We start from the raw sequence: 61,047 nt of genomic DNA on the forward strand, positions 1-61,047 counted from the left end.
GCTCGAAGGTGAAGGAGTATTAATACCCTGGTTGTACGTCCAGTCGATGGTTCCTCCACTTGCTTGATCTGGAAAGAACCAAGGGGACAAAAACCCAGCTGGAGGCTGCTCACCAGGGGCACCCCCCCAGGGCTCAGTCCTGGGGCCAGTTCTGTTCAACATCTTTATCAGTGACCTGGGTGAGGGGATGTGATGTTCCCTCAGTCAGTTTGGGGGTGACACTGAGCTGGGAGGATGTGTGGGTCTGCCTGGGGGTGGGGAGGGTCTGCAGAGGGGTCTGGCCAGGCTGGAGCCATAGGCTGAGACCAACGGGATGAGGTTCAACAGGGCCAAGGCAGAGTCCTGCCCATGGGACATGACAACCCCCAGCAGAGCTCCAGGCTGGGGCAGAGCGGCTGGAGAGCTGCTGGGAGAAGGAGCTGGGGGTGTGGGGTGAGCTCAGCCTGAGCAGGAGCCAGCAGTGTGCCCGGGGGGCCAGGAAGGCCAAGGGCAGCCTGGCTTGTGTCAGAGCCAGCGTGGCCAGGAGGGCTGGGGAGGGGCTTGTGCCCCTGGGCTGGGCACTGGGGAGGCTGCAGCTGGAGTGCTGGGTCCAGTTCTGGGCTCCTCAGCACCAGAAGGACATGGGGGTCCTGGAGCGAGTGCAGAGAAGGGCAACCAGGCTGGGGAAGGGGCTGGAGGGCAAATCCTCTGAGGAGCAGCTGAGGGAGCTGGGGGTGCTGAGCCTGGAGAAGAGGAGGCTGAGGGGAGCCCTTCTCCCCCCTGCCCTGCCCTGGCATGAGGGTGCAGAGAGGTGGGCGATGGTCTCTGCAGCCAGGGGCCAGGAGCTGGGCCAAGGGGCAATGGGCTCAAGCTGCCCCAGGGCAGGGTCAGCTCAGCTGGGAGGGCAAAGTTCTTCCCTGGCAGAGTTGTGGGGCTGTGGCACAGGCTGCCCAGGGAGGGGGCTGAGTCCCCAGCCCTGGGGGTGTTGACCAGAGGGGAGATGAGGTGCTCAGGGAGCTGGGGCAGCACAGGATGGGAATAGTGGGACTTGATGATCTTCAAAGGGCTTTTCCAACCTGGGGACTCTGTGACTCTGTGACAGGAACCACCAGTCCCTCTGCACCCTACAGGGTTACTTCATGGGACCTTCCCGCTACGCTGAGGTGTGAGGGAGGATTTTGGCTTCATGGAGGAGGAGGAGGAACCACTTTTCTCCCCTCTCTTTACTCACAGATGGTGGTGATGATGCTGCCATACTTATAGGAGGTGCCATACAGGGAGGACAGAGCTGCCACCGCCTTCGCCGAAATCTCATGCTGTGGATACACAGAAGAGGGGAAGAGGAGCTGGAGGAAGGGAAAAGCCTGTGGGCTTCATCCTCCAGGAGAGGTTTTCTCCCTCGTAGCACAGGTAGAAAGGATCCCAAAAAAGCTTGGTAGCCTAAACCTGGGGGGCAGCCCCAAGGGCTGGCAGTGGAGCCTCAGCTTCTCCCCAGCTTGCCAATGCCCCCCCTGTGTGGCTGCACGGTGGAGGTTGCTCCTCCTTGGAGAAGGAGAGCAGCCTCCCATCATCCCAGCCCCCCTTTCCAAAACCCTCTACATCGGCCCTACCAGTTCCTTCTGGTCAGGCACTGGGGTGCTGGTGTAGCCGTAGGGGTAGAGCAGGAGCTGGGAGTAGCTGTGGATGGAGATGAAAAGCCTTGATGTTCCCGTGGCTCTCCACAAAGTCCACGATGGCCTTCACCTCAGGCTCTGAGTTGGCATAGGGGCCGTGGTATGTCTCTGAGCAGGGGTTCCCACTGGCCCCAGGCCCTGGGGAGAAGGGAAAAATGCAGCGTGGGTGTTTTGGTGGCAGTTGGGTGGGTTGGAGACTCACAAGAGCAAAGGGGTCGTTTCCCAAGCCCAAGAGCTGAATTTTTCCCAGCCCTTGGCTGTTTGATGCTCTCAGGCATCCTCCTAGACACTGGTACCATGGCTTTTATGTGTGGGCACTAGGGGACACCAAAGCTCTGGGGGAGCCCAAACCCCGTGTTTGCCGTGGAGAGCACATCCCATCTCCTCCCTCAGGGAGTCCTCCTGAGCCAGAAATGGCCTCAGAGCCTCCACCCAGAGGACAGAACCCTTCCGTGGGGTTAAGTGGGAGAGCTCTGACCTCCAAAACCTGCGTCCCAGTTGCGGTTGGGGTCCACACCCACGCAGAGGGAGCCCGACTTCTTGGACCTGGTCTTGCGCCACATGCGGTTCTGGAAGGACAGAAACAGCTGATGTCCAGTGCTGGAGGTACCACCAGCCTCGAGTGGATGGGGGTCTGTCATCTGCAGGGGCTAAGGAGTCACAGAGGTCCCCTTCCCACCCCCTTGGATATGTAGACCAGGAGGATTTGAGCTTTCAAGGGACCTCCCTGTGCAGCACCTCAGTCTGGCTCCCCAGCCTCATCCTGCATGGCCATAGGAAGGGAGAGGGAAGCCAGGGCCACACCTGAGTTTGGGTGAAGACGAAGCCATCAGGGTTGGTGACAATCTCCAGGAAGATGTCCATCTTGTCCAGGATGGAAGCCAGACCTTCATCGCTCTCGTGATCCTGGACGATCTAGAGGGGATGGTGGTTTGGGGCTTACTGGTACCGTTGGAGCACCTCCATGGGGTCAGCCACCAGGCATCCACGGTGGCTGCAGGGCCTCCTGGCCCTTTAGGGACATGTCCAGAAGGTGCCCATACCTTCTTGGCAAACCAGACACCGCTGGCTTGGGTCACCCATTCCCGGGAGTGGATACCGGTGTCGATCCAGATGGCCGGGCGGTTTGTTCCCCCTTTGCTGAACTGAAAGAGCAGAGGGGGTGGGTTGGCTTTACCTCTGCTCCTGCTCCCTCCTCTGCTCACCCCCACAAACCCCAAACCCTCACCTTGAGCACGTAGAGGGGGCGGTTCTCCGTTGACCGGCCGATCTCCAGCTTGCTGACCAAGTTGGAGTTTTCAGCGACCAGCAGGTCCATGAAGTCGTAGATCTTGGGGGGATGGGGGGAGAAAGATGTCACACCTGGGATTTATTCTTCCCCCCCCCTCCACCTCCAAATCCTGCCGCTGCTCACCTCATCCAGGTTGTGGTAGGTGGTATAGTCAAAGGTGTTGGTGGTGAGGGGCAGCTGGCGTTGCCTGCGGAGCATCTCCGTCCTCTCGCGGTCCACCAGCGCCTGGGGGAAGGTGGGGCAGGATGAGAGCTCATCCCTCCCCACCTGCTACACTGAACCCCCCCCCTACATCTCCCCCACCTCCTCTGCTGACCTGCACATCCTGGATCATGATGGAGTAGGAGATGCCGTTGGCCTCCAGGTGGGCTTTGACCGGCTGCAGGCTGGGGAAGGGCACGCGGACGTCAACGGGGTGCCCGAGGCCACGGGGTGCCAGCCAGAAATCCAACTGGAAGGGCAGAAAGCAAGATGGGGGGGGGGGGGGGGGTGTCAGATCTGCCCGTGGGCTGTCCCCCCCAAGCACCAGCTTCTCTCTTGCTTTTCACCAGCTGGTTCCCATCATCCCACATCCAGCCCCCCTCACCCACCCCCAAAGCCCCATCTCTAGGGTGTGGCTTGAGGGGGGCTGCGGATCAAGGGATGTGGGCTGGGGGTTGTCCCTAAAAGCCCCCCCCCCCCCATCCACCACACCCAGTACCTGCAGCTGCTCGAGGTCCTGCAGCTCCTCCACCTTCCTCAGCTCCTCATGGGTGGTGGGGACGATGCGCAGCACCTGCTGCCTGTGGGGGGTCAGGGGGTGTTGGGTGGTGGTGGGGGGGGTGTGCAGGACCCATCTCCAGCACTAACCCCCGTCCCATCCAGACCCCCCACCCTGGGATGGATGACCCTCTTCCCAGGTGCTGTCCCCCCCAGGGCTGAGCCAGCTCCTGTGCCCCCCATCCCCATCCCAGCCACCCCCACCAGCCAGACCCCTACCCAACAAAAGTCTCGGTGCCGGCGGCTGCTGCCACCAAGGCAGCCAACAGCAAGAGGACCCTCATCATCATCAGCCAAGAGAGTCTGTCCTGTGTCCCAACAGCACCCCAGAGCCTCTTAAATCCCATCAGGAGGGTGGCCCCCAGCCCTGCCCCCCACAGCTGTCCCCTTTCCCAGGGCCGTGGGACGGCTCCGGCTGGCACCGGCCAAGGTTGGGAACCACAGTCCAGAGGTTCAACCCACCCCCCCCTCCCCTCCTTGGCAGTTCTGGTCCTGGCCAAACCTGTCCCAGGAACCAGCCAGGGCCGTCTGTGAGTCACCCCATTGGCTGGTGGGGGTGAGAGGCTGGGAGGTGCCAAATCCCACCGCCCACGGCACCGGCTGCGGCTGGGAGCTGCAGGGAGGGAAAGGACCTAAATTGGGTCAAGGAGGTGTGGGGATGAAGATCAGGGGGAAGCTCGGTGAGGTGGGGACTGAAGCTGTGGTGATGGTGGTGAGGGGGGTTGGTGTAAAGGGCAGAGCAGGTGATGCTCATCCTGGGTTGCAACCTAGGACAGCAAATGCCCAAAAGCACTTTGCACCCCGCGATGGCCCCTGAGGGTACCTGGTGTCCCCAATCCCAGCCCTCAGGGGAGGGAATAATGGAGCAATGCTGCCCCAAAACCCACAAATTTAGGTTTGGTTGCCCCAAACACTACCCATCTCCTCCCAGATCCTTCAGAACTGTTGGGTCCAAAGGATGGGGACTTGTAGGACCGAAGTCACGACGGGGAATAAACATCTACAGAGCTTTGCCCCTGGGTTTTGGGTTGGTTTTTGGAAGTCTGACGTGGGAAAATCAAGGTGCCAGCCTTAAACCATAGTTCCTAGGGTTATTTATTGAGACATGGGAGGTGCTAGGTTCAGTATGGATGCTCCAGGACGTGGACCATGATGTCCAGCAGAGCCGGCCAGGTTTCGGTAGCGGTGGGGATGATCTGGTTGCTGGGCAGAAGGAAGCCGTAGCGCCCTGTGTCCCTCAGCTCGAAGGTGAAGGAGTATTTCACCCCGTTGTCATAGGCCCAGTCGACCGTTGTGCCATCTGCCAGGTCTGAGGGGAGAAGAAGGGAGGTGGGAACCCAACGCCCAGCGCTCGTGGTGGACACGGTGCTGCAGGAAGGGGAGGGGGATACTTACAGATGGTGTCCACGATGCTGCCATAGGTGTATTTTGTCCCATACAGGGCAGCCAAGTCAGTCACAGCCTTTTTAGCCAGTTCATTCTGCAAGGGAAAGCCCCAAAAGGGGTGAGACTTGGTGGACCGAGACCTTGAGGCAGTAGAAACCCCAGGGGAGCGGGGTCTAGAGCCCAGCATTGTCTCCCACCCCCCTCTGCTTTCGCTTGTCCCTGAAACACCCTTAATTTTTGACAGGTGGGAGGTATGTCTTGCAGTCACCCTCCCTCCCAGAACTAGGTGATGGTCTTCAACACGCAGGTTGCACCTAAGGAGAGGAGCAAGGAGGGTCCTGGGATGGTCCAACCTGACTCTTCCCACGAGGCTGGCAGTTGCAGCCCCACACCTCCGTTTTGGGGGCATCTCACCAGTTCCTGGTAGTCAGGTGCAGGTGCTGTCTTGTAGCCATAGGGGAAGAGCAGCATCTGGGAGTAGCTATGGATGGAGATGACGGATTTCACGTTCCCGTGGCCGCGGATGAAGTCTACGATGGCCTTCACTTCGCTCTCCGAGTTGGCGTAAGGGCCACGGTAGGTCTCAGAGCAGGGGTTGCTGCTGGAGCCAGAGCCTGGGGCACGGTGGAGGATGCACCATGCAGGGAGAGGCTGCCTCAGGGAAGGATTTCCAGCCCCCCTAGCCCCTCCTCCCGGCCCCATTTCTCCCCTCTAGAAGCTCTGCTGCTTTGAGGCACGAGCGATGCCCAAGTGTGGGGAGCCGGTGGCCTGGCTCTCACCTCCAAAACCTGCATCCCAGTTTCGGTTGGGGTCCACGCCGACGCAGATGGAACTGGCCTTGGTGGACCTTGTCTTGCGCCACATACGGTTCTAGGAGCAGATGTGGGGTGAAGACCATCAGAGGGATGTGAATCCCCTGCTCCTTGAGGGACAGATGACGGTCCCCCTGCCCAAGCATCCCCAGGGGTGGGAGGAAACCCACCTCCCCCCACTCGCCGTCCCGCGTGGGAAAGGACATCCCTCCCCACCCAAAAGCCATGGCCAACCACTGAGCAGCAGGAGGAGTTCCCCCTCCAGTGATGCCCCTGCACTCACAGAGCTGTGGGTGTAGGCAAAGCCATCGGGGTTGGTGACGATCTCAAAGAAGATGTCCATGCTGTCCAGGATGGCCGTGACGGAGGGGTCCGTGCCATAGTCCTCTGCGATCTGCATGTGGAAAGGGAGTGGGAGCTGCCTCAGTACCCCTTGGGGATGAGGGATGTGACCAAGCAGAGCCAGGGGGAGGTGTTGGGAAAGGGTTGGGGTGAGAATTGGGGTTCCAGGGCACGTGGTTACCTTGTTGGCTGTCCAGATGCCAGTAGCTTGGGTGATCCATTCCCGGGAGTGGATACCAGTGTCCAGCCAGATAGCCGGCCGATTCGAACCCCCGGTGCTGAACTGTATGGAGAAAGGGGATTTCAGCCCCCTGGTCTCCCCAGGGGTGGGCAAGGGGAGAGACCCCCCAGTGAGAAACCCCCCCCAGTACCCACCTTCAGCACGTACAGGGGTCTGTTCTCATAGCTGTGCCCAATCTGGAGCTTGCTAACGAGGTTGGGATGATCAGCCACCAGCGTGTCCATCCAGTCATAGATCTGCAAGAAGGAGTTGCTGGGTCATGAGGCTCACCCTTGGCTTTCCTTTTGGTCTGTGGGATATCCAGCATCGGCTGCAACACGCAGAGCTTTGCTGGAGAAGACCTCTGAGCAAGCAGGGAGGTGCACATCACAAAGGCTTTTGCAAAAAGCAGAATAAAAGGCACACTGGGGGGGAAAAAAGCTCTGAGATACACCCTCCCACACACCATCTCAGCCACCCACTGGGCTCCAGGCACAAGCTTTGACCCCCAAAATGAAGTTGGAGATGTCTCCCAGCGAGGTGGGGTCATGCCAAAGGAGGAGATGTCTCCTGGGGAGGTCTTGCTGCCACTGTGAAGGTCACTGCCTGGCTGCAACCAAGGCATGGGCTGAGCCTGACCCCCCCCCAGCAAGGTGAAGGGAATGTTCTGCAGGGCAAAGTACCTCATCTATCGTGTGGTAGGAGGCGAAATTAAACGTGTTGGTGCTTCTCTCGATCCTCTTGGACTTCATCATGGTTCTTTTCTCCTCATCCAATAATTCCTGTGTAGGAGGGGGGGGGGGAAATACCCAAACCCCAATCAAAGAAGGTGGGAGGAGCAGAGAGTTGGGTTTTTCCTTCCATCTCCTCATGGTTTCCAGCTTTTCCCATCCCTCCACCCATCTCTTTCCTGCTGCTCCCACCACTTCATTCAAAGTTCCACACTGATCTGTGGAAGAACTTTTTCATGGGGGGGGGTGACAGCTCTTGGGATGGAACTGTGGGAGCTCATCCTGCTCCCAGCCACAGCCCTTTACCTGCACGTTCTCAATCATGATGCTGTAGGAAATGCTATGGGACTCCAGGAAGACTTTGACTGCTTGGAGGCTGGCGAAGGGCACCCGCAGGTCAACTGGGTGGCCGGGGCTGGTGGGGTGACGCCAGAAGTCAAGCTGTTGTGAGGGAGAGGAGAGAGATTGTCCCTTGTCCTGTGCTGGATGCTCATCTGCTGAGCTCCCCAGCACCAAAAGGGGTCTCACAGAGCTGCCATTGAAGGATTAGAGTGATGAAGGGGCTGGAAGGGGCTGCCCAGAGAGGGGGTGGGTGCCCCATCCCTGGGGGTGTTCAAGGCCAGGTTGGCTGGGGCCCTGGGCACCCTTGTGTAGCTCCAAGCCTGGAGGTTGGTGTCCCTGCCTGTGGCAGGGGGGTTGGAGCTCTGGGACCCTTGGGGTCCCTTCCAACTCAGACCAGTCTGGGATTCTATGATTCTATGATTAAAAAAGGCATTTAGACAAGTTTTGGGACACACATGGGCACAAGGATGGGTCAGGGTCCCGTTGCCTGACACAGCAGATCTTCTACAGAAACACAAGTCAGCCCCAGTTGCTTGTTGGCTGCAAAGATCCCTCTGAACGGTGAGTGTTTGGGATCTGAGCAGATGCAGTAGGACACCCAGGGTCACTGCACTTCTAGTTTTGCTCTTTAATTCGATAGATGTGACTCCCTACATGAGCTTTGAGGTGCAGGTGCCGTTCACACACCCCCCCCCCCCCCATCTCTTTCCTGCTGCTCCCACTGCTTCATTCAAAGTTCCCTCCCAATCTGGGGCAGAACGTCTTCCCAGTGAGGGTGAGGGAGCCCTGGGACAGGCTGCCCAGGGGGTGTGGAGTCTCCTTCTCTGGAGAGATTCCAGCCCCATCTGGACACCGACCTGTGTGACCTGTCCTAGGGACCCTGGGTTGGACCCCATGATCTCTGGAGGTCCCTTCCCACCCCTACAGCTCTATGAGTCTGGGATTTTTCCACTGGGATTCACAGGCTCAAAGCAACCAGGGCAAACACAGCAGGGTTACATCATAGCTCAAGTGGAGGGGGGGGGTGGGGAAAAGCAATGACATTTTAGCCCTGGACACTGAGGCTGGGACCAAGACCGCCGCGGTCGGTGGCTGGGGTGTTCCCGCTCCATCTGAAACAGGAGGGCTCAAGGGACCCTAAGCCAAGTCAGGTATTTGCATAGTTATAAACTGTATGTATCCAAAATGGGATGTGGAATCAAAAGGGGGGGAAGCCCTGGGTGTCATCAGGGAGTTTTCCAACCTTGGGGGCGGGGGGGGGATGCTCAGGACCCCGCCGCAGCTCACCTGAAGCTCTGTCAGCTCATGCAGCACCTTGAGCAGGGTGATCTGCTCCTCGTTGCTGGCCATGATGCGGAGGACCTGGTCCCTGCAAGGGAGGCAGAGCTGTCAGCAATACACAGGAGGGAGCACAGGATGGGGAAGGGGGGGAAGAAGGAGCTGGAGCTCTGCTGCTGGCATTGCCCCGCGGTGGGCTGGGCAGAGGCAGGGCTCCACGGGTGGGAAAGTGAGTCAGTTTGGTGTTGTGAGTGAAAAATGTGAGTTCAGAAGAGCCACAGCAGGAAAACCAGTGAGTGCCAGGGAGCCTGAGGTGGTCCCCAGCCTTGTTTATATCATGAGACCTCCCAAAATGTTAGGGAATAGCTGACATATAGACATTCTCTGACTGTATCTATATGTTGGGTACTTCCTCTTGTAGCCTCTGCTCCAGCCTGGCTGGGCTCCCCCTGGGGATGGCTACAGCCTCCCACAGAGCAGGGAAACACTCCCCCAGCAGTGAGCTTTCCCTTCCCCTGGCAAAGCTCAGGTGATGCTCTGAGGATTTACCACTCTACCTGCTCCATGCCCAAAACCTCCCTCCACAGCTGGGGTGGTGAAACCACGTCTTTCCCACTATCCACGTGGCAAAAGCCGATCTATTTTCCCCCTTTGGGATCTCACTGTTCTCGTGGACCCCAAAGGGGAGTGAACAGAGCCAGGCACCCCTCACCCCAGCCCCCATTCCCAAGCAGGGTGCCCCACCAACACCCCCCTGCCCCCGGCTTTCGGCAGGACTCACCCCACAAAGAGCTGCTCGCCGCGGGCGGCCGCTACGAGGGCGGCGAAGACCAGGAGGAACTTCATGGTGAGTGGGCACAGACGAGCTTCAAGCCCTGAGGGCATATACAGCCCCCCTATATAGCACTCCAGGGGCGCTCATAGACCTTCTCACCAAGGCCACATCTGCTGTCCCCGCGGAGCTGGGAGCGACAGATAAGCCAGGAACGGCTCCCAGGAGCCCCAAATGTTTGCTTTATTCAGCCAAGTCAATAAAAGAGCAGCCAAAATTGGGGAAAGATCTGATAACAGCTTCCTCAGGGCTCAGCTCCTGCCAGGGCGCGTGCCTACGTACCCAGCGTGGGGCGCGGAGGTGTCACGGCCACAGTCGCCACCCCAGCTCAACTCACGGGTGTGGGATGGTGGAGACGGTGGGATCACAGGACCCCAGCGTGTACAAGGACACAGTGCTTTGTTTCCACTAATGAACTGATTCCAAGTTGCTTTAGGAAGTCGAGTGTAATTATGACCAGCCAAGGGAGCGCCCGTGACGAGCTACTACGGCTTTACTAGGCAGAAGAGCGAGCGTATAAACACCTGGATTACTTTATACGAGTGCAGGCACAGAGGCATCAATAAAGGCTCAAAATAGATCATCAAATTATTACCAGGGCTGCTCATCAAACCTCTCCCAGGACCGGGGCCAGCTGATGATGGATGAAGCTTCACCTTGACGACGACGGGTGTCACGGAGCCAGCGAGGGTGGGAGGGGTTTGGAGACTGGGAGAACGGCTCCTTTTTTGGGTGGAAAGCGAGTTATTTGTAGGTCTTTAGGGTAGAAGTCTGAGTGGGTGCAGGACAGAAGCTCCTGGAGTGGCTGCTGCTGGTTTCTGCTGTCTCAAGGAGGTTGGGTCATCATAGTGGTTTCTTTGTTCCACGGGTTATAGCAGCGTCTTTGTTCCGCAGGTGACAGCAGCCTCATTGTTGTGCACTTATCTGTGATGGCCCTGAGCTTCTGTCTGCACTTGTCAAGGATGCTCTGGGTTCCTGGGCTGGGTTCCCAGGCTGGCAATCATCATCTTGGTCAGTATTGCAGCAGACATCATCTGTCTGTGCTTTTCCCCCACTACCACCCGCTCGTCTGGGTGTGTCGGAGGGAAGGTGCCGTGGTTGGAGGTCTGTAACGGCCTCATCGTGCAGAGCTGGGGATGCTGGGGAGCTGGGACTGGCTGGTGGTGCCAGGGAAGGGTCCTCATGGAGGCAGGATCATGTTGAGGTGGGATGGGACCGTGGGAGGGCTGTATCTGCATGTCCAGCCTGGCTTTTGTTTCAGCTGATGCCGCTGTCGCTCCCATCCCCTCTTCCCTCACTAACCTCTTCATTAGGTGCCCCCACCCCAAATCTCTCTCACCCCCAGGCCAAAGCAGCCCATCTCCCTCAGCATCCCATCATGGGACACATCCCCCTGTCCCTCTTGGTGGCCTCCATCAGCCTTGCTCCAAGGGTTCTGTGGTGCCAGGGGTCCAAAAACTGGACTGAGTCGTCGTCAAGACAGGTGGACTCAGGACCTGGGTGGTTGGAATGGGCAAGCTGGGCTAGCAGAGGGTTGGTACTAGGTGGTCTTTAAAGCTCCTTCCAACCCAAACCACTCCAGGATTTTATGAGCATCAAAGCCAGAGTGAAGCCACAGGTCTACAACCCCAGCAGAGGCTCCTTGGGCTCTGCAGCTCCTGCCCACCTCCTGCCGTAAGGTCCCAGCTCTGGTGGCAGCAGCTGACTGAGGTCCAAGGGCCAGTGGTGGGCCCCACATCAACAGGGTTCTACCAGGGGTGGTTTTGCCACCAGCCGAAGGATTTTTTGGAGATGGGGATGTGTGTGAGGACCACCTACCCCGTGCTTAGGTTTGCTTTCCAAAACCAGCTCCTCTTAGCCCCAAAACCAACCCCCCATGGTGCTTTCCAGCTGCACCTTCCTCTTCCTTTCCCTGCCAGCAGCCTCTGAGTCCGCACTAAGCGCTGCGTCAGGTGCGTTTGCTCTCTCCTGCCAAGCTCCCAGAGGAGTGAGTAACTCCCCAGCTGCCCTGGGGAACGCCAGGATGTGGAGATAAACCTGTTAGACTCGATAATCACTGCAGCAGCAGCAGCAGGGATTGCTAATCTCTGCCCCTCCGGTGGCTCCCGTGCACGGCCCTTGAGCTCAGCGCTCTTAATCCCCATGAAATTAGGAGGCTGAACAGCAGGAGGAGGGAGGAGGATGCTGGAGGGGGTGGGAAATGGCTGTGTGGGATGAGAGCAGGTGTCCTCCCACCTCTGTCCTGCCTCTAACCAAACCACACAGGGACATTAGGCCAGGAGACCTCTCCCTCATGCCAGCAGCTGGTGACCTGGCAGCGTCCTGAGGCTGGATTATGCTGCTAAACCCCAGCCCCTCTCTGCACCTGCCCCTTCTGCCCTCAGAAGCGAGCGCTGGCAGAGCCCCCAGGTTTGCAGGAGCAGCATCCACAAAAGAGAAACTCACTGAATCCCAGAATCACAGGGGTGGGAAGGGACCTCCAGAGATCATCAGGTCCAACCCCCCTGCCAAAGCAGGGTCCCTAGGACAGGTCACACAGGTCGGTGTCCAGATGGGGCTGGAATCTCTCCAGAGAAGGAGACTCCACACCCCCTGGGCAGCCTGTCCCAGGGCTCCCTCACCCTCACTGGGAAGAAGTTCTGCCCCACATTGGGGGGGAACTCCCTGTGCTCCAACTTGAGCCCATCACCCCTTGTCCTGTCCCCACAGACACTGAGCAGAGGCTGCCCATGGCCCCCTGGGTCCCACCCTTCAGCTCTTGAGAACCAGTGATCAGATCCCCTCTCAGGCTTCTTCTCTCCAGGCTGAACAGCCCCAGCTCCCTCAGCCTTTCCTCCCAGGGGAGATGCTCCAGGCCTAAAGCTGGAGGAGGGAAGGTTGAGATGAGATATTGTGGGGAAGTTCTTTCCAGAGAGAGTGGTGAGGGGCTGGAACAGGCTGCCCAGAGAGGGGGTGGGTGTCCCATCCCTGGGGTTGTTCACAGGTCGGTGTCCAGATGGGTCTGGAATCTCTCCAGAGAAGGAGACTCCACACCCCCTGGGCAGCCTGTCCCAGGGCTCCTTCACCACGAAAAAGTTCTTCCCTGTCACAGAATCATAGAATCCCAGCCTGGTGTGGGTTGGAAGGGACCCCAAGGGTCCCAGAGCTCCAACCCCCCTGCCACAGGCAGGGACACCAACCTCCAGGCCTGGAGCTACACAAGGTTGCCCAGGGCCCCAGCCAACCTGGCCCTGTCCTCTCTCACTGTCCATAAGACGTGACCAGAGTGGCATGAGGTGGGCTCATGTAACCCCCCTCCAGCCCTGGCTACACTGCAGTAGGGGAGCAATTAACTTTCCAGATGACCTGTTGAGGCCATCAAGGGCCCCAGCCCAGCTGGTCAACAACTTGAAGTCTCAGCTGGTAAGTGATCAGAAAGCCATTCCAAGCTTGCTTGAATATGATGCATGACAAGAGTCAAGCACAGTGCCAGAGGTGGATGTTCTTCTTCAAGGAGACAGGAAGCCAGGTAATGAATGAGACAGATGGATGGAACAGAAAACAATCAGGTCCCTGAACAAAGGAACTGGTTGCAAGAGATGTGTGGAACATCTCAAGATGACTAACCCAGGAAATCAATTTATTATTGCAATGCAACAGTGTTTTGGTGAGAAGAACTCTTGAGCTTCCTCTTGAGAAGGAGGACCTCATTGCAGCCTTCCCGACCCTGAAGGGAGCTTATAAGCAGGAGGGGATTCGACTTTTTAAAAGAGCAGATAATGGCAGGACAAGTGGGAATGGACTAAAGCTAAAGGAGGGAAGGTTTAGATTAGATATTAGGGGGAAGTTTTTTACAGCAAGAGTGGTGAGGTGCTGGAACAGGCTGCCCAGAGAGGGGGTGGGTGCCCCATCCCTGGGGGTGTTCAAGGCCAGGTTGGCTGGGGCCCTGGGCAACCTTGTGTAGCTCCAGGCTGGAGGTTGGTGTCCCTGCCTGTGGCAGGGGGGTTGGAGCTCTGTGACCCTTGGGGTCCCTTCCAACCCAGACCATTCTATGATTCTATGATACACAGTAGTTCCCTAAAATGTAGAATTCCACCACAAAACCACCCCCTCCCTTCAAGCACATCCTCTGCTTGTTGCACCTCAAGACAGGTCCTCTTCAGATCAGCTGCCAAGGAAGAGCCACACAAAAAGCACATTAGAAGAAGATCCCCAAAGACCCAAACAGCCTTTTTTAGCTGGGTGGGGGAAAAGCCCCCCTCTCTTCCTCTCACACTCTGACATCACAACAGCCACACAACGCGGTCGCACCCTCCACTGCTACGTCTCATTGAGGGGGACTACAACTGTCCCCTAAATATCTTCTGAGGGGGTCTACCATGCATCCAGAGGCGCAGTGAACAAGAGAAGCATTAACCATGTCTTGCTGTAAGAAGTGACACACACAGGGTTTTTATTCAGCCAGGCGCCGTCGCCGTCACGGCTGCAGCAAACCCTGAGGGGTTGTGAGGTTGCTGCTCCAGCTGATCCCCACCCCAGCTCTCAGGAGGAGTTGTCTCTCACGTGCTCCATGATCTTCTTCAGCCCCAGCCACGTCTCCTCTGCAGATGGGATAATCTGGTTGGCTGGCAGGAGGAAACCGTAGTTGCCTGTGTCTCGCAGCTCGAAGGCGAAGGAGTATTTGACGCCGTTATCGTAGCTCCAGTCGATGCTGCCTCCACTGGCTTGGTCTGAGAGGGAGAAGAGGTGGTGTGGTGAAGAGAGGAGGGATTCCAGCTCCCTGTCCTGCTGCCTTGGGGTGGGGAGAGAGAATCTTACCCTGGGACAGCCAGTAAAAAGCTCAGGCTAGTAAAATACTCACAGATAGTAGTGCAAATGCTGCCCACTGTAAAGGTGGTGCCGTACAGGGAGCGGATGGAACTGGCAGCAGCTTTTCCCAAGGCATCCTGGAGAGGAGGAAGATGAATGGATGAAGGATGACTCAGAAAGCAGCTGGTAAATGTTTAGATTTGGCCGACCTGAACCATACCTTGGGGAGATCCCCACCATCTTTCACTAAGTCTCTGATCCCCAGATAAATTAGTGCCAAAGGAGGAAAGGCTGAGGGAGCTGGGGCTGTTCAGCCTGCAGAGAAGAAGCCTGAGAAGGGATCTGATCAATGGGGATCAATAGCTGAAGGGTGGGACACAGGGGACCATGGGCAGCCTCTGCTCAGTGTCTGTGGGGACAGGACAAGGGGCGATGGGCTCAAGTTGGAGCACAGGGAGTTCCCCCCAATGTGGGGCAGAACTTCTTCCCAGTGAGGGTGAGGGAGCCCTGGGACAGGCTGCCCAGGGGGTGTGGAGTCTCCTTCTCTGGAGAGATTCCAGCCCCATCTGGACACCGACCTGTGTGACCTGTCCTAGGGACCCTGCTTTGGCAGGGGGTTGGACCTGAAGATCTCTGGAGGTCCCTTCCAACCCCTACAATTCTGTGGTGGGTGGTGTGAAATCAATCAATCAATCAATCAATCAATCAATCAATCAATTTCTTAATCACTCTTGGTTTCCACAGTACTTTTGGGAGGTGACATTGCAGATGAACTGAATCACAGCAGGTTCTATTTCTGACCATCCAGTGTTTCATCTCCCTGACTGTCTTGTTCACCAGATACCAGTTAAAACCCCAAGACAGTCTGAGACCTTCTGGTACTCAGCTCTGTGCTCACTTCAACCACTCAATGGGTGGTTGCGGAGAAAAGAGCCAGGCTCTTCCTGGAGGTGTAGGGCAAAAGGATGAGTAGCAACAAACAAACTGCCACAGGGAGAACAGCATTTAGGTGTTGGGATAAAGCAAATCCTCCCTGATGGTGGGGGAACTTTGGGAAGGGCTTGAAGAAGCTGTGGAATTTGTCTTTAGAAATAGCAAAAGACATAAAAATAATTAATCAAAATCCCTAAGCAACCTGATCCAACCTTGCCATCAGCTCTGACTCCAAAGCCTGCCTGCTTTCAGCCATGGTTACAGACCTCCAGAGGTCTTTTCTTATTTGAATGATGATTGTGAGATTCATAGCATCTCAAAGACGTCATCACTGCTGTGGTGATGTCATTGAAGCAGAAAGAAAGCAACATGGATGAGCGAAGAGGGCTGAGAATGGGTGGGGATGGCATGTCTTTGCACATGGGCAAGGTTTCTCTTGCAGAGGCACTGCATTGCACTGGGGTTTTGTTGGCTCTCACAGATGGTTCCTCTTAGGGATGGAGGAGTTCAGCCTCTTGTTGGAATCCTGGAATCTCACTGTAATACCTGAGTATAGAATCATGGAATTATCTTGGAAGGGGCCCTTTAGATCATCAAGTCCAACCACCACCTAAACCTGCCAACCACTGCTAACCACGTCCCTCAGCACCACACCTACCTGTCTTTTAAACACCTCCAGGGATGGAAACTCCACCACCTCCCTGGACAGCCCATTCCAAGGCCTAACAACCCTCTCTGGGTAGAAGTTTTTCCTAATATCCAATCTAAACACTCCCTGGCGTGACTTGATGCCATTTCCTCTTGTCCTAAGGAGAACAGGTCAGCCCCCACCTGTCCACACCCTCCTTCCAGGAAGATGTTTAGAGAGTGATTAGATCTCCCCTTAACCTCTTCTTCTCCAGGCTCAACACCCCCAGTTCCCTCAGTGGCTCCTCAAAGGATTTGCCCTCCAGCCCCTTCCCCAGCCTTGTCGCCCTTCTCCTGACTCACTCCAGCACCTCAAGGTCTTTTCTGTAGTGAGGGGCCCAAAACTGAAGGCAGGAGTCAGGAAAGCACAGAAATCCAGCTGGAGAGAAGAGAGGAGGCTAGAGCCAAGTCATCACATCTCACCAGCTCAACGTAGTCTGCTGGTTCAGTGCATTTATAGCCATAGGGATACATCAGGAGCTGAGAGTAACTGTGAAGGGTGAGGAAGGCCTGGATGTTTCCATGGTTCTTAATAAAGTTGACAACAGCTTGAACTTCCACCTCTGAGTTGGCTCTGGGCCCACGGTAAGAGTCAGAACAGGGATTACTACTGGCTCCAGGACCTGTTGGCACAGGGGAGGAACAAAGAGAAACCTGTGAGAACTGGCATTCAGGAAAGGTCAGAGTGGAGCAACAGAAAGCCTGGCTTTCCTAAGAACATGTCTTCAGCCAAGGGCAAGGCCTTAAGTACAGATAAATGCTTGAATGGCAGTGATGGGGGATGAACACTCAAGGGACATACTTCTGGGGGATACAGATAGCTGCCTTCACCTTGTCCTTACTGGCAATTAATCAATGCAAAATTAGCTCTACAAAAGACAGCTATCACAGAATCATAGACTGGTCTGGGTTGGAAGGGACCCCAAGGGTCACAGAGCTCCAACCTCCCTGCCACAGGTAGGGACACCAACCTCCAGGCCTGGAGCTACACAAGGGTGCCCAGGGCCCCAGCCAACCTGGCCTTGGACACCCCCAGGGATGGGGCACCCACCCCCTCTCTGGGCAGCCCCTTCCAGCCCCTCACCACTCTCTCTGCAAAGAACTTCCCCCCTAATATCTCCTCTCCCCCTTCCCTCCTCCAGCTTCACTCCAGCCCCCTTGTTCTGCCAGTCTCTGCCCTTTAACAAGCCCATTCCCCTCCTGTTCCTGGGGTCCCTTCAGGGACTGGAAGGTGCAATGAGGTCCCCCCACAGCCTTCTCTTCTCCAGGCTGACCCAGCCCAGCTCCCTCAGCCTCTCTTGGTAGGGAAGGTGCTCCAGCCCTCTGAGTATCTTCATGGCCCTACAGCCTCCTATCAGACCATTTTCTTGTGGAATCCCTTATATTAAGGCAACTGCTGGTCCTGTGTGACAGGATCTGGGGACCACGGAAAGGAACTTTCTTCTCAGTGACAACCAGAAGCCAGAAGTTTTATTCCTACCTCCAAAACCTGCGTCCCAGTTCCGGTTTGGATCGACTCCAACACACAGACTGCCTTGATTCTTGGAGCGGGTCTTGCGCCACATGCGATTCTAAACCAGAGAACACAAGCTGAGGCTTTGAGAAGAAGCAAATCTTGGTCCTCTCATTAAAACCCTGCCTAGAAATAGTTGCCATTCACCAGGAAGGGATGCTAGACACGAGCCTAAGGTTATTTCTGGTGAGCTGACTGCCAAGATGGGCAAAAAACCAAAGGGATGATGAGTTTCCAGAGGGTTAAGATGGGTTAGGCAAGTAATTAGTATCTTTGGCTGCCCAACTCTTTCCTAACTTCTCCTTAAAACATTAATGAACAGACTTGCAGAGCCCACTTCTCTCCTATTCATAGCTGGCTTGGAAGAGTGTGACAGCTCAGTCACAGAGCACGCTTACTCACCGTGGTGTGAGTGAACACATATCCATCAGGGTTTGAGACTGTCAGCAGGAAAATGTCCATTTTGTTCAGCAGAGAGGTGATGGATGCATCATTCCCATAGTCAGAGGCAATCTAAGCAGAGACAACACGACACACTGTGATTATCAGTGTATTTCTTTCCCACACACTTATGCTCTAACAGCTACGGACGAGGGGCACGTCTGGCTTTCAGGGCAGGGACACAAGAAACATTGATTATCTGCTGGCCATAACTGCTCCTTGGTAGACTTGGAGCCTGGAGAGAGCAATGAATCTGGCTGCTTGTTTTATTCTGAAGTTAACAGAAGAGGGCAACAAAATTGTCTCCTGCCTGTCCTGGAGAAGGGGCCAAGGCTGGCATTAAGATTGTGATGGATTAGCCAGGCTGGGAACACCCAACTGGGCTGCACTCCTCCAGCAGCTTCATCGTTTCCAGCAGAATTTCAATCATTTCAATCATTCAAATAATTCAAATTATTTCAATCATTTCAATTATTTCAATCATTCAAATAATTCAAATCATTTCAATCATTCATACCAAGCTGGATTTTTTTCCCCTTTTGTGAAAGATAAAACCACACAGTTTTTCTGTCAGCAGACCAAAGCAGCAAACGAATTTCCAAGTTCTTAATTATCTGTATAACTATTAGCCCTGCCATCCTCACTGATTCCACCTGAACCTCTAGGTTTCACCTACCTAAACCCAGCTGTCCTAACGAAACACAGATTTGATTGGATTCTTTGCCTAGGCAGCTGTCATATCCTCTCTAGGGGCTCAAGGAGAGTTAGCTAAAACACATACAAGTGTGATATACTTCTAAACAGAGGTGTTCCCAAGCTAAAGAGAAAAATCCATGACCTTTTTAGCTATCCACAGTGCGCTCGCTTGAGTGACCCACTCTCGGGAATGGATTCCGGCGTCGATCCAGATCGCGGGGCGGTTGTTTCCTCCGGTGCTGAACTGTCAAACAAAGCAGGTGGTTTTCAAACTCTCCCTGTCACCATCCAGCCCACAACATCCCAGATTGGGATGCTTTGGACTGAACTGTGCTGTTATCTGTAATACTCATGTAGGTTGGGATATGGATACGTGTGTGTAGGAGCGCGTTCCGCGGTGCGCGTCCTACCTTGAGGACGTACAAAGGCCTCTTCTCATAGGATTCTCCAATCTGGTGCTTACTCACGAGGCTGCTGTACTCAGAGGCAAGATGATCAAGCTCTGCATAGATCTGAAATGAAAAGCCACAGGGCTGGTTACGTTGTGGTCATGTAGAGTGCTGCCCAGAGCAGCTGTAGGGCTTGATGAAGAGGGATCTTGACAGGCTGGGAAGGTGGGACTGGGTGAACCTGATGAGGTTCAACACTGGGAAGTGTCAGGTGTTGCACTTGGGCCAGAGGAATCCCAGACACAGATACAGCCTGGGAGAAGAGCTCCTGGAGAGCAGCCCTGCTGAGAAGGACCTGGGGGTTCTGGTGGGGGAGAAGCTTCCTCTGAGCCAGCAGTGGCTCTGGCAGCTGGGAAGGGCGATGGGATCCTGGGCTCCATCAGCAGAGGGGTGGCAGCAGGGACAGGGAGGGGATTGTCCCTCTCTGCTCTGCCCTGTGAGGCCCCAGCTGGAGTCCTGTGTCCAGAGCTGGGGCCCCAGGACAAGAAAGATGTGGGACTGTTGGAGAGGGGTCAGAGGAGCCATGAAGATGCTCAGGGGGCAGGAGCAGCTCCCCTATGAAGAGAGGCTTGAGGGAGCTGGGCTGGGTCAGCCTGGAGAAGAGAAGGCACCAAAACCACGTGCCAAAAGAAGATGGAAAGACATTTTATATCCTAATATAGGATATTTAATTGAAGATTGCATGAAAAAAGGCCACAAAAAGAAAGAATCCTCTTCCCCCCAAAGCTGAGGTACTCACAGAATCCAGGGAGTGGTAAGTTCCATAGTTGAAGCTGTTGCTGCTGCGTTCCCTTTGTTGACTGTAGGCCATATCTTGCTTTTCTTTATCTAGAACAACCTAAAAGAAGACATTCAAACATTGTGAAAAAGTCCCTTTTATTTGCAAACTTCTAACCAGCCTCAAATAACCACCTAACCAGCCCCAGATCCAAGTGTCCCATGGCTATGGAGCAAACCATATGGGCCCAGAGCTGCTCTAAACACAGTCTGTGACCTGTCCTAGGGACCCTGATTTGGCAGGGGGTTGGACCTGATGGGCTCTGGAGGTCCCTTCCAACCCCTATGATTCTGTGATTCTATGATTAATGAACAGGGATAGACTGGGAGTCCCTAGTTGTTTCCAAAGGAAGTTAATGGCATGCCAGTGGCATGGCATACCTGCAGATCTTCAATCAGGATGGAGTATGCAATCCCATAGGACTCCAGGAAGGCTTTGACTGCTTGGACACTGTTCGCAGGGATTCGCACATCCACGGGGAGGGCAGGGGAGGAGGGGTTTATCCAGAAATCAAGCTGAAAAGAGGAAGGAAAATGGATTTGGTTTGGGGAAAGTGTTCTTTAGAAAAGCTTCAGAAAGGCTGGTTTCTCCCAAACTCTCCTGCAGTATTGTGTCCCCTCCTGCTCCATTTTTAGCTTGGCCTCTCCAGAATCTTGCATCAGTTATTGTGGCAAACTCATAAAAAAAAACCCCAAACCATTTGGTTTTCTGCAGGAAACTAAAACCAGCATTTTCACTGACTTGAGAGCTTCAGTCATCTTCTGTGATGACCATTCTACTATTCTCCCCATCACCAGAAGTACTTTCAGGAAAAGCTCTGCATTACAGTATTCAGCAACATCAAACCCACTGGTTTTATTTCTCCTCCTAGTTCTCCTTCAGTGGGGCTTTTTAAAATCTCCTTTTCTCTGCTATCCAGATCAATATATTTTAAAGAATGTGGTAACACACGTTCTCACCCACAGCAATAAGAACACCAATAACCCAGCATCTTACAGCACGTTTTCCCCTTTCAATACAGTGTAGACCAGCTAAGAAATTCCTCCCACAACCCTGGGAGACAAGCACAAACCCATCAGGATTCTCACTGAAAAGAAAAGCTTTTTGGTACTAAGATTTAGAGCAGAGCAGCTCAAACATGATTGTGAACCCAGCAGGAAGAAGAGACAAACTGCATTGCTCAATACCAAGCTGGTTCTAGAACTTGCAGGTCAAGCATCAAGTATGGAGACAGTAAATTATCCTGACAGCTGCCACGGTGTGGTATGAATCTTCCAAGCATGATACAAAGCCCTACCAGGGTCTGAAAGGTTGAAAAACACCTCTGTGGTAATAACATACCCCAAGGTGTTCCAGAGATTCCAAAAGCTGTAACTTCTTAACCTCCTCCTCATTTCTGGTCTTGATTCGGAGAACCTGGTGCCTGCAAGAAAACAGTTAAGTCTTCAAAAACAGTCTCAAGAAGGCACCTGGTTGAATTAGGTTATTATTAAGGTCATTAATTTGGTGGGTAGCTGCTTGCATGCTACAGGCTGAAAGGGACTTAGTGTCCCCCAAGAGACCAACCAACTCTTGTTCAACAAGGGTTGAACTCTTTGTGTAGCCAGCCTGCTACACGTGCACTGGATTAATAACTAGTTAAACATCTGAAGAAGAGACACTTGTTAACACCAGGTTCCATCAGATTCTTTTGATGAACCAAGACTGGAGGCACTTTAGCACACTAGTAACTTTTTATTGGATTCTCCACCACCATAAGCTTTATTTCTGGCTTGGGTTCTTCTCTGAAGAGATGAGGCTCGTTAACCACAGCTACTGGACATGACTGAGGGATGAGTTCACCAGAATCCAGTCTATGTCACTCCAGAGCCCAGAATAAATGATCAGAATAGTTTCTCCTGGCTTTATGAACCCCAAGGTGTTAGTAAATTATGTGTATTATTTCTTATTCTTAATTCTTATTCTTAATTCTTACAATTTCATATACAGATTCACTCCCTGGGATCTCTTATTACATCTCAGAAGTATCTATCCTGGGTTTTATCATCTTCTATTAAGGTTCCTAAGTAACCAGTAGGACTGTGAGGAAACACACCAGGAGATAATTTTGCAATGCAACATAGAGATAATGGTTGGAAATAGGGATTGAAAATGCTTAGAAAGGCTCTGGAGAGGATTAAGTATTTAAAGAAAAATAAGAAACTTCACAAACAAGGGGAAACTGGTGACCTTTGTGATATGAGGCCAGGTTCTGGTCTCATGGCTCTGTCAAACTGAACACTCAAGGTTTGCAAGCGAGGTTCAGCTCCAGATCAAGGCTCAAGACTGCTCCCTAGGTACAGTGAAAGGCAAAATAAAGCCTTGGGGGAAGATAAATTTAGAGACCTTCTAAATTCGAGAGCCTTTTCCTTAGAAAACCCAAATGAAACTTAAAAGAGGGGTTCCTTCAAACACCAGACCACCAAAACCACAAGATAAAAAGGAAAGAATGAGCCCCAAGCAGATTTTGTAGTTAAGATCACAAAAAAAAACCCAACTGGAAAACAGAAAGGGCTTCCACAAAAGCATAAACTCACCCAACAAAGGTTTCCAGGCACAAGGCAGCCCCAAAGAGGGCACTGAAGATCAAAATCAGCTTCATGGTTTGATGTGAAGTTGAACTCAGCCTAGGAAAGGTGAATTTATACAGAACTGGTTAAAAAACCTGTTTTCAGATAAATCATATCTCCGTGCCATGTGACTCCCTTCTCACATTTATCAGAGCTTTCAAGGCAACCCAACAGATAGGAGGCTGATTTAATCTCTCCAAAAAACATGTTTTCCACTGACACATTCAAGCCCATATGGGACGAGTTGTTCTCAAAGCTTTGCCCACAAAGCTGCTCAGTGCCCTTTCACACATTTTTTCTAGGTTAAACAGACTCAAAATGAACCTCATCCCAGCTCTCACTGGGGGTGAGGGGCTCCACCAGTTGCCTCTTGGTCAGGGGTTTTACTCCTACTGTAGATTTCTAGAAAGATCTCGCTCCAGCACGAATAACTTGGGTGAAATAATGGGGTGAAATGATCACTCTGGTGACAGCAGGTAGAGGCTCCAGGTCCTGCCTGCCAAGGCCATGCTGTAAAATCTCACTTATATACAAGTTACACAATTCTAGACAAGCCAGACAGTTTAAATACATTCTTTATTGAAACCAGTAGCATCCTCTCCATCTTCAGTTGAGCTGGTTTCATCCAGGTCCAGCCAGAGCTTCAAGCAAAGGTTGCAGGAAGGTTCACATGAAAACAAGTTGTACAAGGAGCAGGGGAAAGCTTTGGGTGAACAGGAGCTTTCAGAGCTCAGCTGTGCAGCTGGATCCTTCTCCTTGGACCTGCTTCTCATGAAGTGTTCTTCTCAGGAGGAGGTGAAACAGGTTCGATGAAGTGCTGGAACAGCCACTGCTGGGTCCTCTCAGCTTTGCAATGCCAACAGGGCTGCTCCCTGATCCAGTAGCTCTCTGAGTCCCTTTGGTCTTGTGCTGGACTCTGTTTACCTCTCACTTCACAGGGGATAGTCTCCAGCTTGTTTGCCTTCCATAGAGGTGGCTGGATGTTTGAGTTGTCATTAGTCACTCCGTAGGAGTAGCAGCGCCGGGCGGTCTCCAGGCTGAGCTTTGGGAACCATCTCACTTGCTTTTGGTCATGGGAACACCCAGCTGTGGTGGTTGGGCTGGGGGGTTGTTGGCTACACTTGTTTGTCCCTTTAAAAAAGTGATGGAGGAAGAGCCAGGTGCTGCCCCTGCTGAGATACCTGCAGATGGGATTCCTGGGAACTAACACAGGGCAGAAGGGAGACAGTTCAGGACCTGACCTGCACTGCTTTCCACATAGAATCCCAGACTGGGCTGGGTTGGAAGGGACCCCAAGGATCACAGAGCTCCAACCCCCCTGCCACAGGCAGGGACACCAACCTCCAGGCCTGACATCTGAGGAGCCTCCTCTGATCTCCAGTCCCATCCCAGCCCTCCACAGCCAGGACAGGGGCTTCTTGTCATGGGTTCACAGCAGATTTTTGTAAGGCCAGGCCTCGTGTTTGGGGAAACAAAAGGAGCCTCAGGCAGGGATTCTGCCTGTTCTGACATAAAGGAATTAGTCATCCTGCAACTGTTCTGTCTTGGGGGCACACTGTGGAGAGCACACGCTCTGCAGGAGATGGGCGTGTTCCTGCAAGTCCCCTGGTCTTAACCTAACCCAGCACCTGGGAAAGAAGATCTCCACTCCCCTCAACATAAATCATAGAATCCCAGCATCTCCTGAGCTGGAAGAGACCCACAAAGACCACCCAGTCCCACTCCTGGCTCCACACAGCCCCAGCCCAGTCAGAGGTGGCACTGAGGGCATCGGCCAGGCGCTTCTTGTCCTCAGCCCGGCTCGGGGCTGGGACCCCTTCCCTGGGGAGCCTGTGCCAGTGCCCGACCCCCCTCTCAGCACAGAACCTCTTCCTAACAGCCAACCTGACCCTCCCCTGGGGCAGCTTCACGCCGGCCCCTCGGGTTCCAGCCCTGGGCCCCAGAGAGAGGAGAGAGATCGGCGCTGCCCCTGCGCTCCCCTGGGCAGGAAGCCACAGACCCCAGGAGGTCTCCCCTCAGCCTCCTCTTCTCCAGGCTGGACAACCCCAGGGCCTTCAGCCTCTCCTGGGGAGACTTCCCCTCCAGCCCCTTCCCCATCCTGGCTGCCTCCTCTGGACACTCTCCAAGAGTTTCCTGTCCCTCTTGTCCTGTGACACCCAAACCTGCCCCCAGGACTCGAGCTGAGGCCGCCCCAGCACAGGGCAGAGCAGGACAATCCCCTCCCTGGCCTGGCCGTGCTGGATGCACCCCAGGGTGGGGTTGGCCCTCCTGGCTGCCTGGGCACACTGCTGGCTCATGGGTACCTCACTGTCAAATCAGAGAACCTAAATTGACCCTAAGAGACAGGAATCATCATGAATTTCCTGCTTCTAGGGCTACAGTAATCCTGAAGCCAAATCCCACCGGTACCTTCAACATTTCACACAGCAATGTCTGTGAACAGACTGTCCACCCCACCCCACCTCCTGTGGATCCAGACTTTGAAAACAGGAAGGAGGGACTTAATTTAGGGCAAAATTATAGCTTGCTTCATGAGTCATGCTACACCCTGCATGGACTTTCAGGCTGCCGAGAGATGCCGCCAAACATGTTTCAGGGTCTAAAGTACACCAACAAGCTCCCAGTGCCCTGACCAGCCTCCTCTGGGGCCTCCACCCATTGCATTTAAAGAGCTGCATCGAACCCCAAACCTTTGTACCCACTCCTGACCCCACTGAGGGGGCTGCAGAAGCCTGCAGGACTGTCACCTCCTGCTGTAGGCGTCAGGTCCCGCAGGGTTTGGAGATGAGCCTTGAACCCTGGAGTTAAGTTTTAAGTCTTGCCCAGGCTGGAAGCCTCTGGTAGTGCACAGGGGCCAAAAGAAATCAGGGAGCAGCAAGAGCAGGGGGTGCACTGACACAGCAAGCCAGAAGCCAAAGGTGACAGCAAAGCAGGCAGGGGTAGAGAGCTCACCACAAGCAGCAGGGGACCCAAACGAGAGGAGCAGAGAGGGTCTGGTGGTACTGAGGCAGAGCAACCAGCATCCAGATGCTCAGGGAAGTCACACAGCAGCAGATCTACAGCCAGGACATCAAGAGCTACAAAGCCAAGTCCACCACACACCCACTGCAGCTCAGACAAGGAGTAAAACCAATGGCCTCTGCTTAAATGCAGCTCCTGCACCAAGGGGCGGAGGGTATGTGGGTGGGGGCCCTACCTGAGGTTGTTTGAGGGCAATTAGTGGTCCCAAGGGCCCTGGCCAGGGTGGGACATTCCCTCTGCACAGTCCTATGAGGATGTGGTATCACCCAGTGCATCACGAACACCCTGATGACAAGCACGTGAAGAAGTGGAAGGTTAAGTGGATCCCATCTAAGCCAGCTTTGCCTTGTTGCTTCAGATTGATGTATTGAGACACAGTTTGGCTGTGGTGGTGTTGGTAGAGGGTCAGAATGGACACAACCACCCCCCCCAAACAACTAGAAAGGCCTCAAAAGTCATCAAATTTAGGTGGGCTCACTCTTTTTCTGTAAAGTTTGGAGCTTCTGGTGTTGCCCCTGTCTAAATAAAAGGTTCTTGCAAGCAAGACACATGTAGTAGTCCCTCCTAGCAGAGTAAGGAAAGAAGAGGCACCCTCTGTCCTTGCCATACCCACAGAGCATGTCTGACCCCAAGCCCACTGTCTCCCTTGTCTCCCATCCTCTCCAAAATGCTCAGCAATTCAGTAGGAAAAGGGGAAGAGAGTGGAGAAGACTGGTGCTGGACTGAGCTTTCCTTGTGCTCTTGGAGCCTCACCTGTCTGCTCTTCCCTCTCCACATCCATTCTGCATCCCATCCTGCTCTCTCACAGGGTGCCAGGTATTTCCTGCAACTCAGAGAACTCCTTATTTACCTTTGGAATTGCTCCCCCTCTCGTCAGAACAAGCTCTTTTATCTCGGGCTTTCTGGAAGATCTGTTGCAGGAGAAGATGATTGTACGGGTGAGGTTACTCAGAACAGTGTGCAAACGTCAATTCCTTAGGGAATGGGAATTCTTACAGCCCGTGTGAGCTTGTGAGAGGGGCTCTGGGATGTGAAGCTGACTGATCCTTGCACCGCTCCATCGCCTACCCCAGGGAAACGCAGCCTGGAGAGGGGTCCTCAAGCCTTCACCATTTCTACTGAGACTCCCAACAAGCCCATAGCCCTCAGAAATCTCCCCCCACGTTTCACCTTTGGATAGAAATGTTTCTTTTCTCATCATCTCAAGCTGGACCTGCCACACCGATGTGGCCAAGGGCCCCATCAGCCACTCATCTCCTGGGTGAACGAAGTTAATTGGCTATAGCGTAATTAATTTGGGATTACTGGTGAGAGAACTATTATTCCTATAAGTAATGGATTATTTCCATGGTCCTAATCCTCAAGGCACCTTGGGAATGCCCTGGATAAAGAATGAGTAGGGATTTCACTATGTGCCTCACCATTTGGAGACGTGACTAGGGACCCTGCTTTGGCAGGGGGGCTGGACCTGATGATCTCTGGAGGTCCCTTCCAACCCCTGTGATTCTATGATTCTATGATTCTATGACTGGCATCGTTTTAGGAGCAGAACCCTTAATTTCATGATCTCTCTGGAAAACCTGCAGCTGTATGCCAGTGTAGTAACACTGACTGCAGTGGAGCTACTCATTTCCAACTTGAATTTCCTCAAATTAGGAAATCGAGACCTGTTCAGTTCTGGGCTCTGTGTTCAGTTCTGGGCTCCCCACCATAAGAAGGACATTGAGGTCCTTGAGCAAGTGCAGAGAAGGGCAACCAGGCTGGGGAAGGGGCTGGAGGGCAAATCCTCTGAGGAGCAGCTGAGGGAGCTGGGGGTGTTGAGCCTGGAGAAGAGGAGGCTGAGGGGAGCCCTTCTCCCCACCTGCCCTGCCCTGCCAGGAGGGTGCAGAGAGGTGGGCGATGGTCTCTGCAGCCAGGGGCCAGGAGCTGGGCCAAGGGGCAATGGGCTCAAGCTGCCCCAGGGCAGGTTTAGATTGGATATTAGAAAAAAACTTTTACTGAAAGAGTTGTCAGGGCTGGAACAGGCTGCCCAGGGAGGGGGTTGAGTCAACATCCCTGGATGTGTTCAAAAAAAGGGTTGATGAGGTGCTCAGGGATCTGGTTTAGCACAGGATGGGAATGGCTGGACTCAATGATCTTCAAAGGTCTCTTCCAACCTTGTTATTCTGTGATTCAAGTTTCCAGGGTTGCCCCCAGCTTTCATGTGCCTGTGTCATCCAGCAGCTTACAACACACCACACACCCCACTGGAGCTTTGCAGTGTAGGACACCAAGCACATGGATGAATTGTTACTGGTAATAACAAGAAAGGGATGGGAAGGGTACTGGGAGAGATATGATCAGTCAGCTCTACCTGGAGATTAAAGACTGGTTGTGAGAGTGACTTCATCCCATAACAACTTCCGAGGTTGTGAAAGCCTTTTAGGCAGGAAGGTTTTTGGGTAGAAGGCCCACAAGAAACTCCTGCTAAAGGCCAGCAGGTGTCAGCAGAAAACACAGAATTAAATAACATCTTACACAGCAGACAAGGCAGGTGATCAAAACACCAGCGCAGAAGCAGAGCAGGATTTTCCCTCTGATCCCCTCAAAGCCTTCCTCATCCTCATCATATTCCCACTCATCTGTTTTTCTGGCTCGCACCAGAGAGCAAAGGGTTGTTCTGCCAGTAAAACCAACCAAGAAAAAGGAAAAGGGTATCCCATAGGTGCTGGATGTTGGATACCAGGCTGTCCCCTCTCTCTGGTTCCATGTTTGGAGCAGCCCTGGGCAACCTGTTGTCCAACCAACCATCTCAGGAAGCCCTGACGTGTCATCTGCCTGTGTAGACACTGGGATGATGGCATCACAAAGCAGCCTCTTCTCTGCTGTTAAGCTCTTCAGGATGAGATCCAAGAAAGGCTGGAGTACCACCAGGACCCGTTGGTCCGTAGTGTTTTAGGTATGTTGGGTGGTGGGAATCATCTCCTCTCACTCAAGCTGGAAACTGCTCCAAAACAAGACTCTTCCTCCCTTGTGAACTGATGAAGGGTGGTTCACCCCATCCCCGAATAGCTGTTTGGGGCTAAAAGGCCAAGTTAGGCTTCTAACAGTCCTTCAAAATTATCTATGTTTCACACTTTCATTGCTCTCATCCTCTGGCTTAGGAAAGGAGTCAAAGTCAAGAGGCCTTCAAATCAACAGAAGTCATATTAGTGGGGATCTACCCATCAACTCTCATCCTGTTTCAATTCCACCCCCCCACTCCTTTCTCCAACTCTGTTTTTATTACCATGTTTCCTATAACCAGTTTTTCTTATAAAGGAATAACACATCCCACCAGCCTTTATACTGGGACAACTGGGAAGGTATTGTATTTACCAAAATTTGAAGCAGACTGAGAGAGATTAAAAAATAAACTGGTTATCTTGGATAATCAGAATATCCCAGATATTTTTTCTTTTGGAAAGCTGCTGCCCCTGCCCTGTATGAACTGTTGCAGCCACCTTGGCTCCATGTCTTTCCCTGCCAGGTCCTGCTCCTCTATCCAACCCCTCCCACTTTGTTGCCTCTCAATTTTCCCCATCCTCACACCCATCTTACCTCCAAAGGACTTATCATATGAAAATGGATTTTGGGGGTGCTTTTTTTGTCCCTGCTAACAGATTCAAAGATTCGTAGGGGTTGGAAGGGACCTCTCGAGATCATCTAGTCCAACCTTCCTATGGTATGCATTTGGAACACTGGGATGGTCCCCCCACCACATCCTTATCTCTAAATTGGAGAGATGTGGATTTGACAAGTGGACTATCCAGTGGATGAGGAACTGGTGGAAAGGACGCAGACAAGGGGTGGTGGTCAATGGGTCTGTGTCCAGGTGGAGGTTGGTAACAAGGGGTGTCCCCCAGGGGTCTGTCTTGAGACCGGTGCTCTTTAACATCTCTATCAATGACATTGATGATGGAATTGAGTGCACCCTCAGCAAGTTTGTGGATGACAACAAGCTGGGTGGTGCAGTTGGCACAATAGAAGGAGAGGAAGCCATCCAGAGGGATCTTGACAGGCTGGAAAGGTGGCCCTGGGTGACCCTAATGACACAGCAAACCTAATGACACATCCAAGTGTCAGGTCTTCCACGGGAGCCGGAGGAATCCCAGACATGGATACAGACTGGGAGAAGAGCTCCTGGAGAGCAGCCCTGCTGAGAAGGACCTGGGGGTTCTGGTGGGGGAGAAGCTTCCCCTGAGCCAGCAGTGGCTCTGGCAGCTGGGAAGGGCGATGGGATCCTGGGCTCCATCAGCAGAGGGGTGGCAGCAGGGACAGGGAGGGGATTGTCCCTCTCTGCTCTGCCCTGTGAGGCCCCAGCTGGAGTCCTGTGTCCAGAGCTGGGGCCCCAGGACAAGAAAGATGTGGGGCTGTTGGAGAGGGGTCAGAGGAGCCACAGAGATGCTCAGGGGGCTGGAGCAGCTCCCCTATGGAGAGAGGCTGAGGGAGCTGGGCTGGGTCAGCCTGGAGAAGAGAAGGCTGTGGGGGGGCCTCATTGCACCTTCCAGTCCCTGAAGGGACCCCAGGAACAGGAGGAGAATGGGCTTGTTAAAGGGCAGAGACTGGCAGGACAAGGGGCTGGAGTGAAGCTGGAGGAGGGAAGGTTTAGGAGAGATACTAGGGGTAAGTTCTTTGCAGAGAGAGCTCGGAGGTGCCTGAGATCTTCTGTTCTGCAAACCACCCCTGGGAAGGAAGGAAGGAAGGAAGGAAGGAAGGGAGGAAGGAAGGAAGGAAGAAAGGGCCGTGAATTAAACAACTCATCAGTATCTAGATGTTTTTCCACAAAACCCAACGTGTTGGTCTTCCCCTCAAGAACAGCACCCAGGGCACCCCCCTCCCCGCTATCTTCGCACTTTCCACGGCCAACATGGCCGCCGGGGCACCCGCCTCACACCCCCCTTCCCGCCTCACACCCCCCTTCCCGCCTCACACCCCCCTTCCCGCCTTACACCCCCCTTCCCCTTCCCGCCACAGCCCCCATCAATCACCGCCACCGCCGCCAATCCCCGCTGTCCTTAGGCGGGTTGGTCCCGCCTCCCCATCGCGTGACGCCGGGGCGGGCGGGCGGGCCTGCGCATGCGCAGTTGCTGTGGCGCTCGGCTGAGGCGGAGGTGTGTGTTGTCTCCTCTCCTCGCCTGGGACAAGGGGGGTGTCTGCGCCCTCCCTCAGGAGAACTGAGCATCCCCTCGGCGCCGCTGGCCCTCAGCCCTTCGCCAGGTACCGTGAGTGCCCTTCCCCTGGCTCCTGGGGCCTGGGCGAGAGGGGTTCTGTGAGAGGAGACCGGCTGGAGGCGGGAGGTGGCCGGCGGGGAGGCCTGGAGGCTGCCGCGTGTGACAGGGCTGCGAGGGGCCTGGGTAGGGGGGAGGTGTAGGGGGGCCACCTCCGTGGGGCGGGGGTCAGGACGGGGTGTGAGGGGGAGGGAAGGGGTTAGTGGGACGTTTCTGTGTGGTAGAGGATGGGTGCTGAGGGGCTGCTGGGGGGGGAACTGTAGAAGCACCCTGGGGTGGGACAGGGGTGCTGGCTGGGGTGAGATGTGAAGGCTGGTGGGGGGAGTAGGGGGGAGTTCTGAGGGTCTCTGTGCAGGGGGAATGCAGGGGCTTGGGCAGGGGAAGCTGTGGGGGTTCTTAATGTGTGGCTGTGAGATCTGGGGGGGTTGGACTCGATGATTTCTTGAGGTCCTTTCCAGCCCTTACGGTTCTGTGATCTGGGTGCTGTGGGGTCTTGAGCTGGGGAAGCTGGGGTGGTGTGTGGCAGAGGAGCATGCGAGGGGGAAGCTGGAGGGTTTGGAGTAAGGGGAGGTGTGTGGGGGGGACTGGGGTCAGTGCCTTATGGGTTGTGAAGCAGAGGTTTTCCTTCAGTGCTGTGCCTGGGGGGAAATGGGAGGGCTTATTTCAGTCTGCCGATGAAAACCCCACACCCAGCTCCCCATAGCAAATAGAATGGCATCAAATCTTGCTTTTATTTCGGTGCCCTGAAGGTGCAACTCCTGCAGGAGGGTGTGGTTTAGGGAGAGAGGTTGGGAGTGTGAAGATGGGGAAGAGGATCTGTGTTTAGGGCTGCTACGTTTGTCACCGTGGGAAGGGAAGTCTTGGGGCTTTAACTGGGTGAGAAACATGTAAAAAACACCCAAAACCCCTACTACACAATGTGTTCTTGTCTAATTCTTCCAATAATCCTGATGTTCTTCAAGTAATCCACACTAATATGCGGAAGAACTGTTTCCCAGTGAGGGTGAGGGAGCCCTGGGACAGGCTGCCCAGGGAGGTGGAGTCTCCTTCTCTGGAGAGATTCCAGTCCCATCTGGACACCGACCTGTGTGACCTGTCCTAGGGACCCTGCTTTGGCAGGGGGGTTGGATCTGATGATCTCTGAAGGTCCCTTCCAACCCTTATGATTCTGTGTGATTACCTATTTCACCATTGAATCCTTATACCAGTAAGAAGCAGGCAATGTGATTTGGGGTTTGTTGGTTGGGTTTGGGTTTTTTTTTTTAAGCACCCATGTGCAGTAGAAATATTTGTCCCAAAACCCAAATTATTCATGTTCCCACCTAATGAAGAATTATGTGACAAGTTTTTAAGTGAGTGGTGGGAAGGAACAGCAGCCTGTTTTGGTGATGGAGCTGGCAGAAAAAGACACCAGGGCTATTTCTTTCACATAAGGTGTTACTAGGTGGCAAGGTACCAAGGTGGCAAGGTGTGCAGAGAGTGTTCAGATGTAACAAACCTGCAGAAGGTGGCTGTACAGTCTAAAAATACTCTGTTACCTACTGAAAGGAGTGTGGATGCTCATGATCAGCCTGCAGAACTCTGCAAGGCTTTTCCTCCCCCTGGCTTCCTTTGCCTGCTGAAGGCAGGAGCTTTGCCTCTCCACACAGGAGGAATGTTGTGTTTCAGAAATGAGGTTGGAATCTGTCTCTGTCGTGACATTTGCACCTCGCTGGAGCAGATGGATGCTTAATGATTAGGTCACTATGCTGATGGTAGAGTGTTTTGATAATATATTGCCTACTTTTGCTGGTAAAAAGAATCTGTGGGGTTTTATTAATACACTACATATGACTCTGGGTAAAGACCAAGTCCCTGACTCTGGATGTATTTAAAAGATGGGTAGATGAGGTGCTCAGTGATGTGGTTTAGTAGAAGGACTCAATGATCTCAAAGGCCTTTTCCAACCTTGTCATTCTGTGACAATATAGTTTGTTTTGGACTACTGCTTTTTTTTTCTTCTTTAATCTTATGTAGACCCAGAATCTTACTGTATAAACTTGAGAGGTCTTTGTCATTTCTCTGTGCTTGGTGTTCCAGATGATTCCAGGACAGACTCCAGCAACCAACCTCATCGATGTGACCATCAAGATGAGGAAAGAGGCTGAAGCTCGGAAGGTGGTCTTTGCCTGGGGTATCCTCAATGTGTCAGTTGCAGGCATGATATACGCTGAAATGTAGGTTAATTGTTACATCTGACTCAAAACAAGCAAAGCATTTCCTTTCTGTAGCCCTAAATATCTCCTGGGACTGAAAAGCTGCATACTGATTTGCTGCTTGGGTTTCTTTTCAGGACTGGAAAACTCCTAAGCTCCTACTGCAACATCTCATACTGGCTGCTCTGGTATATTGGTGAGTCCCTGCAGGATTTCAGTTCATTTTCAGGCTTCTCTTTTCACTTGTCAGTTTTATTGCTATTTATTTTTAAGTAAAACTATTTTTTCTCCCTCTTTGGGTTTTTTGTTTGTTTGTTTGTTGGTGTGGTTTTTAGTTGTTGAGTTTGTTTTTAATATAAACCAAACTTTGAGTTTGCTTTCTGTTCCAGTAGATAAGAAACTGGTTGAAAGAATGTAGACAAAGGGTGGTGTCTGGTGACCCATGGTGGTCAGTGGGTCTATGTCCAGGTGGAGGCCTGGAGGTTCAACACTGGGAAGTGTCAGGTGTTGCACTTGGGCCATAGGAATCCCAGACACAGATCCAGCCTGGGAGAAGAGCTCCTGGAGAGCAGCCCTGCTGAGAAGGACCTAGGAGTTCTGGTGGGGGAGAAGCTTCCCCTGAGCCAGCAGTGGCTCTGGCAGCTGGGAAGGGCGATGGGATCCTGGGCTCCATCAGCAGAGGGGTGGCAGCAGGGACAGGGAGGGGATTGTCCCTCTCTGCTCTGCCCTGTGAGGCCCCAGCTGGAGTCCTGTGTCCAGAGCTGGGGCCCCAGGACAAGAAAGATGTGGGACTGTTGGAGAGGGGTCAGAGGAGCCACAGAGATACTCAGGGGGCTGGAGCAGCTCCCCTATGAAGAGAGGCTGAGGGAGCTGTGCTGGTTCAGCCTGGAGAAGAGAAGGCTGTGGGGGGACCTCATTGCACCTTCCAGTCCCTGAAGGGAGCAGAGGAACAGGAGGGGAATGAGCTTGTTAAAGGGCAGAGACTGGCAGGCCAAGGGGGCTGGAGTGAAGCTGGAGGAGGGAAGGGGGAGATGAGGTATCAGGGGGGGAAGTTCTTTGCAGAGAGAGTGGTGAGGGGCTGGAAGGGGCTGCCCAGAGAGGGGGTGGGTGCCCTGTGTCTGGGGGTGTTCAAGGCCAGGTTGGATGGGGCCCTGGGCAACCTTGTGTAGCTCCAGGCCTGGAGGTTGGTGTCCCTGCCTGTGTCAGGGGGCTTGGAGCTCTGTGATCCTTGGGGTCCCTCCCAACCCAGTCCAATCTGGGATTCTATGATTCTGTTAACTCCCTTTCAACTTTTGGATTTTCAGCCTTTCCAGTGACAGGCAGGGAGTATTAACTGCTTTCTGAGAGACATCATGAAAAAGTGTTAAGCATTTAGTGCATTAAATCTGCTCAGTGTATGGAGGATGCTGCAGGGTTTACTACTGAGTTGCACAGTGGGTGTGGGTGGCATTTCACAAGAATTAGTTTGTTTTGGATGAGCAGACTGCAAGCTGGATGTGTCAAACATGAAGTAAAATCACAAGATGAGCAACAGATGGTATGATAGAAGATGATTTTGGAGAAATACTATGAAACTAATAATTAATAAATAATTAATAGATCTCAATACAGAAAGAGAAATCATCTCCAGTGGCTCTGGCATAAGAAAGTGAAAAGATCTTAAATACTTTCCCAAATTGGTCCTTATTGATCACAATAATAACAACCTGTTTCTAACAGGCAAATGCCTGTTTTGGAGAATAATATATTTTTATTATTTCCCCTGCTCAACCCTAAGTAAAAAACCTTTGTGTTTCTTCCAGAGCTTGTGTTTTTATCTCTCTTCATCCTGAATGCCTTATTTGATTTTTGGAGGTACTTCAAATACACGATGGCACCAACGAGCTTGGTCACCACTCCTGCCCAACAGATGCTGCTGGGCTTGAAGAACACAGGTGGCTGTAAGGAACATCTCTGGCAATCTTTTATTGTTCTTTTTATTTTTCATTTGGAGGTGGTATCTTTCTCAATGGTGGGATTGCACCTGGGGAGATATAACTGCTTGTATCAGTACAGGCTGGGGGTGAGCTGTTGGAAAGGAGCCCTGAGGAGAAGGACCTGGGGGTGACAGGGTGGCCATGAGCCAGCAGTGTGACCTGGGGGCTGAGAGAGACAGTGGGATCCTGGGGGGCATCAGGAGGAGTGTGGGCAGCAGGTGACAGGAGGGGATCCTCCCCATCTGCTCTGCCCTGGTCAGGCCCCACCTGGAGTGTTGTGTCCAGTGCTGGGCTCCCTGGGATCAAAAAGCCAGGGATCTCCTGGAGAGAGTCCAGAGGAGGGACAGAGATGCTGAAAGGCCTGGAGCATCTCCCCTGGGAGGAAAGGCTGAGGGAGCTGGGGCTGTTCAGCCTGGAGAGAAGAAGCCTGAGAGGGGATCTGATCACTGGTTCTCAAGAGCTGAAGGGTGGGACCCAGTGGCCATGGGCAGCCTCTGCTCAGTGTCTGTGGGGACAGGACAAGGGGCGATGGGCTCAAGTTGGAGCACAGGGAGTTCCCCCCCAATGTGGGGCAGAACTTCTTCCCAGTGAGGGTGAGGGAGCCCTGGGACAGGCTGCCCAGGGGGTGTGGAGTCTCCTTCTCTGGAGAGATTCCAGCCCCATCTGGACACCGACCTGTGTGACCTGTCCTAGGGACCCTGCTTTGGCAGGGGGTTGGACCTGATGATCTCTGGAGGTCCCTTCCCACCCCTGTGATTCTGGGATTCTTCAGTGAAGTGAGTTGTGAATTACCTCATCTGACTTGAGTGGTAAACCACATCACCTGCAGTGTATGAAAATTCACATGAAATGATGATTTCATGAGTGTTTGTGTGGAGGGCTGGGGGGAAACAAACACGTGGTGAAGAAGGACAGGATGGTAGCAGCAGCTGAAGAGCTTCACACATTGTGAGGTTGGATGAGGAATTTGTAACCTCTGCATGGGACTAGGAGCAAGGGAGAGAGTGCAGGTTTATATTTAGTTTTGATATCCCACTAACACCACCCTGGCTAAGGAGATCCAAATGAGAGGGACAGACAGACCTTTGTGTGAAGTCTGTGAAAAGCTCATGAACATTGAAGCAGACAAGGTGAATAAAGCAAAATGCTGGTACAGTAGATCCCTGATGAAGTTCAGGGATCCCCTGTGTTTATTTGCACAGAGAAATTAAGACATTCATTGTGCTAAAGATGCATAAGTAGCTGATGAAGTAGCTTGGAGAAGCACCCCCCCAGGTTATGCAGGGTGCATGGTAACACTGAACTGAAACCTGAAGCTGTAGGATTTGGGCTGGGTTGTGGTCCTGCCTGTGGATTGACTGGTGAGTTCTGTAGGGGCCAGGCTTTTCTAGTCTCCCTTCTAGCACCTTTTCAAACCTGCCTCAAGAAAGCATTGTGTCTTTGCATTCTGTGTTCAAAGGAGGGAGGGCAGGAGACTTTGGGGCTGCTGCCTCCACAATGCTAATTCTGATTCTCCTTAATTGCAGTGGTGCAACCAACTCCACCAAGCGAGCTGGAAAAGAAAGTCCCATCTTCAACACCTTCTCCTGTGATCCAGGGCCAGAGTGTGCTGAGTTACAGTCCATCCCGCTCCCTCAGTACCAGTCCAAAGTTTACTACCAGTTGTGTCACTGGGTACAGCCCTCAGCTACAGGGTCAGCTGAGCAACAGCACTTCTTACAGCAGTGCTGTAACCCACTCACCAAACAGCAGCTACAGTAAGGTAAGGAGCAAGACAGCTCCCAGGGCATGTTTCTTCCCTTTTGTTGCCCATCAGAGGTGAACAGCAGCCAGCAGAGAGCTGTGTGTTTGCTCCTTCTTGATTTCTCTCTTTGCCCCAGTGTCACCTCATTTGTTTTAGAGGGGCTGGTTTGCTGCAGAACAAAACAAGACCCCACAATGTAAACACAAAAGACAAAAAGAAACCCCCAAGCATTTTATCTTCACATTGTTTAGAAATCAAGGGGAAATTCTGTCTTCCTCATGTCACTTCTTATTCACCCAAGGTTTCCAGCTTCAGCCCCTCTCCTACTGGATCTCCATACCCCACCAGTATTGGACCAGTGGAAAGTGGTGGGCTACGGTCTCGTTACCGCACTTCACCCATTATATACAGTACTCCTACTGGAGAGGATGACTTCATAACAGACCTCAACTCCCTGGACACCTTCCTTCGAAATGAAGATGAGAAACAGCAAAGAGTTCAGCTAGGTAACTGTGCAGACTGATTTGATTGGGACAGCATGGCCAGGAGAAGCTGTTGCTTTCATTCAAGGTTGTCTTGTGGGGATGAGAGAAGTTGCAAAGGGTTCCAGGGTACTTGTACCGGTAAACAGACTCAACATGTTTACAGGAGTCACTTGTGACCTGGGTAAAGGTGGCTGCTCAATAATTCAGTCTTCTGCTCAGGAAGTAGGATGTGAGGTAGAACCCAGAGATGTGGAGAAATGATGGTGGTTTAGGAGCTGCAGAAAGGTTTTCTCCAAAGTATTCAGAAAGGTGTGCTGATGGATTGTAATGTTGCTTGGCTGGAGTGGGGGGCATGGGCAACCCCAGCAGCGCTGCAGGCTTGGGGGAGACTGGCTGGAGAGCTGTCAGGGAGAGAAGGAGCTGGGGGTGTGGGGTGAGCTCAGCCTGAGCAGGAGCCAGCAGTGTGCCCAGGAAGGCCAAGGGCAGCCTGGCTTGTGTCAGAGCCAGCGTGGCCAGGAGGGCTGGGGAGGGGCTTGTGCCCCTGGGCTGGGCACTGGGGAGGCTGCAGCTGGAGTGCTGGGTCCAGTTCTGGGCTCCTCAGCACCAGAAGGACATGGGGGTCCTGGAGCGAGTGCAGAGAAGGGCAACCAGGCTGGGGAAGGGGCTGGAGGGCAAATCCTGTGAGGAGCAGCTGAGGGAGCTGGGGGTGTTGAGCCTGGAGAAGAGGAGGCTGAGGGGAGACCTTCTCCCCACCTCCCCTGCCCTGCCAGGAGGGTGCAGAGAGGTGGGTGATGGTCTCTGCAGCCAGGGGCCAGGAGCTGGGCCAAGGGGCAATGGGCTCAAGCTGCCCCAGGGCAGGGTCAGCTCAGCTGGGAGGGCAAAGTTCTTCCCTGGCAGAGTTGTGGGGCTGTGGCACAGGCTGCCCAGGGAGGGGGCTGAGTCCCCAGCCCTGGGGGTGTTGAACAGAGGGGAGATGAGGTGCTCAGGGAGCTGGTTTAGCACAGGACTTGATCTTAAAAGGTCTTCTCCAACCTTGTGATTCTGTGATCTCACCTGGCTGCTGGCAGTGCCTGAGCCTGTTACTGCTGCCAAAAGGTAACAATGATACCAAATCTGGTGGGTGATTTGCTCAGGACAATGGTGGAGCTTAGGGAGGAGGTGGAAAGATTAAGGAGCATCAGGGAGTGTGAAAGGGAGATAGACTGGTGGAGCCACTCCCTGTGATCCTGGCAAGAGAGGCACCAGGGGGGTGCTGCACAAGTTACTCCACAAATGGCAGAGGTTCCCCTACCCTGTTGCCATCAGACAGAAAGTGAGGGCTGAAGGGAGAAGGAGGAATGGAGACAGGTCCCTAACTCGGAGATGCAGCTGTATCTACTTCCAACTGCCTTTGCCCTCCCTAGAGCCCTTGTCAACAGGTTCTCTGCTCTGGAACTGGAGAAGCAGGATGATGGGGATGTGGATGATAGTGAACCTGGGGCGTTGCCTAGGGTGAGTCGGTCATCCCAGTGCCTCAAGACCACCCCTGCAAGGAACAAAAGCAAGAGGAGGGTAATTGTCATAGGTGACTCCCTTCTTAGGGGAATGGAGGGGCTGATATGTTGCCACACCTTACTCCAGGGAAGTCTGCTGCCTCCCTGGTGCCCAGGTCAGGGACATCACTTAGGTCTCCAAACTGGTACAGCCCTCTGACTGCTGCCCACTTGTGTTATTCCAGGTGGCAGAGAGAAGCCCAAGGGCTGTCAAAAGGGACTTGAGGGCATTGGGGTGCTGAGTTAGAGGTGCAGGAGCACAGGTGGTGTTTTCCTCCATCCCTTTAAAAGGAGGGAGAAGCACTGAGAAAGATGAGGAAAACATCCCTCATCAGCCCATGGCGGAGAGGCTGGTGCTGTCAGTGGAATTTTGAGGGTTTTGATCATGGGGTGGTGTATTCAGCACTGGGTTTGCTGGAGGCAGATGGGGTCCACCTGTCCCAAAGGCTTTGGATACTGGATCTCATAGAATGGCACGGGTTGGAAGGGACCCCAAGGATCACAGAGCTCCAACCCCCCTGCCACAGGCAGGGACACCAACCTCCAGGCCTGGAGCTACACAAGGTTGCCCAGGGCCCCAGTCAACCTGGCCTTGAACACCCCCAGGGATGGGGCACCCACCCCCTCTCTGGGCAGCCCCTTCCAGCCCCCTCACCACTCTGCAAAGAACTTCCCCCCATGATACCTCCTCTCCCCCTTCCCTCCTCCAGCTTCACTCCAGCCCCCTTGTCCTGCCAGTCTCTGCCCTTTAACAAGCCCATTCCCCTCCTGTTCCTCTGCTCCCTTCAGGGACTGGAAGGTGCAGTGAGGTCCCCCCACAGCCTTCTCTTCTCCAGGCTGACCCAGCCCAGCTCCCTCAGCCTCTCTCCATAGGGGAGCTGCTCCAGCCCCCTGATCATCTCTGTGGCTCCTCTGCCCCCTCTCCAACAGTCCCACATCTTTCTTGTCCTGGGGCCCCAGCTCTGGACACAGGACTCCAGCTGGGGCCTCACAGGGCAGAGCAGAGAGGGACAAACCCCTCCCTGTCCCTGCTGCCACCCCTCTGCTGATGGAGCCCAGGATCCCATCGCCCTTCCCAGCTGCCAGAGCCACTGCTGGCTCAGGGGAAGCTTCTCCCCCACCAGAACCCCCAGGTCCTTCTCAGCAGGGCTGCTCTCCAGGAGCTCTTCTCCCAGGCTGGATCCGTGGCTGGGATTCCTCCAGCCCAAGTGCAGCACCTAACACTTCCCAGTGTTGAACCTCATCAGGTTCCCCCAGGCTCATGGTATCTTGCTGGTCACAATGTCCAGCAGACAAGTAGACAAAGCCATGGTGTTTTGGGTGGGCAATTGGCTGGTGGGTCAGGCCCAGAGGGTGATACAAACAGGGTTACATCTGGCTGGTGGCCAGTCACTAGTGGGGTTCCCCAGGGCTCCATTTCAGGCCCAGTTCTTTATAACATTTCCATAAACAACCTGAACTCAGGATGAGAAGGTGTCTTCAGTAAATTTGCACATGACACCAAATTGGGGGGAGCTGTTGGCTCTGTTGAGGGTGGAGAAGCCTCACAGAGAGACCCAGACAGATCAGAGAGCTGGGCAGGCACCACCAGTGTGAAGTTTAACCAGGGCAAGTGCTGGATTCTGCCCCTGGGAAGGGGCAGCCCTGGCTGGGCATCCAGCCTCAGGGATGAGAGGCTGGAGGCCAGTTGTGCTGAGAGGGATTGGGGGGTCTTGGTGGACAGTGAGGTACCCATGAGCCAGCGGTGTGCCCAGGCAGCCAGGAGGGCCAACCCTGCCCTGGGGTGCATCCAGCACGGCCAGGCCAGGGAGGGGATTGTCCTGCTCTGCCCTGTGCTGGGGCAGCCTCAGCTCGAGTCCTGGGGGCAGGTTTGGGTGTCACAGGACAAGAGGGACAGGAAACTCTTGGAGAGTGTCCAGAGGAGGCAGCCAGGATGGGGAAGGGGCTGGAGGGGAAGTCTCCCCAGCAGAGGCTGGAGGCCCTGGGCTTGTCCAGCCTGGAGAAGAGGAGGCTGAGGGGAGACCTCCTGGGGTGTGTGGCTTCCTTCCCAGGGGAGCGAAGGGGCAGCGCCGATCTCTCTCCCCTCTCTGGGGCCCAGGGCTGGAACCCGAGGGGCCGGCGTGAAGCTGCCCCAGGGGAGGGTCAGGGTGGCTGTTAGGAAGAGGTTCTGTGCTGAGAGGGGGGTCGGGCACTGGCACAGGCTCCCCAGGGAAGGGGTCCCAGCCCCGAGCTGGGCTGAGGGCAAGAAGCGCCTGGCCGATGCCCTCAGTGCCACCTCTGACTGGGCTGGGGCTGTGTGGAGCCAGGAGTGGGACTGGATGGGCCTTAGGGGTCCCTGCCAGCTCAGGAGATGCTGGGATTCTGTGATAACAGCTCTTATCACCTTAATGAGGGGCATATCTTGTGGAGAAGGCATTTCAGATGAAGGGAGTGAATTACCTGCTGACAGTTGGTGTCCTGGACAGGGACAATCCAGACAAGGCTGAAATCTGTGTTCATGCAGCCTGACTTCAGCATGTGGGTTCATAGCAGCTGGTGTCTCTTGTCAAAGCTTTAATACTCTGACCTTTTGCCTGTACTGTTGCTTCTAGAAATACTTGGCAATAATTACACTGAGTGTTTAATGAATGGGTCATTTCAGGAACTTCAGATTCCAGCTCTCCTTCCAGCAGCCCAACGTTTTGGAACTACAGCCGTTCCATTGCAGACTACTCCCAGATCCTGAGAAAGTTCCAGTATCAGTCAGCTTGCAGGTCCCAGACTCCATCTGCACACAAGGACGAAGCTGATCTGAGCTCAAAACAAGCTGCAGAAGAGGTAAAATGAACATCAGGCCTCTCTAATATACAGCCTGGGGCAAAGATTGGGGATTTGAGCTGTATCAAAAATGTTGGGAGAGCAAAATCCTCTATCTTGAAACTATGTTTGTACAGCTGCACTGGAAATGGACTTTCAAAATCTGAATTTTTGTTGGAATTTCTTTTTTTTTCCTTGGAGAGCAGAATGTACTTGGGATAAAATACATTTGTGACATAAAAAATGACTTAAAAGTGTGTAGAAGGCTGAAGGATATAAAGCATTGATAAAACTCTGATTCCAGGGTATACAATTCCTGCAGCTCAAATGAAATCTGACCCATTTTCTTTCTTTCCTACATTAACCTACTGAAAGTTCCCATTCAAATGCTTCTTACTCCTCCAATTCCAATTAATTTTATCCTAATAGAGCTTTAGAGTGAACTTCAGCTCATGCAAAGTGCTCCTACCGTGGATTAGAGATTGGGAGGCTGCTGCCACAGTCATACAATACCACCAGCAGATGTAGAAGAATTTTGGCCAAAAATAAATCTTAATTACATGCTGTAATTAGTTTCAACAACCATCACAGACCCTAAAAACTCCTGGTGCTGTGATTTAAGCTCTTACACATGTGTAATACACCTTTCCATAGGTTTGGGCACGGGTGACGATGAACCGACAGCTCCTGGATCACATGGATTCCTGGACAGCTAAATTCAGAAATGTAAGTCTGGGTTGTAAGAGCTCTGGCTCAGGTTGCTGAACTGATGGTCCTGCAGTGCTCACAGAATCAGAATCCCAGAATTGTAGGGGTTGGGAGGGGCCTCCAGAGATCATCAGGTCCAACCCCCCTGCCAAAGCAGGGTCCCTAGGACAGGTCACACAGGTCGGTGTCCAGATGGGTCTGGAATCTCTCCAGAGAAGGAGACTCCACACCCCCTGGGCAGCCTGTCCCAAGGCTCCCTCACCCTCATGGGAAGAAGTTCTTCCACAGATTGGTGTGGAACTCCCTGTACTGCAACTTGAGCTCCAGCTCCTCAGAGCTCCTCTCCAACAGGTCATCCCCAGCCTGTAATTCCTAACTCATTCTCCTCAGCTCAATACATGGAAAATTCCAACCCAGAGGTTGACTTCTTCCTACAGCCCTGAGCAGTGTAAGAAAAAACAAAAACAAAAACCATGATCTTCCCAATAAGAATTGTGACAGCAATGACCTAATTACACAAAATGGCAAAATAAGTAGTTACTCTAACTTGCAGTAGACCCTTTGGTCACAGCATTTATCAAATAATGTGGTTTTGCTTGTGTTTTGGGGTTTATTTTGTGTTTATTTCTAAGTTAGGATCAATGAAAAGCAAAGATTTGTCTGATTCCATGCTGGATTCCTGAGCATCCCTTTGTAAACCTGGGGCCAGTTTCACTCCCCAAATCCTGTCCCATACAAACCCCACACGTAGCACTTGTCAGCACCTTGATACTCCTGCAGCAAATGTGAGAGGGAGTGGACTCATCTGACTGTAAATTATCTTTATGGATGGAGGGCTGTGCTATGTCCTACCCCTTCATCTGAAACCTTCTAGGGATTTCTTTCCCTGACTCCCTTTGCATTGAATTTTCTGGCCTTTTAGAAGGTTTTAAAGAGGCATTTAAACTCTTCCCTAACTTGATATTTGAATTTAATGACTTTTCTCCTTGTTTAGCCTCAGTGTTTCTGTTGTTAAGATTCTTTGTCATAGTAATGGTGGTGATTAGGAAGCAGGGTATAAGCCAAGGGTCAGGGTTTGGGTTGATTGGGGGTTTTTCCTTGGTATTTTTCTTGCTTCTGACCTTTGGAATTTCCACTTTTTCCTTTCTTAGTGGATTAATGAAACTATTCTAGTGCCACTTGTCCAAGAGATCGAGTCTGTGAGCACTCAGCTGAGAAGAATGGGGTGTCCAGAATTGCAGATCGGAGGTAGGATGAGAGAGGGGCTTTGGGGTTCCTGGGGGATGGTGGTTGGAGGGCTGCCCCCTAGCTGGAATGGCTGATAGGTCCCCTGTAAATTGGGTCTGTTAAATGTTAATTAAATACAGATGAAGTCATGCTGATGCTTCTCTCATACAAAGTTCATACACCTTTCTTTTTATTAGTTTTTGTCTTATTTTCTTCCCCCTCTTCCCCCCCCAACCTTACTGCTGGGGAATTACAGGCTCAAATTATCATTGATTAAACCACATGTAGCTGTCAGAAAACATGTCAAGGATAAAGGTGCTTTAGACTCAGTGTCTCCCTATAAACTCCCAGTGTCTCCAGTCCTGTGTGCTTTTCCAAATCCCAGAATCACAAGGTTGGAAAAGCCAGGTGAGATCACTGAGTCCAACCAATCCCATCCTGTGCTGCCCCAGCTCCCTGAGCACCTCATCTCCCCTCTGTTCAACACCCCCAGGGCTGGGGACTCAGCCCCCTCCCTGGGCAGCCTGTGCCACAGCCCCACAACTCTGCCAGGGAAGAACTTTGCCCTCCCAGCTGAGCTGACCCTGCCCTGGGGCAGCTTGAGCCCATTGCCCCTTGGCCCAGCTCCTGGCCCCTGGCTGCAGAGACCATCGCCCACCTCTCTGCACCCTCCTGGCAGGGCAGGGGAGGTGGGGAGAAGGGCTCCCCTCAGCCTCCTCTTCTCCAGGCTCAACACCCCCAGCTCCCTCAGCTGCTCCTCAGAGGATTTGCCCTCCAGCCCCTTCCCCAGCCTGGTTGCCCTTCTCTGCACTCGCTCCAGGACCCCCATGTCCTTCTGGTGCTGAGGAGCCCAGAACTGGACCCAGTATTCGAGCTGCAGCCTCCCCAGTGCCCAGCCCAGGGGCACAATCCCCTCCCCAGACCTACTGGCCACACTATTTTTGATACAAATCCTTCCCTAAAATCTGCTTCCTGAAAGAACTACTGTTCTTTCCAAATCTTGATGAACTGGAGTTCCAGTTTTCTTGTCACATCACAAAGCTTAAGGAACTGCTCCACTTATTGCTTCAAATTTATATCCCTTTCACCAAGAGGTGGATTTGATGCACTGCATTTAAATTAAACCCACTTTTTAGGGGCAGTTTGTTGTGCTTCCTCAAGAACTGCATCCGTTGTGATGCCTGTGGAAAAACTGACCCAATGCTGTCCCCATCCCCACCTTGTTTCCATCCCTCTGCTCATCAGAGTGGATGTTGCCAAAAGCAGACACATCTGCTCTTCCCTTGGAGTTGAAAGGAGTGTTTTGGGATAGTTTCAAGTGTTAAATCATAGAATCACAGAATCACAGTAGGGGTTGGAAGGGACCTCCAGAGATCATCAGGACCAACCCCTCTGCCAAAGCAGGGTCCCTAGGACAGGTCACACAGGTCGGTGTCCAGATGGGGCTGGAATCTCTCCAGAGAAGGAGACTCCACACCCCCTGGGCAGCCTGTCCCAGGGCTCCCTCACCCTCACTGGGAAGAAGTTCTTCCCCAGATTGGGGGGAAACTACCTGTGCTCCAACTTGAGCCCATCGCCCCTTGTCCTGTCCCCACAGACACTAAAAAGGGGCTGCCCATGGCCCCCTGGGTCCCATACTTAAGATACTTGTAAACATTAATAAGGTTCCCCCCCCTTAGTCGTCTTCTCTGCAGGCTGAACAGCCCCAGCTCCCTCAGCCTTTCCTCCCAGGGGAGATCCTCCAGGCCTTTCCTCATCTCTGTCCCTCCTCTGGACTCTCTCCAGGAGATCCCTGGCTTTTTTATCCCAGTGAGCCCAGCACTGGACACAACACTCCAGGTGGGGCCTGAGCAGGGCAGAGCAGAGGGGGAGGATCCCCTCCTGTCACCTGCTGCCCACACTCCTCCTGATGCCCCCAGGATCCCATTGTCTCTCTCAGCCCCAGGGCACACTGCTGGCTCATGGCTACCCTGTCACCCACCAGGACCCGCAGGTCCTTCTCCACAGAGCTCCTCTCCAGCAGCTCCCCCCAGCCTGTCCTGATTCCAGCCCTTATTCCTTCCCAGGTGCCAGACTCTCCACTTGCTCTTGTTGAACCTCCTCTGGTTTCTCCCTGCCCAGCTCTGCAGCCTGGCCAGGTCTCTCTGGATGGCAGCACAGTGTCCTGTGTGGCACCCACTCCTCCCAGCTTTGGATCATCAGCACTTGCTCAGGGTGGGTGCTGTTCCCTCAGCAAGGTCCTCAGTGAAGATAATAAACAGGACTGAATGTTTCTAGAACTTTCAATAGTGCACTGACAAAGAGATCTCTTTGCAGCAACACCAGGATGGGAGGCTGTGGGGAGTTCTGGGCTGGTTGTACCTGTAACTCACCTGTGCTGTCCTCTCTTGTGTTGCAGAAGCCAGCATCAGCAGCCTGAAGCAGGCAGCGCTCGTTAAAGCTCCACTCATTCCAACTCTGAACGTGATAGTGCAGTATTTGGATCTCACACCCAACCAGGAGTATTTGGTTGAAAGGATCAAAGGTACGTGGTGGTGTCACCACACTGACTCCACAACGCTCTGTCACCACGTTCTGTCCTCCTTTGAGGAGTCACTGCAGGGCTGAGAGCTGCTTTTAAGCAGGGGAGATGTTCCTTTGCAACTTTCTCTTCTTAAATGTAACGATGCAGGACTTGGATGTCACTTTGGGAATGCTTTGAAAAGCTTTAGATCTCATTTTCCTCCTGTACAGCTGAGGTGCAAAGTGCTGGAGTTAATCCCTTCAGTGTTCAGCCTGGAGAAGAGAAGGCTGTGGGGGGACCTCATTGCACCTTCCAGTCCCTGAAGGGAGCAGAGGAACAGGAGGGGAATGGGCTTGTTAAAGGGCAGAGACTGGCAGGACAAGGGGCTGGAGTGAAGCTGGAGGAGGGAAGGGGGAGATGAGATATCAGGGGGAAGTTCTTTGGAGAGAGAGTGGTGAGGGGCTGGAAGGGGCTGCCCAGAGAGGGGGTGGGTGCCCCGTGTCTGGGGGTGTTCAAGGCCAGGTTGGCTGGGGCCCTGGGCAACCTTGTGTAGCTCCAGGCCTGGAGGTTGGTGTCCCTGCCTGTGGCAGGGGGGTTGGAGCTCTGTGATCCTTGGGGTCCCTTCCAACCCAGCCCAGTCTATCATTCTATGATTAACTACAAATAAAAATTACCCTCTAAATGGCTATCTTCACAAGCATCTGATTAGCTGAACTTGTATTTCATGCCCAGGAAGCATGTATGAACCCCTTGGCACTGCCATAAACCAGCTTTCCTCCAGGTTGACCCCCAGCCCTGACTGAAATCCTGTTGCTTGCAGAGCTTTCCCAGGGCGGGTGCATGAGCTCCTTCCGCTGGAACCGAGGCGGCGATTTCAAAGGCCGCAGGTGGGACACCGACCTGCCCACTGACTCCTCGGTAAGTTTCTGAAGCTGTCTCCACTTCCAAGTGGGATTTGGAGGGAGGTTTTAGAGGGAAGGAGCCTGGAAATCTTTTCAGGAACGTTGTAAAACCCGGTTTGCACAGATAATCCTGTTGTAGTGGGTGAGATTACACCCTCAGCAGAGGGGTGGCAGCAGGGACAGGGAAGGGATTGTCCCTCTCTGCTCTGCCCTGTGAGGCCTCAGCTGGAGTCCTGTGTCCAGAGCTGGGGCCCCAGGACAAGAAAGATGTGGGGCTGTTGGAGAGGGGTCAGAGGAGCCACAGAGATGCTCAGGGGGCTGGAGCAGCTCCCCTATGGAGAGAGGCTGAGGGAGCTGGGCTGGGTCAGCCTGGAGAAGAGAAGGCTGTGGGGGGACCTCATTGCACCTTCCAGTCCCTGAAGGGAGCAGAGGAACAGGACGATCAACTTTTTAAAAGGGTAGATAATGGCAGGACAAGGGGGCTGGAGTGAAGCTGGAGGAGGGAAGGGGGAGATGAGATATTGGGGGAAGTTCTTTGCAGAGAGAGTGGTGAGGGGCTGGAAGGGGCTGCCCAGAGAGGGGGTGGGTGCCCCATCCCTGGGGGTGTTCAAGGCCAGGTTGGCTGGGGTCCTGGGCAACCTTGTGCAGCTCCAGGCCTGGAGGTTGGTGTCCCTGCCTGTGGCAGGGGTTTGGAGGTCTGTGATCCTTGGGGACCAGGCTGGGATTCTATGATGATGTGGGCGATAATGCAGATGGGATCGGGCAGCGGGTCGATCCCAAACCCACAATTGACTCCTCGTCTTCGGCTGGGAGACTCCTCCAGAACCTCGCAGATAATTACAGGGAGCAGCCTGAGAGGTTGGGATCTTGCTGGGGCAGTTGTGTTAAAATTTTTAAAACCTTGATGTCTGTCATTATCTAACAGCTTCTAACACAAAGAAAGCAGAATCACAGGATCACAAGGTTGGAAATGACCTTTAAGATCAAGTCCAACCGTTCCTGTCCTATGCTAAAGTCCTGTTTAATATGTTCATTCAGGACCTTGCTGAGGGAACAGCATCCACCCTCAGCAAGTGCTGATGATCCAGAGCTGGGAGGAGTGGGTGCCACACAGGACACTGTGCTGCCATCCAGAGAGACCTGGCCAGGCTGCAGAGCTGGGCAGGGAGAAACCAGATGAGGTTCAACAAGAGCAAGTGGAGAGTCTGGCACCTGGGAAGGAATAAGGGCTGGAATCAGGACAGGCTGGAGGGAGCTGCTGGAGAGGAGCTCTGTGGAGAAGGACCTGGGGGTCCTGGTGGGTGACAGGGTGGCCATGAGGGAACAGCACATCCTGGAATTCAATCTTCTGTGCAAACCAGCTGGGAAAGTATTAAACTTTACAGAATTCAAGGAAAAAAAGTTCCAATATAAGAAATCAATACAAACACTTCCCAAAAAGTTTTGCCATTAATTTACTCAAGACAATTATGATTAGGAAAAAAACCCAACCCCATCAGACCATTCTGCCTCTTTGTTAATCACAAAGCCCTGATTTCCCAGCTGCATTTCCCAAACTTCTTGAGGTTTTTGGCATTTAGCCCAGAGAAACTCTTTGTGTTTTGTCTACAGTGAAGGCCCAAAGTGTCAGATGACAGATAAATCCCTGAGGTTGCCCACAGAAAAATGGTGAGAACTCTCAGGGAAAGCTTAAAACACTGATAGCAGGCTGCAGTGTGCTTACTTGTTCCAAGACTTTGGCTTAATCAACTCCCAGTGTTTTTATCCTGGAGATTTTTATTCTGCTTTTTGGGAGGAGAAAAGAGCAGTTTGCTTGGTGGGTGGGTGTAGTGTTGGTTGATTTCAGCTGCCCTCAGCCAGACCCTCACAGGCAGTGCAGAATCCACAGCTAAAACAGTTGGCTTGGAGTTCCCTGAACTAAATAAGCTACTAAAATCCCTGCCTTTGGAAGATGCCAAAGGAGCAGGAGGAAGGAGCAGCAGAGACAAGTCCTGATGGACTGACTGAAACCCCCATATCCCCCTGTGACAGCTGGAGGGGAGAAGGGAGAGAAATCATAAAGATTTTAGTTTATTTCTCACAACGTGGGGCTGGAGGAGCTGATGAAATAACCACTTGTATCAGTACAGGCTGGTGGGAGCTGCTGGAGAGGAGCCCTGAGGAGAAGGACCTGGGGGTCCTGGTGGGTGACAGGGTGGCCATGAGCCAGCAGTGTGCCCTGGGGGCTGAGAGAGACAATGGGATCCTGGGGGGCATCAGGAGGAGTGTGGGCAGCAGGTGACAGGAGGGGATCCTCCCCCTCTGCTCTGCCCTGGTCAGGCCCCACCTGGAGTGTTGTGTCCAGTTCTGGGCTCCCTGGGATCAAAAAGCCAGGGATCTCCTGGAGAGAGTCCAGAGGAGGGACAGAGAGGATGAAAGGCCTGGAGCATCTCCCCTGTGAGGAAAGGCTGAGGGAGCTGGGGCTGTTCAGCCTGGAGAGAAGAAGCCTGAGAGGGGATCTGATCACTGGTTCTCAAGAGCTGAAGGGTGGGACCCAGGGGGCCATGGGCAGCCTCTGCTCAGTGTCTGTGGGGACAGGACAAGGGGCGATGGGCTCAAGTTGGAGCACAGGGAGTTCCCCCCCAATGTGGGGCAGAACTTCTTGCCAGTGAGGGTGAGGGAGCCCTGGGACAGGCTGCCCAGGGGGTGTGGAGTCTCCTTCTCTGGAGAGATTCCAGCCCCATCTGGACACCGACCTGTGTGACCTGTCCTAGGGACCCTGCTTGGGCAGGGGTTGGACCTGATGGTCTCTGGAGGTCCCTTCCAACCTCTGTGATTCTGTGATTCTGATTCTATGAATTTGAGCTAAAGACAGTAACAGGTGCTGTGAATGGGCAAAACAGACTGGACAGAGCCAGGAATTGAAATAACTGTGGGGAATTTCTGTTGGGATGTGGATTTTAACACTGATCCCTACATATGTGATTCACTGAGGAGAGGGGTGGAATGTTGTGGGGGTGAAATGTAGCCAGAGTTAAACTGCCACGTGCCCCAGTGACGCACCTGGACTGTGGCAACCTCTGAAGCATTGAGATGCCTCAAGGTTCTGAATTTGCAAGTCAGTGTCACAACCTCTGGCCCTTGAAGATGATTCCATCATTTCCTGAGATGGTGGCAAGAATGATAGACTGGTCTGGGTTGGAAGGGACCCCAAGGGTCCCAGAGCTCCAACCCCCCTGCCACAGGCAGGGACACCAACCTCCAGGCCTGGAGCTACACAAGGTTGCCCAGGGCCCCAGCCAACCTGGCCTTGAACACCCCCAGGGATGGGGCACCCACCCCCTCTCTGGGCAGCCCCTTCCAGCCCCTCACCACTCTCTCTGCAAAGAACTTCCCCCTGATACCTCATCTCCCCCTTCCCTCCTCCAGCTTCACTCCATCCCCCTTGTCCTGCCAGTCTCTGCCCTTTAACAAGCCCATTCCCCTCCTGTTCCTGGGGTCCCTTCAGGGACTGGAAGGTGCAATGAGGTCCCCCCACAGCCTTCTCTTCTCCAGGCTGACCCAGTCCAGCTCCCTCAGCCTCTCTCCATAGGGGAGCTGCTCCAGCCCCCTGAGCATCTCTGTGACTCCTCTGACCCCTCTCCAACAGCCCCACATCTTTCTTGCCCTGGGGCCCCAGCTCTGGCCACAGGACTCCAGCTGGGGCCTCACAGGGCAGAGCAGAGAGGGACAATCCCCTCCCTGTCCCTGCTGCCACCCCTCTTCTGATGGAGCCCAGGATCCCATTGTCCTTCCCAGCTTCAGGAAAGCCACTGTGTTTCTAAGGATGCTGAAGTGAGCTGTGTTCTGCCTCACCCAGATCATTATGCACGTGTTCTGCACCTACCTCGACTCCAGGCTGCCCCCTCACCCCAAATACCCCGACGGCAAAACCTTCACATCCCAGCACTTCATCCAGACACCGGATAAACCAGGTACTCACCCAGCCCCTCGTTGCCTCTCAGATCTTGGTGATGCCCTTGAAATCCTCCTCACCTTTCAAACTTCCCCTTCACAGACACATCAAAGGAAAACGTCTTTGGCATCTACCAGAGCAGCATCAATCCGCCCCACTACGAGCTCATCTACCAGCGCCACGTCTACAACCTGCCCAAGGTATGATGCTGGTGGTGGTGTGCCAGCAGGAAGTCCTTGGCAGGGCTCATTTGGGGTTGTTCTGGGGTTTTTTTTAAGGTCCCAACCACATTTTTTTAACTGTTTACACATAGATGCAGGAGCCAAACATTAGCTTGGCCTTTTACCACAGCATGGTAATTAGGCTCCTACTAAATAAACAGCTTTAGTACCTATTTAAGTACCTATGTAGGAGCTTCCCCTGGTTTATTTTACATCAATTTATTTCAAAATACCAAACCACCTAATTTCAGATGTGCTTTAAAGCTGCCAAGCCCCATGCTTGCCTGTAAGAATTCAGGGGGAATCCAGGAATCCAGTGGGCTCATGGTCTCAAGTTAATGAAATTCACCTGAGAATATTAATTTCATAACTGGTTGTTGCTTGATTTCAAAAAAAACTCTTAATATTTGGAGATGGTAATCCAGCCAAACTCCACATTTGATCTTTTTCTGGTATTTAATTAATTGAAAACCACAAAATATTAAGGCAAAACGCCTGACAGCCCTCCTCAGGATGCTGTTTCATCCCATCTCTCTCTGTGGTCACTAATTCTACCTGAAATACCACTGTGATTTCTCCTTGGTGACTGGATTTTTATCTTTGGCTCTTTCTCCTTGTGCCTTCAGGGCAGAAACAACATGTTCCATACCTTGCTGATGTTCCTCTATATCATCAAGACAAAAGAATCTGGGATGCTGGGGTGAGTACCCACTGCTACGTGTAGTGACACTGTGTATGAGATGTGAAGCTCCTGGAGAGAGTCCAGAGGAGGGACAGAGATGCTGAAAGGCCTGGAGCATCTCCCCTGGGAGGAAAGGCTGAGGGAGCTGGGGCTGTTCAGCCTGGAGAGAAGAAGCCTGAGAGGGGATCTGATCACTGGTTCTCAAGAGCTGAAGGGTGGGACCCAGGGGGCCATGGGCAGCCTCTGCTCAGTGTCTGTGGGGACAGGACAAGGGGTGATGGGCTCAAGTTGGAGCACAGGGAGTTCCCCCCCACTGTGGGGCAGAACTTCTTCCCAGTGAGGGTGAGGGAGCCCTGGGACAGGCTGCCCAGGGGGTGTGGAGTCTCCTTCTCTGGAGAGATTCCAGCCCCATCTGGACACCGACCTGTGTGACCTGTCCTAGAGACCCTGCTTTGGCAGGGGGTTGGACCCCATGAGCTCTGGAGGTCCCTTTAAGAGTTCCCTTCCAACTCCTACTGTGATTCCATAGTGGTTTATCTGAAGGTACCTCAAACTGAGACCACCAGAGCGGGGTGATATTGATGATTGATTAATATCTTCACCTCAGAAACAAGACAAGAGCAGGTTCTTTGAGAGAATTGGTTGAATTTTGGAGAGCAACATCCAGACTCCCCCTTCATTCTGAGCGAGCTCATGGCCTGAAACGTGGGCTTGGTGGGGTCTCAGGTCCTGGAAGGTGGGCTTGGTGGGGGTCTCAGGTCCTGGAAGGTGGGCTTGGTGGGGGTCTCAGGTCCTGGAAGGTGGGCTTGATGGGGTCTCAGGTCCTGGAAGGTAGGCTTGGTGGGGTCTCAGGTCCTGGAAGGTGGGCTAGGTGGGGTCTCAGGTCCTGGAAGCGTGGGCTTGGTGGGGTCTCAGGTCCTGGAAGGTGGGCTTGATGGGGTCTCAGGTCCTGGAAGTGTGGGCTTGATGGGGTCTCAGGTCCTGGAAGGTGGGCTTGATGGGTCTCAGGTCCTGGAAGGTAGGCTTGGTGGGGGTCTCAGGTCCTGGAAGGTGGGCTTGGTGGGGGTCTCAGGTCCTGGAAGGTGGGCTTGGTGGGGTCTCAGGTCCTGGAAGGTGGGATTGATGGAGTCCCAGGTCCTGGAAGGTGGGCTTGATGGGGTCTCATGTGCTGAAATATGGGCTTGGTGGGGCCTCAGGTCCTGGAAGCGTGGGCTTGGTGGGGCCTCAGGTCCTGGAAGGTGGGCTTGATGGGGTCTCATGTGCTGAAAGGTGGGCTTGGTGGGTCCTCATGTGATGTTTTCACCGGGCTCCTGAATTTCCATGCTGGTTTTTATGGTACCTTCCTGTTTTCACAGACGTGTAAATCTGGGTCTGTCAGGAGTCAACGTTCTGTGGATTTTTGGGGACTAACACCTCCAGCCTTGAGGAACAACACTCCTCCAGTGACAGGAACCAAGGTCATCATGGTGGTTTTGCCTTAATTAGGGACTTAATACAGAGAGGAGGGGTAATGTAAGCTCCACTTTGAGTAGTGGGGACGTGTTTGTACTTCCTGGTGGGGTTTGTGATGGGTTTTAAAACATTTCCCTGTTGGAATGCTCCTACATCTGGGAGCCAGGTGGGATTTTTAAGGTGGGATTTGCTGAGGGGAAGAGAAAGAAAGAGAAAACCCACCTGGTTTGGGGTTTTGCCGCTGTTCCTGTGTCCTCTTTAGTGCTGTTGCCACTTAACTGAGCTCAACTAATCTCAGGCCTAAACTCCAACCTGGCCTGAAAGCTAACAGCTGAGCTTGGGAAGGTAACCAGCCAGCCTGAGGATCCAAGGAATTCCAGACAGGCAGAAGAAAAAGCAAGTTTAGACTCATTTTGGTTCAGTTTATTACCTATGATAAGAAAAACTTCTTAATTCTTCCTTTTCCCATCCCTGGCTCTTGGTGTGATCAGGTTTCCTGACCCCAAAGAATCAGGACAAGGAAAGAGAAACCCCTTTGTCCCACTGCTCTCAAGGCAGCAGAGTTTCATTTTGAACAAAGTTAGTACATCATGTAACATCTTGGCCAAGCTCTGGAACCTCTTTGGGAGCTCTGGAACCTCTTTGGGAGCTCTGGAACCTCTTGGGGAGCTCTGGAACCTCTTGGGGAGCTCTGGAACACTGGCTGCCTTCAGGGCAGCCACAGCTTTACCCCTGCCTTGGCCTTGGAATTGATTTTTATTGCTCTCCAACCTCTTTTTTGTTTGTTTTGGGAGCTTTGTGGAACAGCCTCAGCAGGACACCGGGCTCTACAACCCCACAGATGGGGTTTTTTTGGGGGAACTCCCCCAACATTTGCTTTTATTTCAAAGAAAAGGAGATAATTGTTTAAAAAAAGAACTTGAAGGGAAAGAATCTGTTGTAAATTCTGACAAATAGGTGTAGAACTGTAGGTAGGTAGGTGACAGGTGTAGCTAGGTGGGTTGTTGTAGGTAGGTGAGAGGTGTAGTTAGGTGGGTTTTTATAGGGGGTGTGTAAAAATCCACAAGCCCTGAGCTGCTGAAGATCTTTGTGCTTGTTTATTTCCCCTCTGTGAACATCTCCTCCCCTTGGTTGTGTTGTAAATTGTCCAAAACCTCCCAATTTATACAGAAAAGCCGTGGGAATTACTCTGGCTCCTAAGACCAGGTGGATCCTTGTAGTTACCTCTTTGTACCAGCACCCCTCAAGGCACAGGGCTGTTCCCTGGGATCTGGGTTTTTTATTAAATCAGTTTTTTATCAAATGTTTGGTTTTGTGGGTGTTTTTTCCTGTGGTTTTTAGTGTCAGGGGCCAAGGAGGGATGGTCAAGAAAGGGGTTCAGCTGGGCTGCACCCCATGTCCCCTCCCCAAGGCTGGAGAGGGGTCCAGCCCCGTTGCCTCTCGCCCCTCGGTCACTCGTGGTCTAAAGCCTCTTAGAAGTGCAGAAATTCTCTTCTTTGACCAAAAGTGGGTGTTTCTCAAGGAAAAACCCATCCCTGCAGCTCCCCAAGATCCTGCACAGCCTGTGTGACCCCCAGATCCCTGTGCACCCCAATAACATCCCTCACCCTGCTCCCCGTGCATCGGGGTTGCTGTGAGTCCCCATGACCTGTGCACCCCGATGCGTCGTGCAGCCCCCAGCCCTGGGGTCCCCAAACTGACCTGCACCCCAACTGCCACCTGGGCACCCCCCTCCCAGTGCAGAGCCCATGAAGCCAGGATTCCTCTGCACCCCAGTTGCTGTGCACCCCAATCCTCGTGCACCCTGGTAGACCCTGCACCCCAGTCTCCATGCAGCCCGATACCCCCCACCCCCCAGTTCCAGCATCCCTGTGCACCCCCAATACACCACACACCCCACTTCCTCTGCATCCCTGGCCCCGTGCACCCCAATATACCACACAGACACCCCCATTCCCACGCTCCCCGCCCCCGTGCCCACCCCCACGCACCCCGATACACCGCAGCCCCTGATCCCCGTGCAGCCCCATCCCTGGGCACCCCGATATACCACCCCCCAGACCCCTGCGGACCCCGCTACACCGCGCATCCCGGCATCTCGCGGAGGAGGGTCGGGCCCGGCCCGGCCCCTCCCGGTGGGACGGGGGGCGGCTCCCGGGGGCCCCGCGCATGCCCGTCCCTGCCCGTTAAATACCGGCGGGCCGGGCCGGACAGGCACCTCCAGCGCCGCCCCGGGGACCGGTGCTGCCGCCGCCGCCATGGCCAGCGAAGGGGAGCCCGGCCGCCGCCGCTGCTGCGCGCAGGATGCGCCGGGTGAGCCGGGGGGGGTCTCTGGGGGCGGCCGGGTGGGCCGGAGCGGGGGGAGTGGGGGGGATTCTCCCCTCCAGAGCATCACACTGAGGGGATACCCCCATCCCGGGCACCGGGGGTGTCCCGACCCCCGTCCTGAGCAGCGCACTGGGGTGGTCCCGCACCAGGGGATTTCCCCCCTCTCACCCCTGCCCCCAGTATCCCACCTGCCACCCGTTGGGTCTCCCCCTCCCGACTATCATCTGGGTGCCACCCTGGGGGCTGCGTCCCCTCCGTGGGCTTTGGGGATCAGGGTGATATTCCAGCACAGCACCCCCAGGTGTCCTGTGGTGCCAAGCCCGGGCAGGATGCGGCCCCAGCCTGACTCCATGCTGCCCCCCAGATGTCCCTAAGGCCACCAAGCCCAGAGGTGACAGTGATGGCCCCCGCCGGAGCTCCCTCTGTGACCGGCACTGCGCCGCCATCAACAACGTGCAGGGTGACCTGGGTGACCTGGGCTGCCACCTGCACCGTCCCCGTATCCCCCCAGGTAGGTTGGCCATGGGACAAGCTGGACAGGGGGCTCTGGGGAAGGGGGGGGGTTGGGTGTCCTACACCCCCCTCACCGCCCCCTCCTGTCCTGCCTGCAGCTGTGTCCTCCTCACCCTGCTGCCAGCAGCACTCGGATGAGGTTTGTGAGAGCTGCGTGGTGAAAACCACCCTGACGGCTGAGAACCTAGTGGAGGCCAACAAGCTCTCCAACAACTACAAGGTGGGTGCCTGGGGCATGGGTGGGGGCACCCCTGGGTGCTCCTGGGTGGCCTCTAATGGGTTTTCTTTCTCTCTTCCCCCTTCAAAAAACCCTCTCTCTGCAGTTTGGCTTCAAGAAATGGAAGAGCCACGTGACGGCGCGGCCCTGGGAGGACCGATCGGAGATCGTCAAGGAGCTCTACTCTGACCTCAACGTCATCCGGGGCTCTGGAGGTGGGTGGTGGCCTTGGGGACATCCCTGTGTGGTGCCAGCGTGGATTTGGGCTGGTGCAGGTGACAGTGGCCCCATCTGGTGCCTTCCCCTCCTGCAGGGTCCACAGTGACGTGTGGGAACATCCTCTACCTGCTGCTCTTTGGCTGGTGGCTCTCGCTCCTCTACGTCCTCGTGGCTGCCATCATGTTCATCACCGTTGTGGGGGCTCCTTATGGTGAGCCCCAAATTTGGGACCCCAGTGTGAAGGGCTGGGTGAGCCACAGGTCTTCCACCTGAGCGCAGAATGGCACCGATGGGTGCTGGGCTCTGCTGGGTCCCTTCACTGTGCTGTGGCCCTGTAGCTGGAGGGGGACATGGGTGTCCCCAACAAAACCAGTGCTCATGTCCCCACAGGGCGGCTCTGCTGGGACCTGGCTGGGTATTTCCTTTGGCCCTTTGGCAAAGTGATCCAGAAAGTGGAGGTAACACCGTGCCCCATGTCAGGACCCCGCTGAGGGATGAACTGGGGTGTCCCATGCTGCACCCTGACACCACCCCCTTTGTTCTCCCCAGGTTCCCAAATCCCACCGGGTGCTGGGCGCCTGCGAGGCGGGCGCTGAGGCAAACGGCGTCGGGGAGAGCTCAGCCCTGCTCGGCGGCCCGGTGCCGCGCCGCTGGCGCCCATGGTGCTGGGTGGACACTGGATACTGGGTGAGCCCCATGTTGGACGTGGTGACACCCCCTTCCTAAGCACAGGCACCCTGGGAGCTCCCCGTCACAGCAAGGGTGGCACCCACGGGTGCCTCCACTCCCCTGGGGTGGGTGCATCCTGAAGGTGGGTTGCCGTTTGCAGTGGCGAGCTGGTACCGCGGCGTGGCTGTGCCTGGGTTACCCAGCGTTGGCGCTGGCCCACGGGCTGGTGTGCGGCACCGCCTGGCTCCTGGTCTTCCTCATCCCCGTGGCCAAGCTCAGCGCCCGCACCACCACCCGCGTCTTGCTGCTGCCCCCGGAGCGGGTGCTGATCCGGCGCCTGAGGATGGTGGGTGTCTCTGTCCTGCACCCTGCCCCACGGTCAGTTTTTAGGGGGGGGTGGGATGCTTGGATTGGTGTCACCCACTTGTCCCTCTGCAGACGGAGGTGCCGCTGGAGGGGGAGGTCATCCTCTGCTGCTACCGCGCCGTCAACCCCTACTACTACAAATACGCCGTGGACGGCATCAACGTCTTCGCCGTCAGTATCCTCCCCTGGGCTGGAGCAGGGAGGTTGGGGAGGGGGTCTGATCCCAAATCCCACCCTACCCCGGTCATCTCCTTGACTGGCAACCCCAGACCTGCTGCCGTTGGTGCTGGTGACGCTGGTGCTGGGTTACGTGGACAGCCACAACCACCTGACCAGCTCTCCTGTCAAGTTCACGTTGGCCCTGCTCTCCATCATGCCTCTCTCCTACTACATCGGGATGGCCATCGCCAGGTGAGTGTGTCGCACACGGGGACGCTTGGTGGCAAGGTGGGGGACACCCGCCAGCCTTGTTGTCACCCCTCCTCCTCTTCCAGCATCTCAGCCCAGAGCAACTTTGCGTTGGGAGCGGTGGTGAACGCCACGTTCGGCTCCATCACGGAGCTCACCTTCTACATCACCGCCCTCATCAAGGGCTCCCGCGAGGGCAACCGCTGCTACGCTGAGATCGTCAAGTCGGCGTTGACTGGGACACTGGTGGGCTGTGTCCTCTTCGTCCCGGTGAGATGGGGTTGGCACACTCGTGGCATGAGAGCGTCCGGTCTCTGCAGAGTGAGAAGAACCAATGGGGGAATATTTTGGGGTGGTGGTGGTGGGGTGTCTTCTCCATCCTCAAGGGTCTGTGCATGGTGATCGGTGGCATCCGGCACCAGGAGCAACGGTTCAACAGCCGCTCGGCAGGTGTCGGCTCAGCCCTGCTCTTTCTCTCAGTGGGAGGTGAGTTGGGGACAGGAGGGTCCCAAGGTTTGGGGAGGGTCCCACCAGTGGGGGGGGGCATCTATCCCATGTCCTTCCATCCACACAGGTGTCTTCGCCCCGACGCTCTTCTCCAAGGTGTATGGGAAGCTGGTGTGTGGCGAGTGCCACAACGTCACCCAGAACCCGCTGGGCCACTATCTCTGTCACAACTGTCACTTCGACCTGGTGAGTGGGGACACCGACCTGCAGCTGCTGGGGTTGAGGTGCTCCAACCCCCTGGCTGTCCCTTGTCCTCTGCCTCCCCATTGACAGGGTGTCTCTCTCTGTGCAGATGGACAACAATGGCACTCTCTACTACAGTCACGTCCAGTGAGTGTCTGCTGGGGTGGGGACAGGGTTGTCACCACAGTAGGGTGGCACCTCTTGGGCTGGGTTGTAGCCCCACATCCCTCCCATCCCATCCCCTCTTTGCTACCTTGAAAAAAGGTGGCAGTTCAGTCCAGCACCTCCAACTCCTCCATCCCCTGAAGGCTGAGGGGACCTCCCTGGGGTCTCCACGCTGGTGGCACTGAACATGTCACCCATGTCCCACAGACCCCTGGTGTACACAGTGTCCCTCCTGCTCCCAGCTGCCTACCTCATCGGCCTCTTCTTCACCCTGAAAACTCACTCACACATCTACGACATCCACATCAGCGACTGTCACAGTGAGTGTCCCCACACCACGGGGTGTCCCAGCTGCAGGGCTGGCTCTTCTCACCGCCCTGGGATGTCCCACCACGTCTCTGCTCTTCCCCCAGTGCCTGGCCACCACCACAGCGCTGTGGTCCACTGGTCTCGCTGGCGGGCCCTGGTCATCCTCCTGCTCTCCACCCTCTGTATGTCAGCCTGTGCTGACTTGGCCACGGAGCACATCAGCCCCATCCTCACCAACTCCACCATCTCACAGGTATGGGGATGGTCATGAGCCAGGTTAGGGTGGCCCTGGGGACCAAGCTGTGTCCTCCAGGGATGAGAACCTGCCTTGGCTGCAGGTTTCAGCCCCAAAAACCAGGGGAAAGATGCTGAGTTGCTCCATGTGCTGAGGAGCTTGGTTGCCCACAGCTTGGATGTGGCCAGGATCAGGCCATACACAGGCCCTGATGTCACCTCTTCCCTGCAGTACTTCATCGGTGTCACTGTGCTGGCAATGGTCCCTGAGCTGCCAGAGATTGTCAACGGCATCCAGTTTGCCCTGCAGAACAACCTGAGCTTGAGGTGAGACAGCTCAAAGGATGGGTTTTGGGGTGTTCTCCTCCACCATGGTTCCCCACACCCCATGCCTGGGTCCCAGTAACAAGCTGCCCAGCTTCACTCCAGTGGTGGGTCAAATCCCTCTCAACTTGTCCCCAAGAGGACTTAGAGCCACCCAAAAATCAGAGCTGGAGCAAGTTGGTTCCCCAAGGTGTTGTTTCTTCTCACTCTGAGCTCAGATCCCCCTCAGAGAGCTGCTGGAGACCTGGTGCTCTGCAGCCCTTAAGTCCTCTGTCCTCCCCAGCATCGAGATCGGGAACTGCATCGCTGTCCAGGTCTGCATGCTCCAGATCCCCATCCTGGTGCTCTTCACCATCTTCTACGTGAGTAGCCCCAGGACAAGCACTGGGTGACCTCCCACAGCAGGGTCAGGCCCACGTGGCCATCCAGATGTGGCCAAGGGCACAGACACTGTCCCCCCCCACATCTCAGTGCAGGAAAACGTGGGGTCAGATGTCTCCTGCCTTGGCTGATGCTGTCCCCAGCCCTAGGGACACGTGGCAAAGGGTGTTCAAGGGGTGACAGGCCAGTCCCCACCCACAGCTGGTGTGGGGTTGTGCTTGGCATGGCCATAGATCCAAAGTCTTCTCTGCCTCACAGCCAACCAACTTCACACTTGTGTTCAGCGACCTCCATGTCTACGCCAGCATGTTCAGCGTGGTGCTCATGAACTACATCTTCATGGATGGCAAATGTGACTACTTCCAAGGTGACCACTCACCCCTGGGGTTGGGGGGAGCTCCTGGAACCAACCAACCCTGGGGGGGTTCATCTGCTTGGTGCAGCTCTTGGCATCTGGTGGCTTGAGCAATTCTAGGGGCTTGGTTGACCATCTTGGAAGTGCTGGGCTGGAGCTGCCACCCTGAAGAAGACAAGTCCCATATAGCAAGCCAATCCAGACCACACCAGCAGGTCTTGAAAGCAACCTCCTTCCCTCCTCCAGGGAGTAACCTCCTCCAACTTGCTCTGTCTGCCCTAGGCACGGTGCTGGTGATGGTCTACTTCATCCTCCTGGCTGTGTATTTCTTCGCCCCATCACCCAGTGGTTGCTGAGGTTTTGGACTCCTCTGCGTTCTCCAACCCCCCCGTTGGGTTCACCGCTCATCGGGGTGTTACTGGGTGTCTCAGGGATTTGGCTGGGCTGGCTCCAGTCTGGAAGCAGCATCGTTGGCTGAAGCTTCTCCCACCACCTGGTTCCTCAGGTTGGGGTGCCAGTGATGGAAGGGTAGTGGCAATGGAAGCCCTCCTGAACCAAGGAGCATCAAGGCTGGAGTATTCCAGAGGTGTTTCCAGCTCCACCTTGTGTGGGCAGAAGGACAGGTGTCCTTATGGAGGGTCTTGGAGGGGTTTCTCTGTTGACTCTGGTGCACTGGGGACAAAGTGCCTCCAGAGAGCCTCTT

General features: G+C 54.2%; 5 protein-coding genes across 5 annotated transcripts in view; 2 read left to right on the forward strand and 3 right to left on the reverse strand.

Moving 5' to 3' along the window:
• LOC311204959 (carboxypeptidase A1-like) overlaps nucleotides 1–4,049 on the reverse strand; it is a gene marked incomplete at both ends in the record, with an annotated part of 4,186 nt that extends 137 nt beyond the window's left edge. Inside the window, 13 exon segments of the mRNA XM_084279225.1 lie at nucleotides 1–21; nucleotides 24–68; nucleotides 1,211–1,295; nucleotides 1,590–1,673; nucleotides 1,675–1,790; nucleotides 2,131–2,221; nucleotides 2,457–2,567; nucleotides 2,696–2,797; nucleotides 2,881–2,982; nucleotides 3,067–3,168; nucleotides 3,260–3,394; nucleotides 3,644–3,725; nucleotides 3,922–4,049. The exon segment at nucleotides 1–21 is cut by the window's left edge and continues 137 nt beyond it. Of these exon segments, the coding sequence (XP_084135351.1) occupies nucleotides 1–21; nucleotides 24–68; nucleotides 1,211–1,295; nucleotides 1,590–1,673; nucleotides 1,675–1,790; nucleotides 2,131–2,221; nucleotides 2,457–2,567; nucleotides 2,696–2,797; nucleotides 2,881–2,982; nucleotides 3,067–3,168; nucleotides 3,260–3,394; nucleotides 3,644–3,725; nucleotides 3,922–4,049 (1,204 nt within the window).
• A 774-nt stretch (nucleotides 4,050–4,823) lies between these two features.
• LOC311192116 (carboxypeptidase A1-like) lies at nucleotides 4,824–9,659 on the reverse strand (the record flags this gene model as incomplete). The annotated part of the gene is made up of 11 exons (XM_084264540.1): nucleotides 4,824–5,011; nucleotides 5,098–5,182; nucleotides 5,503–5,702; nucleotides 5,868–5,958; nucleotides 6,184–6,294; nucleotides 6,424–6,525; nucleotides 6,618–6,719; nucleotides 7,146–7,244; nucleotides 7,500–7,634; nucleotides 8,823–8,904; nucleotides 9,595–9,659. The coding sequence occupies 11 exons, from the start codon at nucleotides 9,657–9,659 to the stop codon at nucleotides 4,824–4,826; spliced, it is 1,260 nt and encodes a 419-aa protein (XP_084120666.1).
• Nucleotides 9,660–14,166: 4,507 nt separating this feature from the next.
• LOC311192127 (carboxypeptidase A2-like) lies at nucleotides 14,167–22,590 on the reverse strand (the record flags this gene model as incomplete). The annotated part of the gene is made up of 11 exons (XM_084264551.1): nucleotides 22,507–22,590; nucleotides 21,272–21,353; nucleotides 20,311–20,445; nucleotides 19,892–19,990; nucleotides 19,114–19,215; nucleotides 18,846–18,947; nucleotides 17,969–18,079; nucleotides 17,534–17,624; nucleotides 16,477–16,676; nucleotides 14,486–14,570; nucleotides 14,167–14,354 (listed from the first exon to the last, which is right to left on the reverse strand). The coding sequence occupies exons 1-11, from the start codon at nucleotides 22,569–22,571 to the stop codon at nucleotides 14,167–14,169; spliced, it is 1,260 nt and encodes a 419-aa protein (XP_084120677.1). The 5' UTR covers nucleotides 22,572–22,590.
• Nucleotides 22,591–32,888: 10,298 nt separating this feature from the next.
• Nucleotides 32,889–53,681, forward strand: TMEM209 (transmembrane protein 209; the record flags this gene model as incomplete). Its single annotated transcript, XM_084262409.1, has 14 exons — nucleotides 32,889–33,025; nucleotides 33,142–33,200; nucleotides 34,807–34,938; nucleotides 36,507–36,742; nucleotides 37,026–37,230; nucleotides 41,383–41,558; nucleotides 42,192–42,263; nucleotides 43,397–43,493; nucleotides 45,871–45,996; nucleotides 46,796–46,893; nucleotides 50,716–50,830; nucleotides 50,914–51,011; nucleotides 51,659–51,732; nucleotides 53,070–53,681. 14 exons carry the CDS (start codon nucleotides 32,889–32,891, stop codon nucleotides 53,122–53,124), a joined length of 1,680 nt encoding a protein of 559 aa, XP_084118535.1. The 3' UTR covers nucleotides 53,125–53,681.
• Nucleotides 53,682–55,424: 1,743 nt separating this feature from the next.
• LOC311195476 (uncharacterized protein) lies at nucleotides 55,425–60,700 on the forward strand (the record flags this gene model as incomplete). The annotated part of the gene is made up of 20 exons (XM_084268880.1): nucleotides 55,425–55,479; nucleotides 55,859–56,005; nucleotides 56,106–56,227; nucleotides 56,331–56,439; nucleotides 56,538–56,654; nucleotides 56,834–56,901; nucleotides 56,993–57,130; nucleotides 57,273–57,458; nucleotides 57,551–57,653; nucleotides 57,748–57,889; nucleotides 57,973–58,156; nucleotides 58,273–58,372; nucleotides 58,461–58,579; nucleotides 58,686–58,723; nucleotides 58,949–59,061; nucleotides 59,155–59,303; nucleotides 59,517–59,611; nucleotides 59,892–59,970; nucleotides 60,248–60,356; nucleotides 60,627–60,700. The coding sequence occupies 20 exons, from the start codon at nucleotides 55,425–55,427 to the stop codon at nucleotides 60,698–60,700; spliced, it is 2,247 nt and encodes a 748-aa protein (XP_084125006.1).
• Between the last annotated feature and the right edge of the window lie 347 nt (nucleotides 60,701–61,047).

The sequence above is a fragment of the Gallinula chloropus genome (assembly GCF_964237585.1).
Source record: "Gallinula chloropus genome assembly, chromosome: 1".
In the NCBI taxonomy this organism is placed as follows: domain Eukaryota; kingdom Metazoa; phylum Chordata; class Aves; order Gruiformes; family Rallidae; genus Gallinula; species Gallinula chloropus.